The sequence below is a fragment of the Arachis hypogaea genome, chromosome 17 (genome assembly GCF_003086295.3).
Source record: "Arachis hypogaea cultivar Tifrunner chromosome 17, arahy.Tifrunner.gnm2.J5K5, whole genome shotgun sequence".
NCBI classification, from domain to species: Eukaryota; Viridiplantae; Streptophyta; class Magnoliopsida; order Fabales; family Fabaceae; genus Arachis; species Arachis hypogaea.
The window spans coordinates 8,949,051-9,021,139 of NC_092052.1; the positions used below are offsets into that span (position 1 = coordinate 8,949,051).

General features: G+C 30.8%; 5 protein-coding genes and 1 long non-coding RNA gene across 6 annotated transcripts; 2 read left to right on the forward strand and 4 right to left on the reverse strand.

Moving 5' to 3' along the window:
* Positions 1 to 1,985: 1,985 nt before the first annotated feature.
* Positions 1,986 to 3,096, reverse strand: LOC112765382 (MLP-like protein 43). The gene is made up of 2 exons (XM_025811282.2): positions 2,839 to 3,096; positions 1,986 to 2,491 (listed from the first exon to the last, which is right to left on the reverse strand). The coding sequence occupies exons 1-2, from the start codon at positions 3,029 to 3,031 to the stop codon at positions 2,220 to 2,222; spliced, it is 465 nt and encodes a 154-aa protein (XP_025667067.1). The 5' UTR covers positions 3,032 to 3,096; the 3' UTR covers positions 1,986 to 2,219.
* Positions 3,097 to 20,197: 17,101 nt separating this feature from the next.
* On the forward strand, positions 20,198 to 21,149 carry LOC112762405 (uncharacterized). Its single transcript, XM_072223822.1, has one exon. The coding sequence runs from the start codon at positions 20,354 to 20,356 to the stop codon at positions 20,981 to 20,983; it is 630 nt and encodes a 209-aa protein (XP_072079923.1). The 5' UTR covers positions 20,198 to 20,353; the 3' UTR covers positions 20,984 to 21,149.
* Positions 21,150 to 32,811: 11,662 nt separating this feature from the next.
* LOC112767411 (LOB domain-containing protein 15) lies at positions 32,812 to 34,574 on the forward strand. Its single transcript, XM_025813270.3, has 3 exons — positions 32,812 to 32,954; positions 33,243 to 33,510; positions 33,904 to 34,574. The coding sequence occupies exons 1-3, from the start codon at positions 32,941 to 32,943 to the stop codon at positions 34,306 to 34,308; spliced, it is 687 nt and encodes a 228-aa protein (XP_025669055.1). The 5' UTR covers positions 32,812 to 32,940; the 3' UTR covers positions 34,309 to 34,574.
* Positions 34,575 to 35,536: 962 nt separating this feature from the next.
* LOC112764107 (uncharacterized) lies at positions 35,537 to 36,165 on the reverse strand. The gene is made up of 4 exons (XR_003182999.3): positions 36,118 to 36,165; positions 35,963 to 36,019; positions 35,805 to 35,858; positions 35,537 to 35,712 (listed from the first exon to the last, which is right to left on the reverse strand). It is a non-coding gene; the product is annotated as an uncharacterized lncRNA (long non-coding RNA).
* An 8,401-nt stretch (positions 36,166 to 44,566) lies between these two features.
* Positions 44,567 to 48,659, reverse strand: LOC112762442 (uncharacterized). Its single transcript, XM_025808277.3, has 10 exons — positions 48,067 to 48,659; positions 47,666 to 47,825; positions 47,491 to 47,523; positions 47,352 to 47,402; positions 47,199 to 47,234; positions 46,991 to 47,081; positions 45,314 to 45,551; positions 45,140 to 45,230; positions 45,009 to 45,056; positions 44,567 to 44,898 (listed from the first exon to the last, which is right to left on the reverse strand). The coding sequence occupies exons 2-10, from the start codon at positions 47,791 to 47,793 to the stop codon at positions 44,826 to 44,828; spliced, it is 789 nt and encodes a 262-aa protein (XP_025664062.1). The 5' UTR covers positions 47,794 to 47,825; positions 48,067 to 48,659; the 3' UTR covers positions 44,567 to 44,825.
* A 15,800-nt stretch (positions 48,660 to 64,459) lies between these two features.
* LOC112766730 (peroxidase P7) lies at positions 64,460 to 68,020 on the reverse strand. The gene is made up of 4 exons (XM_025812621.3): positions 67,693 to 68,020; positions 66,225 to 66,416; positions 65,985 to 66,150; positions 64,460 to 65,282 (listed from the first exon to the last, which is right to left on the reverse strand). Exons 1-4 carry the CDS (start codon positions 67,900 to 67,902, stop codon positions 64,888 to 64,890), a joined length of 963 nt encoding a protein of 320 aa, XP_025668406.1. The 5' UTR covers positions 67,903 to 68,020; the 3' UTR covers positions 64,460 to 64,887.
* Between the last annotated feature and the right edge of the window lie 4,069 nt (positions 68,021 to 72,089).

The window sequence follows — 72,089 nt, forward strand, 5'->3', positions numbered from 1 at the left end:
TAGAATTTTTATGACTCTGTTTAGTAAAAAAAATATATCTAAATATTAAGAAGCTAGGTTTGGAAATTAAGTGAATAAATCAAGTATTTGAAATACGTATTAAGATAATATTAAAAAATATTTAAAATAATATTTAAGAAGAATTATCTAAAATTAATTGAATGATAGTTTAGTTATTATTCTAAGTTGATTGCGTTTCACTAACTTATAAAGCCAATAAATAAATTATCATAAAATTCATCTGTATTAAGTATATAATACACTAAAGTCAGTTTGGCTAAACTTCTTAAATAAGTTCTTTTGAAAAAAAATTAAAATATAAGAATTTTTATTAATAATAATTTTTAAATAAGTTATTTTATTTTTGAAAAGTTATTATAGAAGCCTTTGTTTTAAAGTTGTGCATTAAATAGGAGTGATAAAATAGCTTTTGAAAATAAGAGAAGTCACATTTTTTAACTTCTTCAAAAACTTTTAAATAACTTTTTAGAAAGTTAAAAGTTTATCTAAAAAATTATATCAAACACTATTAATATAACTTTTTATAAGTCAAAAGCTAAAAAAAAAAAAAAAAAAATAACTTTTGGAGTTTCCAAACGAAATTAAATCAATTTCAAATTATTTTATTAAACCAACGCCTCCAAATTTGTTATTAGCATATGTTTAAGGAGATTTTGACTCTCAAGTAATATATATTAGAAAGGGTATTGACAATTAGTGCAATAATATAAATAAAATGGGTTATCAATTTATGATATCAATTTTGGTTCATTAATATTCCTGTTTGAATAGGTTCATAAGTGATTTTTTTTTACTTTTAACTTATGAAAATGTATAGTATTAATATTTGGTACAATTTTCAAAACAAAATTGCAACTTTCTAAATAGCTATTTTGGTACTTAAAGAGAAGTTAAAAAAAAATGACTTCTCTCGTAATAAAAAGCTTTTTATCACTTTTTTCTTAAAATAAGTACTTTTAGAATTAAAAAAACCAAACACAAAATAACTATAAGCTACTTTTAATATAAGCATTTATTGTTTAAACTATTTCTTCAAAAGTAACTTAATTAAGTTGTTTACCCAAATTGGAACGAAAGAATTTATTCTTATCTTATTCAAACAATTAATCAAAAAATTTTATTTTTGAATAATGCTAAGTATCTAAATCTTTTTGTCAACCAAATTTAATTAAATTAGTCTAATATAACAAAAATCAGTTATGACTAGCATTATTTTAAATCTTATTGTTTAACTTGATTAGATTTGATTCATAAAAAAACTTGGATATGTAGTACTCTCTTATCTTATTCAAACTGTTAGAGAGAACAAAGATGAAGGGATGGATTTCAAGAGCAGAACTGAATCTGATTCCTAAGGGAAGAACAGAAAGTTGCAATTAGAAAGAAGAGAGATTTTGATCTGTGTTGAAAGTAATGAATTGCTGCATTGTGTTTTTGATTTCATAAACAACCTTCTATTAGATATCTACTCTTCTAACTAATTACTGCTAAGCTTAACTAACTTCCTAAAACAGAATTGACTCTCTCTTAATAGAATAACAGAAGCTAACATAATTGATTTCTACCCAATAGTTTGGGATACAAGTTACTGATATTCTAACTCATTCTAAGACCTGATTTATTTTACATAAACAGTTACAAAATATAATAAGTATAAATTTTTAAGATAGTGGAGTTCTAACTAATTGTAATGTACATCTTTAATTAACACTATGTGCTATCTTCTAAAATTATATTTAGTTGAACTTTAAATTTTTTCAGTACAATTACTACTATCGTAAATATTTACGTTGAAATAAAAGAATTTACGATAATTTTGTGTCTCCAACATATCCATTTAATTTCGTCTAAATAACCTTATATTCAAATAAATATAATTTTACCATAATCTTTTAAAATTTTTATGCGATTTTTGGATCTAATCTCTCCACTGTTTAAGATTTAGCAAATTAAATAAAATCAAATTTAATAGATATCTGGATAATATAATCTGGTAATAAAATAGAGAAATTCACTGCTTATTTAGTTAATACATTCATGATTCAACAGGAAATTCGTCAATAACATAGAGCACATTCATAAGAACAACGAACATCCTTATCGTTCAAATATTTAATTATTAAAAATTAGATAAATACTATGATGAAACAAACGTTATTTTTGAGTTGATATTGTTTTTTATTATATGATTGTTGGAGCTATGCCTTGAGAACATGATCAGCAATATCCTTAGTAGTCTTCTCAATGAAGTCCAAGTATGCATATGGAGTTTCAACATTCTCATTTATCTTCTCATATTCAATAGTCCAGTTGATACAAGCACATTCATCATTCTTCTCATTCACTTGAAGGATGGACCTAAAGACCTTATAGTGCTCACTGATATCGTCATCAAAGGCTTGATAAATGATTGATTTGTTCTCTTCATCAATGGCTTCAATTCTCTCCTTTAATGTTTTCACTTTTCCATCTGCTTATACATACATAGAGAAAAATAAAGAATAATAAACAAGAAAAAGAGTAGAAAATAAACAAATATTATTATATGAAATTTAGATCTTAATAAATATTATTATAAGACAAATTAGTTATCTTTATAAAAGAATCAATTTATCTCAAGAACCTCTAAAATAATTTATTAAAAATCAAAGTGTCTGAGTTATAATTTTTTAGAGGTTAATTTGGATATTTACTCTTAGAATAAATTGATAATTCTTAAATTGTGAAAAAAGAAAGAAAATAATTAATTGGTGGTCCTTCGTTTTTTTCATTAATGAATTAATTTATTTAGAGTTTATAAGTCAAAAGGTTAATTACCTATGAGAAGAGTCCAGTGTTTAACCGAATCAGTGCTGTGCCAGTCATCACCTTCATACAACTTGGATCCATGAATTCTTTCACAAATGTTTGGAACATTGTGGAATTGCTTTGCCAAAACATCAAAGAACTTTGAAGCCGCTACTTGGATCACAACTTCAATAGTAATTTTACCACTTAGTAGTACTACCATGTCTCCTAACAAAAAAAATTATATGAAGCAAGAAAGGTATCAACCTAGGATGAGAGATGGTGGAATTATTTATTCAACATATATAGAAACCATTACCATGTATTTATTAAGAATTGATATCCAACTGTTCATTAATATCTCTGTCTCCATGTGATGAAATAAGTCTAATTTGTTTAATATATTTGTCATGTTTTTTTCATATTTTAATATAAATATTTTTTATTTTCTATTTTTACATTTTTTTGTGATTATTCTATTTTTACTTTAGAAACATTATCAAACACAGTTTTATATATATATATATATATATATATATATATATATATATATATATATATATATATAATACAAGTTTTTTTATATTATTTAAGGATTATTTTAGTAAACAATTTTACAATTTATTCATATTTTAGATTCCTTAGTTGATACATATAACCAAATTAAAGTGACATATATCATGAATTAATACTTTTATTACATTATTATAGTTGATGGACAATTTGTTTTAATTATAATTTGAAATACAATGTGTCTTCTCTACTAATATGTTAAGGAAATATGTATAAGTAGTAATAGTTATTTAGATTATTTGATCGTCATAATATCCTGAATTTATTCTTTATAAGTAGATTCTGTGTTAGTCTTTTACATTCCAATTAAAAGAAAATATAAAAATTATATTATTAAAATTTATTAAAATTAATTATATGATCTCACTACACTAAAATCAGCAAATAGTTGTGATTTTGAATGGGTTTAAGTACGATTAGTCACTTAATGTTGCTAAACGATTTAGAAGTATTTTTGTCAGTGACTGAAATAACCATCATTAAACCTGATTATGCAATGGTTAATTATATTGATATTTTTAAATTTTAATTGTTCATTTTTTGCGATGGCTCGAAATTATTGCTATATTTATAATAATTTTTTATTAGTCTATTTTTGCACAGATTCAGTTAATTAATGTGTATTTCTTTATTTTATTCGTTGTGGACTACTTTATTTTTTTTATTTGTTTAATAGATTTTTTTCTGTTTCATAGCCGATAAATTCTTTTCTCCAGAAGTGACAGATAGGTTGAGAAAAGAGATTTCATGCATTGTCTAAGGTGAAATAGAAAACTATATAAATTAGGATTTTTGATTTAAATGGGAGCAAAATAAATTTTAATTGTGTACTTCTCATCCCGATTAAGGTTGTGTTTAGCTCCGGAGTTCATGCAAAAATCATTTTCGAGGAAAGAAAAATACCACAAGTCTGGAGAGCACACTCATCGCTCTTTAAATTGGAGGGTGTATCCTACACTAGAACTCATGTAAATTAGGGTTTTCGATTTAAATGGGAGTAAAATATATTTTAATTGTGTACTCCTCACCCCAATTAAAGTTGTGTTTAGCAGGAAATCAAGAGGAGGCCTCCACAGCTTGGGAGTTGTATGTAGACGGCTCTTCCAATAAAATCAGAAGCGGTGCAGGCATAATACTGGTCAACCAAGAACAAACCCAAATAGAAGTCTCCCTGAAATTTGAATTCCCGACCTCCAACAACCAAACAGAATATGAAGCCTTGATCGCCAGGTTGAAGCTAGTAGAAGAAGTCGGTGCTACAAAACTAGTGGTCTTCAGCGATTCTCAAGTGGTGACTTCTCAAATCAATGGAGAGTACCAGGCGAAAGACCCAAACATGAAAAGGTACTTAAACAAAACTTTGGAGTATCTTAGGCGATTCTCAGAGACCGAGGTTAGACACATAACTCGGGATCTTAACAGCAGAGCTGACGCCCTTTCCAAGTTAGCAAGTACCAAGCCAGGAGAAAATAATAGAAGTCTGATCTAGGAAACCCTCCAAGAACCCTCTGTCACGAAGACAGAGGCTAAACAAGATGTCTTAGAGGTATTCGGCTTGGACTTCGGGTGGATGACCCCTTTAATCGAATACATAAAATCCGATGTCCTACCCAAGGAGGAAAAGGAAGCCAAGAAAATACAAAAGGAGGCACAAAGTTACACCTTGGTAAAAAATATCCTCTATAGAAGAGGAATATCCACACCTTTGTTGAAGTGCGTCCCAACCTCAAAGATAGCCGAAGTCTTAGAAGAGGTGTACAATGGTATCTGCGGGAACCATCTCGAAGCAAGGTCTTTAGCCAGAAAAGTCATCCGAGTCGGATTCTACTGGCCGACCTTGCAGAAAGATGCTACCGACTTCGTGAAGAAATGTCAGCTATGTCAAATGCATGCTAACTTTTATGTCGCTCCCCGAAGAGCTTATCAACATAACTTCTCCATGGCCTTTTGCAAAATGGAGATTAGATTTACTCGGACCCTTTCCCTAAACGCCTGGACAAGTAAAATACCTCATAGTGGGAGTGGACTACTTTACGAAGTGGATCGAAGCAGAACCATTAGCTACCATCACAGCTCAGAGAAGTCGGAAGTTCCTCTACAAGAATATCATTACCAGGTATGAAGCCGCCAATAAAGTCATACTGGTCGGGTTAAAGAAAAGATTACAAGATGCAAAGGGGGCTTAGACCGAAGAGCTCCCTCAAGTATTATGGGCATCATCCATAACAATTTGGCTATGAGAAAAGATGTGCTTTCGAACGAACTTCGGACCATCAAAGTTGGCCTCTCCAGCAAGGGAAGTACCAGCCTCCGAGGTCTTGCGTTTTTTCTTTTCGGGCTCGGAAGGGAGCCGGACTGAGGGGACAGGGACAGAAGGAGGAAGAGAAGAAGCAAAAGCAGGGTTTACTAAAATTGGGCGAGAAGAGGTCTCCGAGTTGTGGGGAGGGGAGCCAGAAGCTCCAACCTTAGCAGCATCAGCCCGGGTACGAGCCTTCCTCTTGGCCTCCTGCACATTTTGGTAAGCAGTGCTGGATCCACTTTTCACCATTTCTGAAAATGTATAAAAAGGCAATCAACTTACAAATCGGAGGAAAACACATTACAAATCAGAACTCGTTGAAAGTAGCTATAAAGAAACCAAAACTACCTAGCTTGGACTGGATGAAACTCGGAGTGCCAATGAGAAATTTTTTAGTATCTAGGTTGGGAGCTCTCCCCCAGGCCTCTCGAAAAAATCCAACAATGGCCTCCTCTACCTTGTCCAAATCATCCAGGCTATGCTTTTCAATGGGGGAGGCCTCCGACCAGTACAAAGGAAATCGGGGATGATTGTTTTCACTCAAGAAAAAAGGATGATAGCCTTCTACGGCCTGGAACTTGAAGAAAAAATTTTTAAAGCCATGAAAGGACTCGTTAAAGAAGGAAAAAACTTTCCAACATTGAATGGCCCGAAAAGATACCCACTGCTGTTTGTTTTGTTTATTGGAAGCACTAAAGGGTTTAGTTAAATGAAAGAGGTAGAAAAAGATTTTTAAGAAAATTGGAAAATCGAGCTCTTGGCTGACAAGTTGGTAGATTCTCATAAAACCCCAAGAGTTGGGATGAAGTTGGGTGGAGGCAACTCGGCAATGGGACAAAACGTCCATTTCAAAATCAGGAAAAGGAAAGAAAACCCCCCAAACGGGTGAAAAGACAGTCGTACATGCAGAAAAAATGAGAGTCAGAATCAGCAACCCTCCCACAACACACCCGGTCCTCAGGATCCGGGGCCATTAATTCATACTTAGGCTCGTCAACCTTAAGGCTACAAATCCTATGATGGGTGTGAAGCTCGGTGATAAAGTCAGTATCTACTATAAAGATTTCTCAATAAGCACAGAATTATCTACCCACTTCAAAAGAGTCTCAGGGATACGGGAAGACATTTTTTCGACAAATAGGGAAGTAGGTATAAAAGCAATAAGACCTACAAAGAAAAATAAAAATCATAAAAAAACAGGACTCCCAAAGACAAGGCAGTTTCTTCCGAAAGCAAATAAGAAAAAGAATCACCAGGCGGCAACAATGATATCTAATAAACATGCAAAAATCCTAAAGCCTCACATTGCAAACTTAGGAGTGGTAAAGGCATGAAATTCTCCTCAAACGCACAAACGCACCAAAACAGAAATAAAGAAAGTACTACACAGATGACAGAGGAAGGTAGAGAAAAACTAACATTTTCTGTAGAATCAAAGAGAGGCAGTCGCGGCAACAGAAAGCAACGAAGCACCCAAGAACGAAAGACCAAAAGGATTTTTTGAATGAGAAAGAGTGAGAGAGCAAGAAAGAAACTTCGAAGAGAAGACAAAAGAAAACAAAGAAAGAAGAGGGAAAAGTATTTATAACATGTCAGGGGCACAACTGTAAAATGACGCAATCATTAAAGAAACGCGCCGTTACCAATGCAACTGCTCCCGAGTGTAAATGCGAAATCCCAAACAGACGCGACGTTTGATTAGACACGACGGTTGAGATATTCGAAATCACGTCGGTTTTAAATTAGAATCACGTCGGTTTCCGACTTGAACGAACCCACGTCCAATTAATACTCGAATCCCACTTGTGGCTAAGAGACCGGACTCGAGTAGGGACAATGTTCATACCTGACCCAATACTATGGTCCAGGCCCAAATACGCCAAAAAGGTCCAACCCAAAGGTTGGCCTTCACTACTTACCCGACCTCTACGAAAGAGGTCGAGCTCGACATAAGCTCCTCCCCAAAGAGGTCGGGCTTGACATGAGCTGGCAGATAACACTTATTCGAATAAGTAACTGTCCCCTAAAATCTCTCATCCACTTCCAAAAACAATATCTCAACAACCCTAATATAAAGGGACGGTTATCCGCCTTCAGAAGTTGAACTACTCCAACGGTGGTTATTGGATCACCACTATAAATACACTAACACGCTCAGGTAAAACTAAGTTCTAATACTCTAAAAAACCTGCTTACCCCATTGCTAACTTAGGCATCGGAGTGTCTTTGCAGGTACCACCCTCCATTCCTTCAATCACCCAACTCGGACGGCGGTTCCTGAACACAAACGAATCGGAGACCACCCTCCACTAACGTTTGGACCAATCCTTCAAGCCCAATCTACATACCTATCTCAGGTTACCCACGTAACAATTGTTAATTTAAAAAAAATTAAGAATAAAATAAAACAAAAGGAGAAAAATACCCATGTAAAATTTATTGTATTAATAGACGTATTAAATATATAATTATTTATGTATTCTAATGTATATTTTTTAGTTAATGCGTATTTTTGTTTTTAAAATAATAATATAAAATTTTATTTGAAAAGGATGTACCATAAAATTAATAATTTCAAAAGTTTAAGCTGCTAATTATATAAAGTATATAAATTATTATATGCCTAACACGTTTTTACGTAATAAACTTTTTTTATTTGAATTTAAATTTTAGATAAATCTTTTTTATCTTTGTATTTGTCTTGCTAATTTTTATTTTTAAATAAAACCTACATTTTAGATTTTTTTAGTCATAAAAACTCTTATATTATTCCATCATATAAAATTATTATCCAAAAATTTAGACTATCAAGTAAAAATATATAAATAATTACATCTTTAATAATAATTCAATTAAAAAAATAAAAATATATGTATGTTCAGTAGAAGTAGAAAAATGTTAGATAACTGTGTTTAGGTCTGGCTTAACAAAAAATAAGTCAAAGTCCAAATTATTTTAAAATTTTAAAATCTTTATTAATAATAGATCAAGTCTAAATTTACCAAATATTTTGTTTGACCTGTAAGGCCAAATTGTACAGATTTATATAAAAAGTTTTATTATATTAAAAGTAAATTTAATTATTTTGTAAGTTTCTATTATTTTATTAAATTTTTAATTATGTTCTCATATATATATATATATATATATATATATATATATATATATATAATTTTTAATTGAGTTCCAATACCATATCAAATTTTGTAATTAAGTTTTTACCGTGTTAAAACGTTGGAATTAACGGAATATATATTATGTTAAGCAAAACGAATATGTCTAACATTTAACTGAATATTCTATTAATTTCAACGTTTTTGTTTTTGTCACAGTAGAGACTTAGTTACAAAATCTGATATGATATAAAAACTTAATTGAAAAAAAAAAGTATAGAAACCGAATTAAAAATTTGATAAAATTATAAAAATCGATAGAATAATTAAACATAAAAGTTTAATAGTAAGGATTTTAATTTATATTTTTTAAAATATTTAAATACTTTTATTCACTAAATTATTGATGACTTTAATTATATATATTTTTTATTTTTTATTATCTTTAATTTTATTTGATTATTTATTTATTTGATTATTATTTTTTAATTTTAAAAATTATCCGACCGTTTAATAAATTTCAAGCTATATCAAGCTAGACTTCACAATATACCAATGCAAATTTAATATTTATAAAATAGCCTACAACAAATTACATATCAAACTCAGACTAATAGATATTTTATTACAAATTTGACTTATTTTCAAGTTTCAACCCAAATGTTCAGTCAATCGCATCAAAGAGTAGATCTTTTTGGAGCATACGATAGTAATAATAAGTCTACAGTGGCCTACAAATAAAAAAATATTCTAATAAAAATAAGTTTAGTTAATCAATAAGTAGTACAATAGTATACTACATTATTGATTTATTGATTCATATATATTAAGTGGTTTGTCAAAATTATTTATATATTTCTGTCTAATAATTTGACTTGTAGGAATAAATAGTTTTATGATATAACTAATATTAAAAGTTTTATAATGAAATTTTTATAGTGTAGTTTACTTTTTTAAAAAATTCATTATAAAATAAATAAAAAATTATATAAAAAATATTAAAATTATAACTATTTATATATCTTTTATTATCTGCTAAATCTTTTAGATAAATACTTTCATCACATTTATTATATATATTATTACATTATCTGAAATTACACTTCATTCTATAAAAGGTGATATGGGATATGGGTTGATCATATCAAATTATCAAATCCAAGAACTTAAGCTACATGCATGTACCTATGGTACAAAGGATATCAAATGAAATTAATTAACAATATCAACACACATAATAAGAAAAGATGGGACTTTTCTTTTTCCTCCTGATCATAGAGCTCATCATTTCATATAAGACCATTAATTTATACCGGTCTGTGTCTGTATTCGGAGTAGGCCAATGTATTATTCATTGTTTCTTCCTTCAACACACAAATCAAAATGCATTCTAAAGTTGGATAGGAGGAGGAGGTCATGAATGGATAATGCTGCAAATCATTTCAACTACCAGACACATAATCAATTAGATATAGTTTATTTAATTTATTACTACTTTATTATTTGGTGCAGAAGATATTACTCTTCCTATTTGACAATAAGTCTTTAATTTGGTTCTTTAAGATTTTAAAATATTCATGTTATTTATAATTTTTAGGTATTACTAATTTTTTATATATTTTATAACGATGTAATTTTTAGGAAAGAAAATAAATATAATACTAATTAAAATTTATTTTTTATAGACGACACACGAGATATTAAGACAAAAACATAGAGACATAAATTTAGTTGTGGTGCTAGACATGAATGTGAGATAATTTTTTCTAAACCATGAAGTGAAGAAATTGGACTGTCCGATTTTTTTGTTAAAAAAATTATGAACACAAATTGGATGGTCCGATTTGTGTGGGAGGGAAAATCGGAGGGTCCGATTTGTACTTTTAAAATTTTTTTTATCTTGAAAACAAAAATCGGATGGTCCGATTTCATTATTAATTTTTTTTAATTGTTTAAAATACAAATCGGACGATCCGATTTGTATAATGCAATTTTTTTTAATTTTTTAAACACAAATCGGAGGGTCCGATTTGTTCTTGACACCACAACTGCCGTAAAGCACCCATACACTCCATAACTGTGTCCTACACCATTCCTTCTTCCATATCTAAATTAAAAAGTGCATTATTCTCTCAATTCTATTTTCAATCCCGCTACGTTACCAACAGTATTTTTGCCAATTTCTGCCAACTCTTATTTATAACTGTATTTAATGGAAGTGTCTTTTTAGATGTGTCTAATAAAAATGTCTTTTTTATGGATGTGTTTAATAGAAGTGTCTTTATAGATATATTTTTTAGATTTTTTTGGTGACTGAAATAAATTAAACAAAGAAAAACAAAACAAACAAAACAAGGAACTGCCTAAAGAGAGGGACAGTCCCGTTTAAGACTACTCTTAAACTCCTCCCAAGGTGAAAGAAGCTCCACATGCAAAAGTTGTAACTTCATCGCCATCTTTGCCATAGTATCTGCCACCGTGTTTGCATCTCTCATAATCAAACGAAAGTCAACCCGCCAATTCCAATGCATGATATCTCTTATTTTGAGCACCAGTGGATCAATAAACCCAAAACCATCTTGAGTAACAAGATTAAATGCTTCCACACAATCCGTCTCACAAATAACATCTCGTTGACCCACATCCCAAGCTAAGAGATATCCTCTCCAAATAGCAAACAATTCTCCTTGAAGAATACTATTACTCTCAATCATTCCCAAACACCCCCTTTGCCAGCTCCCATTACAATCTCTAATAACACAAGCAAAACCAACACTATCACCCGAACCAAAATAACTAGCATCACAATTAATCTTAAAAGTACCAATGGATGGGGAATTCCAAAAACCATTTAGAGTAGAGGGAAGGGACATACGTTGTAATTCAAAGATATTCCTAAGCTCCTTTTCTGAAGTTAATGCCAGACAAATCACTTTTTTCGGAGGCCAAGTTTCATCGGGATTAAGATGTCATTATTCCTTGCTCGCCATATCCACCAAAGTCCCGAAAAGAACTTGAACGGATGCTCTCTGCTATGATACAAGAACCAGTTCTTCAAATCCAAAGGATGACAAGAAATATCCAACCTATGCCAGACAAGCTGAGCTTTGGGACAATCCCGAATACAATGTAAAACCGATTCCTGGCTAGAAAGACATCTTGGACACTTATTCGATGACGACATCCCTCTTCTAAAGCGAAAACTTGCAGTAGGAAGAGCCTCCTTAAGACACAACCAAGCCAAAAATTTATGCTTTTTCGGAACAAGCTGGCGCCAAAGCCAAAGCCAATTCTCCCGCTCCTCCCAACCAAACAGTTGCTTACACAACCACAAGTAACCATTGCGAGAGTTATAGACTTTGGCAGCAGACCCACTCCAATACCAACCCACTTCCGGACCTGCTTGTTCATCTGGATTGTAAGAAAGAATATTATCTTTCAGATTTTGAGATAAAGGAGAATAAAGAGTATCCAAATGCCACCTACCAACCGACCAAATATCCTGTATCCGGAGATTCGAATCAGAAATGTGAACATAATCGATCTCATTAGATAACCGTCCTTCTTTCCTCCAGCTAGAAAACCAAAAATTCTGGTTCAAATCTCCAATACACCAAGCAAACCCATCCTTCAACACTTCCCAAGCCTTGCAAAGACACCTCCAAATGGGAGAGTCCTTGTTCTTAGGATAACTAAAACAGTCATATAGAGATGATCGGTATTTGGCATCCAACAATTGGACCCATAGCTTGTTTGGCTGCTGGAAGAAAGTCCAAACTAGCTTCCCAAGAAGAGCAATATTTACACAATAAGGATCTCTAATCCCTAAACCTCCATATTTTTTTGGAGTAACCAGTACCTTCCAACTAACAAGATTCAATCCTCTTCCATCAACTTGTCCTTTCCAAAGAAAATTCCTCATCATAGACTCCAATTTACTAATGATTCCTTTGGGAAAAATAGAAACCTGCATCTGGTACGTGGGAATAGCAGCGACAACAGAATTAACCAAGCAAAGTCTACCAGCCCGATTGAGTAAACTTCCTTTCCAGCTTGCTAGCCTACTCCGAATCTTATCCAGGACACCATTGAAAGCTGAACGAGTCACCCTAGAATGGCTAAGGGTAACTCCAAGATACTTGCCCAAGTCCTGGACAAATCTGATAGAGGATACCCCAGTGAAAACCTCTTTCCTTGTTGCAGAGACATTCTTGGAGCAAAGCGCTTTAGACTTCTCCACATTAATCTTCATCCCAGATGCTTTGCAAAAAGTCTCTAAAACCAACATCACATTTTGCACTTGTCTCTTTGTAGCTTTACAGAATAGAAGCAAGTCATCCGCAAACATTAAGTGGGATATTCTTGGTCCTCCTCTAGAAATAGCAACCGGTTCCCACAAGTCCAAATCAACCTGATGACTAATAAAGCATGCCAATCGCTCCATACACAACACAAAAAGATAGGGTGACATAGGGTCTCCTTGTCTAAGACCTCGGCTAGGAGTAAAGCCATTCAGACGACTCCCATTCCAAAGAATAGATAAGGAAGAAGCAGTGACACAATTCATAATCAAATTAAGTGTAGGAATAGGAAAACCAAAGCTTTTAAGGGTATGAGCTAAAAACCTCCAGTCAACTCTGTCATAAGCTTTCTCCAGATCAATCTTAAATGCCAGTGTGCCTTTCTTTGATTTAGTCTTCTTCATAAAGTGAAGGACTTCTTGGGCAATAATGATGTTGTCAGGAGTTTCTCGTCCCGGAATAAATCCTCCTTGAAGCGGGCCAACAATCTCCGCAAGATGAGGACGAAGCCTATTAACAAGGACCTTCGTGATGATCTTGTAAACTACATTGCAGAGACTAATCGGGCTGAAATCTTTCATAGATACCGGTGATTCAACCTTTGGAATGAGAACTAGTAAAGTCTCCAACATTCTCGGATCAAGAGGAACACCGGAGAATGCCTGCTTAACCATCTTCCAAACATCAAGACCAATGATCTCCCAATATTCTTTGAAGAAGAAAGCTTGAAACTCATCAGGACCCGGAGCTTTAAAGGAGTCCATGTGAAAAACCGCTGCTTTGACTTCCTCCATAGTAACTGGTGCCGTAAGGTTATTGCAAGCTTCCTCATTTAGAGAAGGAAGAGGCACATCACCAAGGCAACCCAAATCAACATCATCCAAATGACAGAATAAGCTTTTATAGAAAGACTCTGCTTCTTGACTCAGAACCTCTGGATCAGTTTTCCACACTCCATCCTTGAGAAAAAGGCCATGAATCTTATTATGCTTCTTTCACGCAAGAGTTTGAATATGAAAGAATCTTGTATTCCTATCCCCGAACCTTACCCACTGCTCTCTGGACTTTTGGAACCATAGGAGCTCTTCTTGCACCAGAGTATTATTATAATCATCAAGCAACTGTCGCTCTTTCTGACGCAAATAAATACTATCCACCACTTCCAAACGCTTTTGTAAATAATTAATCTGCTGCTCTAATTCACATTTCTTAACAAAAATGTTACCAAATACCTTCGAGTTAAACTCTAGTGAATTCTTCTGTACTTCCGAAAGCTTGCCATGAATTCCTCTATTACCAGAACACCATGACTGGTTTACAATATCCCTATACCCAGGATGAGTAGCCCAAGCAGCAACAAATCGGAAAGGTCGATTCCCTTTAGGCTGAGGACGACCTTTACAACGCACCAGAATAGGGCAATGATCAGACTGAAGCCTATTTAAAATTTCTACATAAGCCTCTGGAAAGATAGATAACCAACTATTATTTATACAGACTCGATCAAGCTTTTTTGCCACGTCAACATAATTTTTCACCCTCCTGTACCAAGAAAACTGCCTCCCAATAGTCTTCAGATCAAACAAACCACTATCCCCTAATGAAGTAGCAAACATGTCTGCTCTTTGATGAGAAAACTGACAGCCCTTAGATTCATGAGAAAATTTGACTTCATTAAAATCACCAAGAACAATCCAAGGTCCTTGAAAAACCATGGATTGTGCAACAAGATAATCCCAAAGTAGAACCCTTTTATTAAATTGAGGACTGCCATAAATACCACTACACCTCCAAATTAAATTATCAAAGTGAACCTCAACAGTAACATCCTGATCAAAAGCATCAATGAACTTACAACAAACACCCTTCATAGAGGATAGAAACCAAATACCTCCCTTATGCCCCTCTGCTTCTACTATACCAACAGAGTGATACCCCAATCTTTCCCAGAATAATTTTAAATGCTGAAAAGGGGAGTGAGTTTCAACCACAATAAAGAAAACAGGTCTAAATTTCCTAACAAGTTCCTTGCAATGCACACAGGCTAACTTATTAGAAGCACCCATAATATTCCAAACAATCATATTTAAACTATCCATAAATAATAGGGACATAATAAATAAGAACATAAAACTCTAAACAGAATCACCAACCTCAATAGGTGGTTTGTCCTGCGGTACTGGCACACTCTGATCCTCAATAATTGTCACATTCGGACCTCCTAACACTGCACCTGCCATGCTTCCATCTACTAAGGTTTCCTCCATTGTGCCACCATTTTTATCAACTGGCGAGTTCTGCAAGGAGGAAGGCCGAGGACGCTTCCGTAGAGAAATTCCACGACGTGCAGGAGTTCTGCGTGATGGAGATGGCGCAATTTCATGTTTTTCTCGCTTCCCCATCCTAATGCCAATTGATTTACCTCCATCACCATGCAAATTGGGTCTTGGAACCCTTCTCGAACCAAACTTGTGCTGCTTTCCATCTTGGTTCTTCAAACCTGATGACTGGCCCATTGTGAATTTTCCCTTACGGAGCACTTGTTGCCAGCCCTCTCCATCATCCATGCATGCCTCATTAACATGACCATCAGGCACGTGAGGAGCCAATGATTTCGTAACCACATCCTTCCCTTTAACAACTCCTAATTTCTCACCCAAATTACGAGGATTCTCACCCAAATCACGAGCTTCTGATTCAGCCTCTTGTTGAATCTCATGATTGTTGTGTGGCACTAGTGTCGGGGCTTCATTATTTTTTTCATCACCAAAGAAATTCCCGTTTCCTTCCAAGGACTCCTTCTCCATGCACAACGATTTATCATGCCCATATCGTGCACAAGTAGCACAAATCAACGGTAAACTCTCGTACTCCACTTCATAAGTCACACCCTCCACTATAATATGTTTGATTACAGGCAACTCAAGATTAATTTGAACACAAGCTCGGGCATATTTTCCTCTTTCTACAAGTTTAGTAGCCAAATCTACTTTCACCGGAATTCTTATTGCAGAAGCAATTCGCAGCATTGCTTGTTCCTGGTAGCACCAAATTGGAAGTCCCGAGACTCGAATCCATACCAGCGTTGATCCAAAGGATTTTTCGCATGGCCTAAAATCCACATCCCATGGCTTTACTGCAACATAGTGACCGTCTATCAACCACGGGCCACCAAGAATGACTTTCTCACGATCCGCAGCAATATCAAATTTAACCAAAAAATATCCAAACCCCACATCCAACAAATCAAACCCTCCTTTGATGCGTCATACTATCCGAAGCTTATGCATGAGAGCCGTGTAGCCATAATGCTTATCCAGCACCTTGATCACGATGGCTTCCTTATAAGGTTCAGCTAGACAACTCTTTGCCTCCTTGGTAAAATTGATACTTGGTGGACGAGAATCACCCTGCTTACCTGTCACCGTCGCGATACCATCCCCAGATAAAGACCCTACTAATGCAAAGGCCTTAGACTTTTTTGCACCAATGACTTTATCTCTAAAAGAGACCTTGGATGGCTTTTCTAACCCCTCTCGAGAAGAACCCTCCTTAACACCGGATACACACCCACCCATGCTCTCCCCCTTATCTCTTTCGATGGCATGGCCATCTTCCTCACTGTGTTTCACCCTCAACCGTTCGCCCCCGCTCTCTCCTTCTCTCATTCTCCTTGAGTACGGAGTACGTACTCTTTCTCTGCTAGGGTTTTTTTATGATTCAAAGATTTTAATTAAATATCACTATATATTTAATTAGATGTGTCTCTTTATATATGTGTTTAAAATATAATAATTAATTATTATTAACAATAAATTAGCACATAATATGTTGGTACCCTATACTTTTCCTTCTATTTTTCATCTCTCTTGCTCTGTTCACCACAATTCAATATTGATTCTAGACTGAAAGGTACCAAACTGAAACAGTTAGAAGCAGACAAATAATTGAGAAGGTGAGGAATTGAGAAAGAAAGCAAAAGAAAAAGGGGAGAATAGGGAAGAGAGATTCTGTTCTTGAGCTAAACTCTTAATGTCAGAAAATATATGAAATGAATAATTGATTGCTATGTTAGTTACAATGTAATCTATATTTAGACTCTTTACAAGTGACAGCTTAATAGAACAGCTGAACTCTAACTAACTCTAACTGAACAACTAGCTACTAACTAACTCCTTAACTAAAATTGTTCTCTCTCTATCATGATCCATACTTACTGAACTTTTTTCTTCTAACTACTTCCTACTCAACATTCTCTCATGCTCCTTGCTCTAATGCTCTCATAGAATTTTAAAGAAAAGATTGGCATCAAGATCACATGTTCTCAAGAAACTAAACCATTGGGAAGTGCTGCCCCTTGCTCTCTGGATCACTGGATGAACATTGAACAAACAAAAGATTATATTATCGATTTGAGGCTCTACTTGGACTACCTGTGCAAAAAGCTAAGTTTAAAAGTTATTTTAAAAGTTATTTTAAACTTTGAATATAATTTCAAAAATAAATCGACAAATAAATTCTTGAAAATTTATATTTAAGATAGATTAATTCATAAAAAATACTAATAAAATCTTTTAGGATAATAAACATCAACAAATTAATTTAAATTAAAGATAATTTATTCTAATTATAAAAATTAATTTAAAAATAATATATCTACATCTATTATTTTAAAAAATTAATCTATGTTAAGAATTTATTTATTGGTGTGCTCTAATTTCAGAAGTCTAAATTGAAGCTAACTCAATATGTGTACATTGACTTTAGGGGTGTTCGAATCCAAACCGATCCAAATTAAACCGCTCATCCAATCCAATTCAAATTAAAAACCGATTAAAACCGCACTAATTCGGATTTGATTGGATCTTATTTTTTGTGTACCGCTGGATCGGATCAGATTTCGAATCTACTTTTCACAACCGATCCAATTCAATCCAAACCGCATAATGTATTATAATACTATTATTTTATTATTATGTTTACAATTATACTTATAACATATTCAATTTGTTATACATTTTTATATTTTTCATGTATTATTATTATTTAATAGATGTTTTATGTTCAAAATGTGATTTATTTATTTATTTTAACTAACCTATAATTTTATTTCTATTGTTATGTTATTGTTGGTTTTTTAAGATATTGTTAAGACTTATTATACCATTGTTGGTTATTTGAAATTTGATGTTAAGATTTGTTATATATATTTAATTTTTTTAATTTACAAAACCGTAAATCCAATCCAATCTAATTCAAACTGCTCGAAATTAGATCGAATTGAATCGAATTTTTTAAAAAAAATCATTCAATCCAAACTACATCACAAATAAACATAGGGTTCGAATCGAATGAGTTTTTGATATCCAAACTGAACCACGAAGACCCTAATTGACTTTCCCACTGCCCATACTAACAAATTTCTACTTTTCATTTGTGGGAATGGAATCGTGGACCATGAATCCATGACATTGTCTTCATTTATTACGGTGTTACACGCGTAACCAAATTCCTTTTTTTCCCCTCAACTGTTTTGGTCACCATTAATTAATTCATCAATGATTTATTTATAGACGAGCCACCACACTGAACCATCAATGTCCCCCCTCCATACGCTTCCAAAATTAAATTGAGCAGCTAACCCTTCTATCCATCCCATTTCGTACTTAATTGTTTATCAACCACTAGATTTCAGGCATTAAATTTCTCCGTAATTAAATGGGATCCATTCAAAACAATTCCGATTATTAAATGGATTTAGCTAACCTGTATTCTACATAAGTTAAGATTGTTAATAATAAAAATTTTAAATATTTTATTTTAATAAATTCACAATAAATACATTGAGAATTTATTTTTTACATCAGTTTTTATAAAGACTTTTTAATTTACAATTTTATCATATGTTCTAAAAATACATACATGTTAACTAAACCTTTATTAATAATAAAAAATTTTAAATATTTTATTTTAATAAATATACAATAAATATATTTGAGAATTTAATTTTTACATATTTTTTATAAAAATTTTCTTAATTTATAATTTTATCATATACCGTAAAAATACATACATATTAGCTAAATTCTTATTAAATTGATCAAACATCTTCTCAGCTTCCTGATTATTAATTATTAAACCTTTATCAGCTTGAATTAATGCGCATATGAAGAAAATAATTCCTTAGCAGTACTAATTAGTAATGAGTAATTAAGAATATACTAATCAATATCTTAGAGATATTGAATTAATGGAACGAAAATAGAAATATTAAGCTCTTCCAATAGATTTTCAATGTATAAAAACTTAAAAATATTATATTTTTATTAAAATCTTTTTTCAAATATTCTTAAGAGGTATTTTTAATAAAATCTAAATATTAAATATATTACTGAATGCATTTATTAAATTGAAAATGTATTTTATATCAAAAGTGTGAACATATATTAGAAATGATAATTAATTAGGGTTTAGTTAACATGTGTCCTTAGGGCACATGATAAAATTATAAATTAAAAAAGTTTTTATAGAAAACGATACAAAATTTAAATTTTCAATGTATTTATTGTACATTTATTAAAGTAAAATATTTAAAATTTTCTATTACTAATTACTTTAACTTGAGTCTTTAGAGTACAAATTAGCTAAATCAAATTAATTATTATAATATTATTTTATTAAAAAAACTATTTTACATCCCTTCTTTGAAGGATCAAGAAAATAAAAGATATTATTTTTTACATTAAATTAATACTCTCCAATATAATTCCCATTATTAAATTGATCAAACAGACCCTCCACTATTAAATCTAGGCATAAACCAATTGCCATGTGAGGATACCAATTCTTTAATAAGAACTAATTAATTATAAAAATTTAAGTCTACTATATATTTATGTTTAAATATATATTACATATTTTTAATATATGTTTTATATTTTGATATATATTATATATGATGATTGATTTTTTTTTATACATATAGTATAGCATAGTTAATAAATTAATTAATATAGAGAACATGCCATTATTATATTTAAATTTCTCTGTTTTTATTAAGAGATAAAGAATCAAGTACATGAAGCCATAAGACATTGCCCAAGGTCTAGTAGACAAAAGACATCAATTCAAACACATGAGACCATAACCCCCCATAAGCCTTCTTTTTCTCCGAAGCCTCCATTTTCAGATCTTAGGCATAAAACATACAAATCTTAGCTTCATCACTTTCCATTCAACAATATATACTATTACACAAAATGGTGAGTGATGGTAATAGTGTTGAAAAGTCATTTAGAATAAAACAAGATGACAAGTTCTTTTCAAGGTTAATGTCAAAGGAAACTTCCATGGCTAATTCTTCTTCAAGAGTCTTCTATTATGGTGAATCTTCGGTTGCTGCTGTTCCTTTTGTATGGGAAGAACAACCTGGTACTCCAAAACACCCTTTGTCTCAAACATCATTGTTGCCACCTCTTACACCACCACCTTCTTATTATTCTAACTCCAATCACAATAGAAGAAGAATAATAAGAAGAAATAGTAGTTTATCAAAAGCACATAACATGTTCTCATGTATTTTCCCAATAAGGTTTGTGGAAAAGTCCAAGAAGAAGACACATATGTTAACATCATCATCATCATCTTTGTCATCACCATCATCATCCCGATCATCATCATCATCATCCTCATCATCATCTTCATCATCATCATCATGGTCATTAGTGTATCCTTCTAATTCCTCATGTTCCATCAAAGATCAAGGAAGCCTCTCTTTCTCGGAGTACTCAAGATCTAACAATGATGAAGATGATGGATCTTTCTCCAAACATAAAGGTTCAAAGGGATTTATTAGAGGCTGCTATCTTTTTCGGAGGAGCATTAATTGAAGAATAATGATAATGCAATTTTAAGTCATGTGCCAAATGTAATGTTATATGTGAAGGTAATTATAAACTTCGTTTTAGAGATTATATAATCATATTGTCCACAAATATTTACATGTAATAAATTGTGTGTGGCCTTGAATGTGTCATTCATTATTGATTTCATATCTCATGATGATCAATGTTAATTATATATGTAATGCTTTAGAATCCTTTTTTGGGGCAGACAAATCAAAAAGGAAGAAATTCTGTTAAAAAGTAAAAAAAATATGTTAAAAATATAACTATTTATGTGCATCTTTCTATTAATATAATTTTTTAAAGAAAATAATATCATAACGTAATATCAAAACTTAGAGTATAATTCTCCATGAGCAGAGTGTCTAAGAGTATGTTAGTCATTATGATTATTATTTAGTTAACTATGTTTGTTAAGATTGCACTCTAATTGTTGGTGCTTCTCCTGTTTAGTTGGATAATTCATAACCCTTATATTTTCAGCCCATACATATAGCTCTCTCATTCTTGTGCTCTAACTTGAATTTTACATATTTTTAAAGAGAAAGTTTAGAGAGCTAATACTTTTATTAAAATTTGATTAATACTTAATTATCAAAAAAAATGAGTAATTTCACACTATTAAATATAATTTTATACTATTAAAAATATTAATAATAATTAATTAATAATTACAAATCACAAAATCTATTAACCCTTAACACTTCTCATTCTCAAATGCTAGTTATCTTTTTTTATTTTGTATATTCTCTCTTCTTTTATGTTTTTGTGGTTCTTCTTTGTTCTTAAGTTTTTGAGCAAGATTGCTCATAATGCTGCCTTGAGCTGACATCAAATAAACAATCACATTAAAATTAATTTTTTCATATGCAACATTCACATCCATTCACATCCATTGTTATTAAAAATTGATTTAGTAAAAAATATGAAAATTAAGGGCTAAATTGTCCAGATTACAACAAATAATTCAATCAACCACCTCTTTTGCTCAATCTTTTTTTGTAAAACATGCGTTCAACTCTCAAAGTGTTGCTTCAGTGTATCTGGTATGGTCCATAACTTTCCAAAAATAAAAAGCCACACACACTACACCTGCCAAGTAAACTCACAACCAATAAACAAATAAAAAACAAACTCAATAGACTTACAACATAAAACATGCACATTATCAAGCTGGTCAATGAGTTACATATGTACAATATGGCCAATGAGTTTGCATGCGACAGCTGCTGTGTTTTGAACTTAGTCTCACATATATAGAAAAAGATTATAAAACCTTAAGTTTTTATATATTAATCCGAACAGGGATATGCCAAAAGAAACGGAAGATATTAATGAACTCTCATCATACATGATTTGCGCTTAGTTGTTCTTGGACATCTGCTTTACTAATTGGGTAAATAAACAATTGGACTCCAATTGCACGCACGTTGAAAAATTAGCGGTGAAAAATAACCTTAAAAGGCTTAATCTTGTGAACATTATTGGTAGCATTATTGATTGCACGGTTTCTATAAAATGAAGTAACAAATAAGGTGACACACACAACACACTACAATTAATCTCTCATTCACATTCTCTCTTCTAGTCTCTTACAAAAATACACGGTGCACGATCGCTAAAAACTCGTTTTAGTATTCTTTATGATTTATTTGTCTACAAAATTTTATTTATATTTAAAATAGTTAAAATATTATTTTTAAAATTTTTTTCTTAATAATTTTAAAAATTTATTATTATAATTTTTTATTATTATAAAACATAATATTTAGCCGTTGCAAAAGTTATTCCCATATTTTAAAAGTTGATCATTTTGAGAAAATTAATTTTAAACGATTGACAAAATAAAATTATAAAAATATTGAATTTTTTTAAAATTAATTCCGTCTTACTTAATTCTAAGTCGAATAAAAATATCAAAAATTATTATCAAATTTTGAACTATTAGAAAATAAAAGATAAATTATGTAGATATACAATTTTAAGAGAATTAAATAATGATTTATATGATATTTATTATTATTATGCTCATGTTAAAATTATTTAGGATGCATTAGTATAAAAATATATTTATGAAAAAAAAGATAAGAAAAAATTTAGTTCATAATTTTAATATATAAATAATAGAGCATAAATTTTTTTTCTCAACTTATTAATGACTTTACTAAGCTTTATGTAGATGAACTTTCTAAAGAATGAGATGTTCTACTCGAAAAATTTATATCTCAAACTTTTGTTGATAGATTGCCGGATTCATGAAAAAGATTATAAATTGAGTTTTATGTAAAAGAGAAAAATTATAAATTTATAAAAGATTATAGTGCATATTAAAATAGAGGATAAAAATAAAACTATGGCAGATGAACAATATAACAAAAAAGTGTATGCCAAACTCAATATTGTAAAAAATGTACTCAAAAATCATTTGAATCATGGAAATAAATTTTATAATACAGTGATTAAACCTCATTTCAAGAAATATGAATTTCATCCCAAAAAAGTTAAATACTTGTTTTATTTGTGGCAGATTTAGATATTTTGTATCAACTTGTAGAATGAAAAATAATAACAATAAAAAAGGCGGAAGCAATAGTAGTGGAAGTGGGAGAGGAAAGACGACAATCACAAATATAATAAATTATAAAAATGACAAAATTATAGTGATAATAATTTTCGAATGCTATTTAGTGAAGAACTCCAAAAATTGGGTTGTGAACTCTATTGCCACAAAACATATATTTGTGCTAAGAAAGAATTATTTTTCGAGTTTACTCTCGTAAATAATGAGAATAAAATTGTTTACCTAAGAGATTCTAACAAGGTTCCTATTTTTGATAAATATAAGGTATCAATAAAAATAATATATGAGAAAACACTTGTATTGTCTGGTGTAATATATATTCTGACCATCAAACACTATTTTGTGTCAGTCCACTTTTTTAACAACGTTAAGGTTAAGATAATAAAATATTGTTATGTTGCCTAAAACTGATGCTTATATAAAAAAAAAATTTACCAAAATGATGGTTGATTTGTTTTGAATGTTATTGATAATAATACTAAAAATAAAGGAACAAATTTAGTTTATATTTTGATTCTCTTGATATTTACTTATTTAGTATAGTAGACTTGGACATATTAATATTATGTATATTTAGATAAATGTGATGTGTAAGATCCTGAATTTTTATAAAATTAAATAATAAATTTGTTTATGATTTATTATATTTAATTAAGATTATATTTTAAGAGATTTTATATATAAGTTAAGCAATTTTTTATTTATGATTTAAAACTTTAGTAATTAAAAAATAATAAGAATTTTATATGTTTTAGGTCAAATAATTAGGTTTTTAACTTTATTTCATGATTATAAAGGAAATTGATTTTTATTATCTCTAATTATTGAATTGGAGTAATTATTTGAAAATAGATTTTAAATTGATAATTAAATAGTATTTTTATAGATATTATTATTGGATTAAGTTTAGTTTTTAATCAATATTCTACCTAAACCCTAAATCCCCACAACACAACCCTAACCCTAATTCCCCTAAATTAGCCGCCATTTGCCTTTCTTCCTTCCTAACCTAACCCAATACACAGCAGCAGCAACTTTCCTTTTTTTTTTCTAATTCACCCTAAGACACCGCAGCAGCAGTAAAGGAAAGAAAAAGAGAGGGAAAAGGGATGGCGGAGAGAAAGAGAGAACTGGGAGGGAAAAAGAGAAGAGGAAGGTTGCGCCGGTGCCACTGGGTCCCGCCACCGCCGCCTCGTCGTTGTCGTCCTCGCGAGCTGCCACCGCCGGCCTGGAGCCCGCCGCTCGTGTCCCGCTACGTCGCCATCTCGCCGCATCTAGCCTGCCGCCGATCTGTCCCCGAACCGCCGTCGAGGAAGGAGAGAAAGCAAGAGTGAGGGAGCTATTCTGTCGATGAGAAGAGAGACGTGTGAGAGGGAGATCTCCGGCGCCGTCCTCGTCTAAACCGCCGCTGAGGGAAATCGCCGTCGTTGAAGCCAGCCACCTTCATCGCCGTTCATGCCGTCACCACTCCTCGCCACTGCCGAGCCATTGTCGGACTGTGCACCGTCACGCAAGGCCGTCCCTAGTTGGCGCCGTGGCTGGTGGTTGCCTCTGCTTTCGGTGTAAGCACCCCGTCGGAGCGTCACCGGAGTTGCGGCTGCCCCACCGCCGCCTCTGCTGCCAGAAACCGCCGCCTCTCTGAATCCTCTGTTGGTAAGTCCTAACCCTGCTTCAGTTTCTTTATCCGTTAAGTTTACCTTTACCGTGAGAGTTGTTGCTGAGGTTGTCTGTGCCAGGTTATACGGTCACCGTGAGTCTCTCTGCCGCCGTCCAAGCTGCCATCAGAAGGATCCACCACAGCCTCCTCTGTTCTTGTCTTCAAATCAGCACTGCCCTTTTCTAGTTTCAATCCCAATTCTGTTATTTCTAAATATGTAACTCCTCAACCCTTACTCTGCTTCCATTTTGGTTTCTTAGTCTTTTTCTATTCTGAGTAAGGAAAATCTATGTTTCTGTTTAACACCACTGTTCTGCCTTCCCTGTTTGCTAATGGAATTATCATAGGTGACAGTGTTAATGGTACTAACGAGCTATTAGAGTTGCTGCTGTTACTGAAATTAACAAAAAAAGGGGATTCAACGCGTTTAATTATGCGGATTGTGAATAATTGAGGTAGGGTTTTCTTTAAAATATATTTTACATTACAGACTTGTGATAAATAGATATTGATGCAAAGAAATATATTTCTGTGATTATATTTGTCTTGTGGATGTGATGGTTTGTTGGACTAGATTATTGGTTGTTTGATTGCTTGAGTAATGTATGGTTGTTGATAAGAAAATGGGTTTGAAAAGTTATTTACTTGACTATTATGAGAAGTGGTTTTCCTTGGTTTAGAGTTAAAGCGGTTTGATTTTGAGTCGGTCTGATTTTATAAATGATTTAATACCTGAGCTGGTTTGATTTTAAAAAGAGTTTTATTATTGGAATTGGTCTGGTTTGAAAATAATTTGATACTGGAATTGGTTGAATTTTGGAAAGTGATTGAGATTTGGAAATGGTTTGAGAAATGTCTGGATGGGACCTGAAAAGGGTGGCAGTATCCGAGTTTTAGAGGAGATGCAGATGCTGCCAAAATTTTATAAGATTAGGGGTTTCATTGAAAGTAGTTATTTTAAAAAGGTTTAAGTATTATATGATTTAAAACTACCTCATTTATCAAAGGAAGAGTTATGTTTTGGATTGGGAATTGTTAGTAAACGGAATGGAAAGAAGGATGATTGAGAATTTTCTCTGAAATATGGTTTTTGAATGAATTTGAAAATGAGATTTGGATTGATGAATGATTATGATGTTAAGAATGTTGAGAATGTTGAGATATGATCTTTGAATTATTCATATGGCTTATGAATTTGAAATATCTGAGATACGAGGTTCCCTGGATTAAGTGCCGTGGCTTGCCACCACGTGTACCAGGTTGAAAACTCAATACTCTGTTGACCCTACGACGTAAGTGTGACTGGGCACTATATAAATTCCCGGGAATGTTACCCCCATTGAGCAATATTGATTATTTGAGAAAAAGCTATGCATAGACTCTTGGGGATGAACGTCGGGGGACAGTCTAAGGACAATTCAGACTTGTTGGGTTGGCTGGATAATCGACAGATGAGCCTCATCAGCCATAGGACAGGCATGCATCATATGCATTTGTATGCTTTGCTTGGGTTTGAACTTGTTTTGGTTTGCCTAATTGCTAAACTGTTCTTAACTGCTACTTGAACTATTTGCTATAATTGCTACCTACTTGTGCTTTTCTTGTCTGTCTTGCCTGTATTTGTCCTGGCGTGCTACATTTGTGTGTGAACTTTGGTGCTGAATTAATGACTGTGTTGTTTGATTGCGTGGTTGATTTTTGATTGAGATTTTCTTATAAGAAAGGCAAGGTTTTGGATTTCTGAAAGATTAAACATTGTTTCTTTGAAAAAGTTTTGAATAATTTCCTATAGGTTTTAAAAGATTCATAAGGCAACGATAATCACTGAGTTTGAAAACAATTTTTCTTATTAAATATCTTCTTATGACAACTTTGAAACTTCGTGGTGAGACCCTGTGGTTAGGTTCTCACCCCCTACAACTTTATCTTTTCAGAAACCGGATGAAGCATTATGAAGAGTTATACCGCGTTTGGTTTATATGTTGTATTAATTAGATTATTTTCTTCCATCGTTTTTATTATTACAAGTTTGTAAGAGGGATAGGAGTTGTATGTTTTATTTCTATATTATATTATGAGTTATTATGTAAGGAGTCTTGTAAATGAATTTATGTCTGCTTGTATTTTTTCTTAAGATAAAGTATTTACCTCTGGTTTTCAAAGAAATCAGCGATACAATGTCGAGTCACAGGCTCTTATTTTAATATTTAGTATGTAAAGTAGTCGTAATACTTCTTACTATTAGAGTGGCGCAGCCGGAAGCGTGATTTCTGATAGTGAGGGTGTTACATGATGTATGTGTTAAAATAAAATAACTAAAAGATTTTTTAAATAAGTTATGTGAATGGTTTGAATTTGTGCATAGTAATTTAGATGATTTGATAACATATTCTTATTTGAAGTAAAAAAAAAAAGTTTTATATTTTTTTTATGATTGTTCTAGATATACAAAGTTGTATCTGTTACGAACTATGGATGAAATATACGATATGTTTGTTAAGTATAAAATTAAAGTAGAAAATTACTTTGGTAAAAAGATTAAAAGTCTAAGAATTGATAGAAATGGTGAATATAAATCTAGTCATTTTAATGAATTTTGTAAAAATTAAATATAATATAGTGTATGAGGTAGCTCATTATATTCTCCTGAATATAATGAGATAGTTGAAAGAAAAAATAAAATTAAAAAAATAATGAATATATTATTTATTAGTTTAAGATTATCTTATTTTATGTGAGAGGAAGTTATTCTATCTACATATTATATATAAAATAGGATACCATACAAAAAATTTAGAAAAACATTCTATAAATTTTTGGTTTGATAAAATGTCTAATTTAAATTATTTAAAAATTTAAAATTATTTAAGATTATGTTGCTGAATCTTTAAAAAAAATTAAATTTAAGAATATGTCATTGTGCGTTTACTGAATACGCTCAAAATAACAGTACATATGGTGTGGGACTTTAATTTGCTGATTGCTAAAATAATTTCCAAGTTGCTAGTTGCAATACCTTATAATTTGGATGTAAGTTTCACTAGTTTCATTGCTTATTGAAGGAGTTTATCATGCTAAAATACACATAATTTGTTGATCGTATGTATACTAGCGAAATATCTAATTAACGAGTAATATTATATGAGTAATAAAATTTATTATTTTTTGGTTATTATTTAATTAATAAAAATATTTTTATACATAATATTTAAAGAATACGGTATTGACCAAGTTCTAAATTTTAAATGTTAAATATTAAATTTTAAATTTTAATAATATAAAAATAAAATATTAGTTTAAAATATTAACTAATATTGATAAAAGTATTAGTCCTTAATATTTCTCGTATCAATATGTGTAACTTTATGGTACAAGTATATATATGTCAACAAAATATCTTAATAAACAAAAAAAGAAAACGAAAAAACTTTACATTTAATAAAACGAACTGAAAAATGATAATTTTTTTTATTTAAAAAAGACCTGATTCTTATCTATGAAATTATTAAGTAGAACTGTTATATATGTATTTAATTTTGAATAGTAGTTCTTCTTAAATACTCCATCACTAAACTAATTTTAATGACTAAATATAAATTCTACACTTTTTCACCATTGGCTGTTCTATTTTTGCTGGAAAAATGATCCGTTGCAATTTATGAAAAATAACATACGTTAAATTTCTAGCAAATTCAAGTTAAGGCTACATATATATTTGTCTTGTAGTGAACAAATATTTTAGAAATTGAATCAAATTAAAAAAAAAAGTGAAAACTCAAGTGAAATCGACTTTACGTGAAGTTGATATTTAGAGCCGTTAGATGATTTGACTGAATTTTCATCTAATAACTCTCAAGTATCAACTTCACGTGAAATCGACTGCATCTGAGTTTCTACCTTAAAAAAAAATAAAAAAATGAAAAATTATTGTTTGGTCATATATAAATGATGAATAGTCCTAGACCCCCCAAAACAAAATTGTTAAAACAAACACATTAATATTTAGGCAATATTTTGACCATCAAATTGACCCTTTCAATATATATTTGTATCTTGAAACGAATGTTTGTTTCATATTTTAAAAAAGATGGAAATAATTATTATATTGCAATCAACTGTTGAATTTTTTTTTTTTATGAAAAGGAGGCCTAAAGGCCCAATAGAAACACAAATTAAGAGAGAATTAATAATAACTAAGAATCCAAATTGGCAAATTGGCCAACCCGTAAACTGAAGCAGTTTTGAAATCGAAAATATTTGATAACAAAAAAATTAATAAAAAATAGTTAGAATTAATTAGTCTTATTTAATATTTATAAATTATTATAATACTTAATAAATATTACATAAAATAAATTTTGAATATTTTTTTGTTTTTTTAGTATTATTGTTTTGAAATATATATGCTGGTGGTGGATTCTAGGGTTTAGTGCAGTCTCATAAAGGAGGAGGAGGAGGGAGTAGCTAAGTAGTATTAGAGAAGAGAGTCTTAAGAGTTAGGTTTGAGGAGAAGAATTGAAAGAAGACAAGGGTGCGATTTATAAGGCTAAAAATACGGGTCAAACAAAAAGAGAGATGGTAGCATTTTAATTTCTTAGAGTCTAAGCATCCCCTTTTACGAAGTTTAATGCCACACCTCCAATTACACTCCTTCTTTCTCCCTTTTTCCTCTCTTTCACCACCCACTTTGACACCAACACTCCTCAAAATCCTAACTAAAATAAAACAAAGACAAAAATTAATTTCAAGAAAAATAAACATTATTGTTCATATCTACTATAATACTACTATATTGGAATGTCGGCCTATGCTCTATTTATAATAAATTTTTGGAGAGCCTAATTGCTGAATTTTTTTAATAAGTATAGAGAAATAATTTTTAAAAAGTTAATATTAATTAATTTTTATTGTAAAATTATTTTTCAACTCTTATTTTTTTCATTTTGAGAATATAGAGTTTAGGATTAAAATTTAATTAGCATCTATAATTTAAAGTAAAAAAATAATTCAAAAAATTAATTAGTATTAGCTAAAAAATATTGACTTCTTAAATTTTTTTTTTGGGGGGAAAGGGGATGTGTCATAGAATAAATATTTTTTTAGAAAATGTTGTAAAAGAAAAAAATGAATGAACTTCAACTATCCATTATTGCAATTTAATTTGTACATAGAAATATATCTCATTTATATATTCATATAGAAACTTTTCTCTTCTTTTTTTTTTATTTTTCATATTTCATTTTTTTTAATTGAATTTCATTTTATTTGACTTATACTAGGGCAATATATATTCACTATATATAAAGTAACCCTTAATTATTACAGTGAAAAAGTAATAAAGGAGAACAAGTGTCAAATTATATATTATTTATTAGGATGTGATTTCTGTTGAATCCAAACCTACCTTACTCCACCTCTATGGTGTTGAGTCTTGTTCATAAAAAAATGCCATCGATCAAATATTTGAAGTAAAGAAGTATTGGTAACAAATTAAAGTAATAAAAAATATCATTTATGACAAACACAATGAGGAGGAGTGTTAGGGGCTAACAATTTTTGTGATTTGTAGCCATCAAATAGTCATTAATGATATTTTCAATGGTGTGAGATTTCATCCAATGAGATAGAATTACTCATTTTTGTTTTATTGGTTACATGCTTGCCAGAATTTAATAAAATTGCTTTTTCAATTAGAATAACGCTGTTTGTCAAAAGAATAAATGTAGCTTTAAAAAAAGTTCTTATTTTAGTTTAAGCAAACTAAAATGAAAATTAGAGTTTTTGAAACTAATAATAAGTAACTGTGGTGTGTCGATTCTTAAATAATTAATGTCCTCATCAAATGATTTTCTGTAATGAAAATTTGGGTGGAATGTCCTATATCAGAACACCTCTATCTCTCAACTATCAACTACGCAACAAAATTCATTGTCTGCTAAAGATTTGCAACTTATCTTGGAAGGTGTCCAATCTTTTTGCAATGACACATAATAATATTAATAGTCCTTTTCATCTGCCTTAAAAGTTCCTAAGAGCAATTACTCATTTCATAATCAGGAATAGCAAGATGAATTATTGTACCTGACAATTATTACTAAATTAATTAGGATCTTATTCGAAATTTTTATTTTATTTTGCTATTTTTAAGAGTTCGTATATTTTTCTCATTGAAATAGATAATATTTTTTAAGAGAAAAATTTAAAGATCCATAATTTTAATTTATATTAGTCAACATTTTTAGCGAGCAATCCAATATCTTTTTTAACAGATAGTATTATATTTTTAGTTAATATTTTAAAATATTATTATTTAATTATTGATAAAAAATAATAAATTGAACTTACGTGTAGCATTAGTAATAAAAAAAAACAATAAACAAATAAAATACATATTAAGATAGTTACAAAAGATATGTTCAAATAACATTATATATATTTTTATACTCTGGTACGGTTAAGTATATCATCAAGTTTTTTTAGATGTTTAAAATCATATTGAAATAGTTTTTTTAATAATTTTTTAATGAAAAGGATATATACTCAATAGTGATTTCTATGTTTAAAATTTAATAAATTTAAATGTATTTAAAAAATTAGTTTAATTACTCTTGTTAGTTTCTATAGTTTTGCAAAATTTTTAATTAGGTCTTTGTACTTTTTTTTCTTTTAATTTAGTCCTTGCACTAAATTTTTTTTAATTAGGTTCCTACATTTTTTTTTATTTAGGTTCTTGCACCAATTTTTTTTAGTTAGGTCCTTATAAAATTAAGCTAAATACTACTGAGAGACCTAATTGAAAAAAAAAATTTAGTGCAAAGACTCCGTTAAAAAAAAAAAGTATAAGAATCTAATTGAAAATTTCACAAAATTATAGGGACCATCAGAGTAATTAAACCTGAAAAATTAGATTAAAGTTGTTGATGTTCCAAAAATTCTCTCCCGGAACATGCTAACTTGTAAAGGATGTAATCTAAATTGTATTCACTCATAATAATCTTAGATATATATATTCTGCAAGCAAGGTGCATATTCTTTTGAATTTGATATTCTATATTATTAATCTTGTTGATTTTATGATTTAAACACTTGTTTATTTAATTAATAAGGTTATATCAAATAATATATATATATATATATATATATATATATATATATATATATATATATATATATAATATGCACATTATTAAATTTAATTTCTTGAAGAAGAGTGTGAACTGTGAAGTGTAAACAAAATAAAAGAGTGCCAATTTAAGAAGCAAGAACCACATGCATGACGGTAATGGAATCACAAGAGTCGATTAATTAAGAAAAGTCAAACACATTTAAGAACTCGCACGTGAGCAATCAGTCATAGAAAAAATTAAATATTTATTCTACAAACATAAAACTAAATATATATTCTCTCTTTCAATGAATTTCTTCCTCATACTGAGAGTTAACCATATATAATTCCTAATTATAAACCTTGTATATCTAGTTCAATAAATTAGCACTATATATATATTATTTATTTTATTTTAAAATAAATAAATTGAGCTGGTGGTATAGTGACTGGTTAGTCCTTGAATTATACCTTGCCTTTTAAGTACACTCATAATTTTCTACCCATATTTTTCTTTCTTCTTCTACCCCTTGGAACTTCAATTTTTCTTCATAACTCATAAGTGGGACTTACAACGTATATTCAGAGAGCATGCCTGAATGTCCAGAGAAAGGTAAGTACAAAAACCTGCTTCACTTTCAATACAAATTTTCAAACAATGCTCAGATCTATAACAATTTTTTTTTTTCAAAAAAAAGTCGGTTAACCTAGTACTATGACAAAATTTTTATTAATCTAGTACTTGTAAGAAACCAAGTTCAAAATAAATTCCTAATTCTCTCAATACCTAAAAATAATTAATTTGATAATTAATTATGATTTTTTTTTGTGTCATTCGAATAATTTCGTAATTTTTGGATAAGTAGTTTCATGACAGTTTCTGTTTGATACGATCGGACAGGGAGAGATCAGATGATGAGGTAGGGAAGAAGATCAAGAGGGAAGGAGATGGTCAAAAAGGAAGGAGACAACACATGTTAGGTAGTCAACAACAAGCTGCTTCTGGAGGAACCCTAAATACAATCACCCCTTGTGCTGCATGCAAGCTCTTGAGAAGAAGATGTGCTCAAGAATGTCCCTTTTCTCCTTATTTCTCTCCTCATGAGCCCCAAAAGTTTGCTTCGGTTCACAAAGTCTTTGGTGCCAGCAATGTCTCAAAGTTGTTAATGGTAAATAATAAGAATAAATACTACTCTATTTAATTTGTTTCCTTATGTGTATTGTTTCTCACATTTTAGTAGTAATGAATCATGTATCTGAACAGTGAGTGACCAAAAATGTCCTATTCAATAATAACTATTTCAAAACAAAATAATAAATATATTCAGAGATAAAAAAAATATTTTGAAAAATATTTTTAATTGGTTATATTTTTTTTAATTTAATTTTTATACCATATAAAAGACACACAACTAATCGTGTATTGCTGTACTTAGAAAGTCATCTAAACGCATAAATCTGATTGAAAATGGTATAAAATTCTTTACACGATCAGTTAATTAAAATTAAATATTTTTCAATTATTGAATTACTAATAATAATTTCTTATAATATGTTGATAGGAAGTGCCTGAGAATCAAAGGGCTGATGCTGCAAATAGTCTAGTTTATGAAGCAAATGTGAGGCTAAAAGATCCAGTTTATGGATGCATGGGTGCAATTTCTTCTTTGCAACAACAAGTCCAATATCTAATAGCTGAACTCAATGCTGTGAGGGATGAAATAATCAAATACAAACTTAGGGAAGTTAATAATACCATCATACCCTCATCTTCTCATCATGTAATGCTTCCTTCTTCTTCATCATCGGAGGTCGTATCTATCGCCGTTCCGCCACCTCCTCCGCCACCTAATCATGACATACTTCCTCCTAATTCTTCAACTTCTTCTTCCATGGTTTACCCCCAACAGACTGATCCTTCCAATTATGGGACAATTTCAAGTGATAATATTTCCTATTTTGGTTGAATTTGATAATCAAGATAGATGATTAGGTGTTAGATATTATTTATACATAGTTCTCTCAAAGATGCATTATTAATCAGGAGGAATTAGAAAAGGAGAATATTGTTGCCATCATGCTCCTAATCCTAATTAATTTTGTTAATTATGATTGGATGTGGCCTGTGAGGTCAAAATTTTCCCCCTATATATAATAGTTTGTATTGTTGTGTTAAATGCAAGTTTTGTTTTCTTCTACCATATATATTAGAAAAAAAAAAACTTATTATTAATCGTGTGATTACTCGGTATTTTATTTTCTCTGGATATAAAATTATATCGGAAAAATATGTATAGAAAAAATATTTTTGTTTTAAGATAATATGATATTTCTTCTATTTTTTTATCTATTTAAAATATTATGAGATAATAAAACTTCTTTCTTTCTTTTTTTTTTCCTTCTTGTATTGTCTCAATCTATTGTATTTTGCCATTACAAATTTTTTTCTCAAAACATCGATTTTTTTTATAGTGACGATAATTTTAACAATTATACTAAAAAATAATATTTTTAAGAAATGTCATTTTTAAGAGACGTTGAGAACACTACAATCTTAAACGTCATTTTAAATACTACGACAGTTTTTTAAAAACAGTTATAATTGTCATGTTCAAGACGGCATTATTTTATCATGTTTAAAATTAGATAAAATGTTGGCTTTTTAATGTTTAAAATCAATTAAAATAATGCTTTTTAGTTGTTTTAAATTGTGGTTGCAAATAATTTTACCTAATTAAATATCAATTTTTTAGTTGTGTAAAATAGAAATTGTCGTTTTTATTTAGTGTAATTGACGAATTTTTTATCATTTAAAACAGCGGTTGAAATTAGTTATATTATTTTATCTTATTAAAATAGTATTTTTATATCATTTAAAATAATAATTAAAATTATCATTTTACTGTGTTAAAAAAACAGTTTTTATCATTTAAAATGATGGTCAAAATTAAAAAAAAAAAAACAAATTAACGCATAGAATATATAGGAAACATTAAGAACTCATAACTTATCAATAGAAGATGAAAAAGAAGCAAGGTTCTGAAAATCGAACTGATCATCGAACCGTTCTAGTTATTGGTTTATTGGTTTATAGGTTCAATCGGTTTGATTGTGGTTGAATCGAAAAAACTTTTTTATAATAAAATAATAAATAAAATATAAATAAACACATAAAAATATAATTATAGTCTAATGTAAGCTTTAAAATATCATTCAAAGAAAATGCTTTTCTGAATCTCTTTCAATAAATCTTTACCCACTCAAAAGAATCTTAAGTTGTTATATGAGTGCTGAGATAGCTGAACCTAGGAAATTGGCTGCACCTTAGATGGCATTTTTGCAGGTTTTTTTACTTCAGAAACCAGGGACAGCTGCAAATCAGACTCAAATATTAGCTAAATATATATCAAAGAAAGTATGGATCATATTAACATTGGAGAAATGGAATACAGTTTGTAAGTACCTTGCTAAGTAAATCTGTAGGTGATTCATAATTAAGTCTCTTGTCATTTGGTTCCTATAAAGACAAAAGAAAGAAAGAGGGGGTAGGAATTCAAATAAGAAACATACACAGAATGATTCATTCACATCTCAAATACAAGCATAAGATTAATACATTACCAGTGGATATACTTTGATACTTCGGAAGACACCTCTTTCACCTTTGTTCGATCGATGCTAATAAAAGCACCATACCCAGTTATAATCAATCACTTTACTTTACTAACAAATAAAACATGAAAAATTGAACCTATTCAAAAATCAGTTTTACAAACCGCATCCTCAGGCTCTCCTCGGGGTTTGTTAGTCATTCCATATTTCTCTTGCCTTGAGCCATCGCTAGAGTTTGTCCTAGAAGAGTAATATAACCAGCTAACAGATTATAATTGCTCACTTAAATGCAAAGATAATGAACAAGTCTAGAATATGAAATTGATGAAAAAGAGGAATCAGATTTCAATTTTGAATTTCAACCACAACAACAATAAGAAGAATCAAACGGAAATTGCAGATCAAACACGAATTCAAAATTCAAATCCAGAAATTCAATAAAAAATAACTCTAAATCCAAAAAATCAAGTATGCTTAGAGACAATTGCAAAGAAAGTAGAATTATAAATCAAGTACGCTTATGAATCAAGTACGCTTAAACAAAGTTCACAGTTCAGTTCACACTTCACAGAGCTTCACAGCCTTCACACTTCACAGTTCAGTATCACTATATCAAATTATTAGTATATCAGACTTCAGTTCACAGAGCTTCATAGATTCAAACAATTATTAAATCATACTCAATAGGGAGACAGAGACATGCAACAGTTATTCAATCAAACAATTATTGTAACGAGGGACAGAGACAAGGAGCAGAGTGACCAAGACGCCTTCAGTTCACAGTTCAAAAAATTACCTGGAAGCTCAAAGATGCCTTCAACAGAGCATGCAAGAGGGAGACAGACTGACAGAGACACCAAGTGACCAAGACAAGGAGCAGTGGTGGAGCACCTTTGAACCGAGTGACCAACAAAGCTAGGAACGACGGCGACGTGGCTGCGCGACGGAGGCTTCAACATTTCCCAAGGTGGCTGCGCGATGGAAGGGGAGGAAGCTTGCAATGGCTGCTGCGCGATGGAGGGAAAGGGAGCGAGCCCTGTCACGACGGCGGCGGCACAAGGCGGTGGCTGAAGTGCTAAATGGAGGTGAGGGACGGAGGTGAGGGACGATGAGATTGGGAGGATGGAGTTAGGGGTTAGGGCAAACTGGAGGCTGGATCTGGGATTCTGGGCATATGGAGTTACCCACAGAGATTGAAACGATCGCGTTTGGACGCGCATTCCAAAAACCGGCCGGGTCACGATTCGGTTCGACCGACCGGTTCCCAGTCGGTTCAGCGGCTTAACTGGTTTTTGAAATTTGCGGTTTTACTGTTTGTTCGAACCGTCTTTCTTTACGGTTCATGATTCAACCGGTTCGACCGGTCGGTCCGAACCGATTTTCAGAACATTGAAAAGAAGAGAATAAGAATTTTATATACAAATTTAGAAGTGAAAATGCGAAGTGCAAACAGAGAAAATACATTAAAAAAAAACTCAAAACGAATACTCAATGAAACAGGATATAGAAAAAGCTCACACAACATAAATCGCATTGATGGAAGCTCTGAAGCATCACAGTGGAAAAGTTTACTCTCAACTAGGGGTGTACATGAGTCGGGTGAAACTGGGTTTAATGTGATCTAGACCCGACCCGAAATATACACTAGGTCTATTTATTAGACCCGAAACCAACCCTAGACCCGATGAAACCAATATACTTTCGGGCCGCAATTATATCGGGTGAAAACCGGGTAAAAACCGGGCCATTAACATTACATTACGTTGATACCTTCTTGTAAGCTAGCATGTAAAAATATCTAAACTTCCAAGACTCCAACCATTATTTGACATGGTAAAATTCATTTAGAAAAATATAACAAGAACCAACCCTTCTTCAAAATTAAAGCATAACCACAATCAATACTAAAGCATAATCACAATCAATACTAATATTGTCTAATAACACCAAATATTTAAATCAATACAAATAACACAATATTATGCATTAGTCTAAAGTCTTATATATGCATTCTAAACATAAAACATTAACTTATAGTCTTATAATGACTAATAACACAAAATATTAAGGTTTACAATATTTAAATTCCATATAAGAATAGCCATGATTCGTCACTAATAACACAAAGTATTAATTGTGTATGATGATCGAGCCACCGGACCGAATTCGGGTGACCCGAACTATGGCCCGGACCTGACCCAAAATAACGACCGGGTCTATTTTTGAGACCCCTTACCCGACCCTAAACCCGGTGAAATCACACCAAATTAATCCCTAAAATATTCAGAGCCGGGTCGGATCTTCGGGTCGGATCGGACCATGTGCACCCCTGCTCTCAACACACTCTAATCACAATGTTTTGATAAGTTGGCTTTTTTTTTTATTAATGACAACAGATAGTAACTGTCTAAAATCGTCATCAAAAACCATCACTAATAACTACAAATAAAATATAACATTAATATAAACGGTCTTAATTCACAAATATTAATCCTAATTGACATCTATATAAATAGATAAAATATTTATTAATCTCATAAATATTAGTAGCAAACAGTTAAAAATATAATTATTTATATATTTCTTTCTCTTAGTTTAAATTTTAAAATTGAATAGAACATTGTAAATTACATAATCTAAAAATAGAAATTAAATATAGCGAAAATCCTGTCCCACTAATTATTAGAATATCATAATTAGAGAACAAAATCAGGAAAATATCAAAGAGAATTAGAAAACAAATCAATGTAATTTATTAGGATATTATTCCATAATAAGTGTACTCTTAGCGTACTGTTGGTCTATATATTGGTAAGAACCTTGTAATCACAGATGAAAAATATGAATAATAAAAATAATATTTTTTAAAATAATTCTTCGTTTCTTTTCTAAACTCTTTGTACCATGATAACACAAATATACATTATATAGCTAATTCAAAAAATAAAGTCTCTTTTAATATAGATTATCCCTTCATATCAAAACTCACATACTGTGTTACAAATTCATCAACCAAAAAACATTAAACCTTAAGGTATTAGTTGGATGGTCATGCTCTATTGCAAACAAGTTGATTTCCCAAAATTGGGTTTCCTTGGTGCAAATTAAAGAGGAAGATATCGATCTTAGTCGTATAACCAAGAAAATATCGAGACGTAAAAGACTTTAAACTTTAAAAGCACCTTTTATTATTGTTATTATTTTATTTTGGAGAAATCCATATACTAATTTTTGTTTGCGAATTTTGAGTTTCAGGTTGAAGAATTTAGAATATGAATAATATATATGGTCTCATGTCATGATTGCTTAAAAGTTAAAACTTGTGCCATCTTCTTTGTGAACCACTCCTATTTCAACAAATTTGTGATCATCTCACTATTTTATTGTTGTTTTCTAAACTAGGCATCATATGGAGCAAATTTAAGATAATTTTATCCCATTCATATGCCTTTTTTATTAGCTTAAATTATTAGAAAAAATAATTTTATAATATAATATCATATTTTTTATAACTTAAAATTTGAGACTTTGATTTTTATTGACTCCAAAAAAATAAGACAAATAAAAAAAACATACAAAAATTTAGACAAAATAAAAAAATTATGTAAAAAGACATATTAAAAATATGATCAATTGTATGATAAAATTAATTATATATGAGTTGCATGCAATTTGGAATTAGGGTTTTAAATTACATATATTAATGAATTAGTTTAGAGACTTACTATGATTACAACTGAATAATTACATATATGAAGGATTCTAACTTATAAAGAGACTACTTATGATTGATCAAATTTTCTACACGTACTTTGATAAATGAAGAGATTGATTAAGAAAAACTTTATTTTTGAGCTGGTCATTGAATATATTCTTTCTATTTTAAAATAAGTATTGCTTTTATCTTTTAGATTTATTAAAAAAATAAAATATTCATTGGAAAATCAAAGTAAAAACCGTACTTATTTTAAAAATGAAAAAGTATACGGTAATGATAATAATGATGAATGAACAAAAGATTTCAATAATGCGTGATTTATTCCCAAGTTCTAGAAGTAGTAATCACCTCCATGTGAGAGAGGAGATTCCAATGCAAGGTTCAAGATATTCTAAGAAACATGCATACTTGGATCTCACTCAACTCTCCTTGCAATTGCCAATATATATTATCACCACCACTAATATTACATTTATTTCTTCAAGACTTTCATTGTTTTTTTTTTTTAATATAATTATTCAAATACTTGCCCTTATCTAGGAGTGACAATGGGTAAGATAATATAGGGTTTAGATCCAATCCTAATTTTATTCATAAGTTAAGATTTTTACATAAATTCAACTCTATCTTATTTGCGGGTCGAGAATATCCCAACCCTAATTCTATCTGTTCTTAATCCGCGGACCGCGGGTACCCGACCTTACCTGCAGATTACCAAAAAGATACAACATTATTATATAACTTGATGATAATTTAAAATATAACTGAATTTTATGTAAAAAAAAATACGTATTAAATTATCAATTAATGATCTTCTCTTAGTGACTAAGGATCTTTGTATTTAGTGAGAAGTCTTTGGTTCAACATCTACTTGTAATATATTTTTATATAAGTATATAACATATACATATATAAGATGCAGGTTAGTCAGATAAGGTTGAGATTCAATCCGTATCCACACCCAACCCGCACCCGTATCCAACCCGCACCATGCCCTACCTGCTGTGGATCGAGTTGGTAACTCTACTCAATTGAGTTGAATTGGATTGGGTACCCACAAATACGGTGTATATTGTCATCCCAACTCTTATCAACCGAAATGTTTTAAAAAAATAATTGTATGAAATGATATTAAAATTTTTATTACCTAAAAGTTACTTCGATCTTTGGTGACTTCAGAAAAAAAATTCAGCATAAATCCAATAAAAAAAATTACGCAAAAAAGGTTCAATTAATAGAAGCTAAATTAAGAAACACTTTATTGAAAGTTTCTTTTGTTTTTTATTTTTTTATTCACGATATCTCCTAATTCAACAAGAACTTGGTCATGACGTTATTGAAAGTTAAAATTGGACTATGTCAGCCAAAAAACAAACGAGCAAAATTAAAAAACTCAAATGGGATACTATGTTTAGCCTTCATTTAATATTTATATTTTTTCGTAAAATTATATATAATTAGAATTTTCTTCATGACGAAAAAAAGCAAAAAGAAAAATCATTTTTACAATGTATTTAATCTAATTTTCAAAAGACAAAAAGTATATTTCTTACACATAAATGGACTTTTAATCTTTCTCCAACTACCTATGATGTCATATCTTGTACGTATAGGTAAAGCGTTTCTAGCACACTTTATTTTTTCACAAATAAGTTTCGTAAGTAAATTAATGTGATAGATTACTTTTTTTACTATTATATATATATATAGTCACAAAAAAAAAAAAAATACTAGTAGTATATTATATAGTATGGTATTTTTTTTTTGGTGACTCTATTATATAGTATGGTATGCTAGTCTTGGATTACTTTCTAGATGTATTTTTAATTTTTATAACTCTAATATATTTTAATTATTTTCTTAATACAAGCATATCACTTGAAGGTCTCGTCGTCTCTGGTGGGATATGATTCCCATTATATAAATTTGTTTTGTTTTGCCTCATTCTATCAAAACTAATTAAGTCAGTTGAACAAATTAATTAAATTAAACGGTTTTTAGGGGGGACTTCATGCAATACCATATTGTCACAAAGACGCAAAGTCCCTATAACAAAGCCTACTTGTTTTCTCCAGTTAACAGTCAGAAAAAAAAAACCCAATAGGCCTAGGCCCACTACCATCTCCGCTTATTTACCTCCCAAATCTCAATTAGATTTGGAAATGTTGCTAATCTTTCCTAGCATACTCACTTGCTACTAGGGGTGTTTAAAATCGACCCGGATCGAATTAAATCGACGAACCGAACCGAATTAATCGAAAATCGAAAAAATCGAAAAAAATCTGTTTAGCTATTTTTTTACGGTTCGGTTCAGTTTTCAGTTTTGACCATGAAAACTCTAACCAAACCGAACCGAACCGGTTAGAAAAAAACCCTAAAAATTACTAACCCCACCCTCCCCCAAACGAATGAAACGAGTGCTGCTGCGCGAGTGTGAGCGTCCCTGACCTTAACCCCCAAATCCCCAATCCCTAACCTAGCTCAGTACTCAGTCGCTCTCTCTTCTCCAAATCTCCACACCTGCGCACCCAGCCACACCTGCGGCACCCACGTTCCTCCCAAGTCCCACCACCGCGAAGCCTTCCTCCAAATCCCAATGCCGAAGCCTTCCACTTCGTGGAGACGCGAACAGAGCAGAGATCCCAACACGAAGCCGTCTCACATCAGGCCAGCACGCCACCCACTGACCTAGAAGGCCAGGAACACACCACCACCCACTGACTCAACAGGGCAGAACAGCACCACGCCGTCGCAGTTGAGATGCCACCACCCAGCAGCGTTTCTGGGTTCTGGCCACGATCATCAGTTCAACCTAGTACCTCCCAGTCTCCCACTCAGCCTTCCTCCTAAGTCAATATGGATCTCGAGCCACCGATTCAGGTAATGTTTACCATTTGCTGTTTACTGGTGCATTGTTGATTTGTTGCTACTTGCTGTTTGAGTGCTTGTTAGGTAAAGTTGGTATTGAATTATTGGTAAAGTTGGTAACTTTGTTGCTACTTGGTATTACTGGTTATTGAATTATTGTTCAGTTTATTGAGATCAGTGTATTGTTTAGTTTATTGTTGATAATTTGGTATTGCTAGATGCTGGTTATTGATTTATTGTTCAGTTTATTGCTGGATGCTGGTTATTGATTTATTGTTGAATGTTGATAACTTGGTAATTGGTATTGCTGGATTGCTGGTTATTGATTTATTGTGCAGTTTATTGCTGTTTTTTAATTTATTTGTTGTTGTGTTTCTGGCCTTGATTTATTGTATTTATTTATGTAGTTTGACGTCAGTTCAAGTGAGAATATGGGCGAATTCGGATTGCCGCCTGTTCCTCTTCCGAATGAATCAACAAGCATCAGATCTCCGACTGCATTGCCTCCTGTCCCAGCTCCTCATCGAAACACAAGGAAGCTTGCTAGTAGAGGCCGAGGGAAAAGGCGGGCTGTTGAAGAAGCTCCCGTTGATGACTCCGCTGAAACTGAGACCGACGAAGGTAAGAAAAAATCTTGTAGACCTAGGTCTTGGACATGGGATCACTTTACTAAAGATGAAACTAGTAATCCACAGTATCCTAGAACTAAATGTAATTGGTGTGGGGCTAGTTATACTTGTGATAGCAATGCAAAAAATTTTCGAAGGAAGCATTAGATCTTACCCAAAAGATTCTTTGTTTTCAAGATGTGATAAAAGATTCTGCCGTGTCATTTGATATTGATCGTTGTAGACAAGCGCTTGCTAGAATGATTATTGTGAATGAATTGCCTTTTTCGCATGTTGAGGGGGAGGGTTTTCGTTATTATACGAGTTGTTTGCAACCCAAATTTTCAATTCCTGGAAGGCTCACAGTTGCTAGGGATTGTTGGAAGCTTTATTTAAATAAAAAAATTAAGTTGAAGTCTGTTTTCTCTCAACCAAATCAAAATGTTTGTTTGACAACTGATTGTTGGTCATCTATGCAAAACTTGAACTATCTTTGCCTCACTGCTCATTATATTGATGCTAATTAGAAACTGCAAAAAAGAATCTTGAATTTTTGTGCTATCAAGAATCACAAGGGAGAAACAATTGGTAGGAAGATTGAGTGATGTTTGTTGAGCTAGGAGATATCCCAAGTTTTTTTTATCACTGTTGATAATGCTAGTTTAAATGATGTTGCACTTTCTTACTTGAAAAATGACTGTTGAACTATTAAACTTCTTTAATTGTCGTATTTGAATTCTGTTGTCATTAAGTTTCATTAGATCAAGAATTTGTTAGCTATTATGTATTTCTATTTGTCGATTTCAATGTTTTGACTTTGCATAATAGTATGGTAGTATTTTTTTTAATTGGTTGAAAAAATCGAACAAATCGAACCAAACCAAACCGATTTTAATTGATTTAGTTTGGTTCAGATAGCCTTGACAAAAAAACCGAACCAAACTGAACCGCAATTTAATTAGACGATCAGATGGGATGGCTTTTCCCTCAAAAACTGAATCAAATCGCACCGCGAACACCTCTACTTGCTACTATCGCTACTATCTTACCTTAACTAAACCATCTAAATCCCAACTAGATTTCGAAATGTTACTAATCTTCTTGGCACAATAAAAAAGCATACACTGCATTTCTGCAGACATTGTCTTCTACACCGACAAATATTAAAACTATGATTCATAATTAATATTTTCACATCGCAACCAAATATTAATAAATTTTTATTTTAGAAAATACACAAGTTAAAATAATTAAAAATTTGATACTTTCGGCCTAAATTACCACTATTTGTCTCTTTTTTATCAAAGAAAAAAATGTCTTGATTTCTTCTTTCATTCTTGAATAAGTGATAATTTAGCAATTATGCAGGAAATTTTTGGACATCAAAAGTTTTTTTTTTTTTTTTGTGAATCATTGTGGTTCTGGTATGAATATGAAGGTTTTCATTAATTGTTCATGGAGTCTTAAAAGAGAATTCTCAATACTAAAAATAAAGAAGACCGCACTAAAAAAAGTCGAATTCTACATAAAAGAAAAATTATAGTAGAATATTCAAGAAGTCTAAGGCCTGTAAAGATCCAGCCAGATAAAGATAAGTGTGCTGACTTGAGATTTTGGCATTATAACCTGAAGTGCTTTCAAGATCGGACGTTGGTCCTTAAAGTCTTCTAAGGTAGGTTCAACGCCTTCTCCTAGATTCTGCTAATGCTCCTCTGATTTCTTTTTTAGGGGGATTAGGGTCCGAGTAACCACTACATAAAACATACAAAGACAAGCAACATAGTAAATCAAACACCATCCACCACATATTATATGCATGGGATAGATATGATAAAAAAGGAAACCATAAAATGATTCTCACTCCCAGTAGTCTGAATCCGAATCTTCTCCATCAGCTTCAGCTTGCTTGCTTCAATGTCAAAATAAAAAGAGAGCAGTCATTATAATGTCACACACACACACACGATTTAAAAGATAGTAATAAAATAAGACCTCAATTCTAATGATCTTGACTCGATAGCATTCCCATTTGCAAGACCACAATATTTACAGCACAAGGGAACGATTCGCCTAATATCCAAACCTACAACATACTCCAAAAAGTGAAAGTCAGACGGTTTGATAAATTCTGGAGGTAAAGTAAAAAAAAAAAATCAGAAAAGATACCTCTCAATGGAGGTCCTTCTCCTTCAAAAGGCTCACAGTAATCTACATGAGTATCCTTTTTGGGTGCTTGATGGATCCGGGCATAAAAGTGCTTAACAGGAACATCATCATCCGGTGAGTTCTGCATGTATTCAAAAGATTTTGGCACACCCAAAATGTGCAGTTGATGAAAATCACCAACTTTTTCAAAAGCCGTCATAATCCCATTCGCATAATCATAAACTTTGTACTGTTCTTCCTGAAAAACAAATAGTAGCAACAGAAGTTTTTAAAAATCAAAGTAACAACCAAAACTAAAGGAAATCTTGTAATACACAGCATTGGAAAACTCCATTTTATCCCTTGTTTCTTTTAAATTTGCCTACGTCCCTGTCTCTCCCTGCTCTCAATCCCAAATCAGTGAATGAATTACAGTATCAAACATTCATTGCGATTATTTGCTTACTTCTCTGCGAACCATCGGTTCAAGAAGAGTAAAATTCTAGGATTATGTAAAGCACATTTTGATGGTTTCATATTGCATTTTGGATTCTGCAATTTTTAGCAATAGCAATAAACCCATAGTTGAAAACTTGCAATGCCATAGAAACACTTTAAAACTATTAATATTACAATGATGATTATATACCTACTCTCTAAATTAGCCCTAATAACAACTTCAGTCACCATTACTATTTGTTCATTCAGTTTTCCATTTCCATTACTCTTCGTTGCCTCTACTGCAATCACCGCCTTCTTCCTCAAAGGCACCTTCCCAGCATTGTCCTCAAGATCAACAATGCCCTCTAGCTCTATCTCCACAGCACTCTCCCATTCATGTACCTCCTCAAAATCATAAACCTCACACTCCCCGTTACTATTAACCTCATTTTCCAAAACCTCGCCTTTCAACACCCCAACAACCTTCTCACACCAATCAAAATCAAATTCCAATTCACCACCATCAACATCACCTTCAGGAAAACCCTCACTCCTACCCAAATCCCTAATTTTCTTCACAAAACCACACATGAATTTAACTCACAAAACCCTTACTAGAGCAACTACGTTGTGGATTTTCACGCAGGTTCAACAACGAAAGTTCATGCAGATACACTTTCTCAGTTGGCAGAGTAAAAACGACAACAGATACAACACAAATAATAGTGAGAGCTTAAAAAGATAAATCAGAAGTGGTGAACATGGAGTGGTGTAAGGCGGGGTTTTCGGGTAAGTGATGGTATGGTCCGGTGGGAGAGGGCTGAAGGGATGGGGGAGAATTGGGTTCGTGAAAGAAGAGGTGAAAAAGGTTGACAATTGAGAAATTTAATATACATTGAATAAGGATATATAGATATTTTAAGAAGACGATGAAGATGAAACACTTCAAAAACGAATAAGAAGAAGAAGAAGAGGCACGGAAAAAGAAGAAGGAGAAGAAAAAGAGGAGGCATGAAGAAAGAAAAAGAATAAGAAATAAATAACTTGTATGAAAAACGTTTGTATGTGGAGATTTTCTCTTATTTTAATCATTTTGAAAAGTTTTTACGGACCATTGGAAGTCCAAAACATCCTTGGACCAACGTAACATTAACCAACTTAGTATTGTTCTCCCTAAATAACAAATAACAGCAACGGATTTTTTTCTGACATAAAAGTAACATAACTAAAGAAAAAATGACAGAGAAGTTAATTAACCTCTTTTAGCATTTTGTTGTAGTGTTGCATTGCCACCAATGGATAAGGTTGAAACATCTCCATATAACATAATCTACTTTGTCTCTGTGTTCTATAGGAGTTCAGAATTTTTAGAGAAAAAATGGGGGGTAAATAACAAATTGTTACACTGCAAAAGATATCATTTGTGAAACAAAAATAAATAAAAAAAGAGTTCAAGTGCACTTACTCTTTACTACTTATACAACGATTTGGCCGTTGATTTCTTCAAACAAAATGGATTTGCGAGAGATAAATATATAAATGGATTTGTGAGAGAGAGAAATATATATAAACTGATATAACCTACTATTACAAAAAAAAGAATTTAAGTTTGACTCACCCTAGTTCCTCATCAGTGCCTCTAAGTATTGAGGGTCCACAAGGCTTTTGTCTTTGGTGAATAAACAAGATTTATTTGCAAGAAAAAGTATTAATATTATCATAATTGGAGGAAAAAAACAGGATTCAAGTTTACTCACACTTTTTTAACGGAGGGCCTACAAGGCTTTTGACTTTGATTGCAAGCAAAATTGATTTGTAAAGGAAAAACATAAAGAAAAAAAAAACAATATATCACTAATTTGGCAGGAATGATAATTAAGTAAACAAATAATAATTAGAAGAGAAAGCATGAAGCTTGTAACAAGTAACAACCATGACTGGTGATGATGATTTGCGGAGCTATTATAGACTGGAACTCCTCGGCGTAACCTCAAAAGGCGGTTACCGATTATACGACCACGAGATCGCAGATTGTATCGCGTTGATGGTGATGGTTCCATGCCACCTTCGAACTCCAATTTTTCTAGGGTTTCTGAAAACACAAAACAGATAAAACCTTTTAGAGAATCAAGGAACAGGAGCTTAATTGTATCATTATGTCTGGGATATATAGAACCGGAGAACGTGGGAAGGCTAGTGTGCAAGATGAAGCCCTAGATATTATTCTTTATTAAATTTTACTTCGCATGTTAATCAACAACGTGAATGGGAAGAAGAATCAAACACAAGAAAATAAAATTTAAAAAAAAACGAATTGGGAGGAAGAAAATTACCTGGTTGGAGAGAAAGGTTATTTTGCAGCGTCGGGTAAGAAGTGAAAAATGAATAGGGATTAGGGAAATTCCATGGTGTTTACACTCAAAATCATCATGTGATGCTGATAATAGGTGGTGCATTATAAGACTGCTACGTGTGTGGAAAATGTGCCTGTCTCTGGTACGCTGTTCATAGCTCCGGCATTGTGATGGAGGGTCAGGGGCTCCTGTTTCCATTATTTTGATAGTAATTAATTAAGTATAATTATTAATTAAGTTTTTTTTCGATAAACAAAGGGGCTTTACGCCCAACAAAAGAAAAAACTAACAACTAAAAATTAGCCTTGGCAACATAGTGCCCCTAATGTCTTCATCAAGAATTCTTTTTAACTCTCCTAGGGGTTGATCAATGAACACAAATTTTGGGTATATGTCTAAACTTTTCTTGGCGAGCTAATCTACGGCTCTGTTTCCTTCCCTGTAAGTGTGCTTGATCTTAATCTGCCAGTCTCTTTTCATGAACTCTCCTATGCTACGCACCAAAGCTTCAGGATGTTCCTCTATTTTTTCTTTATGAACCAGAATTTCTATCGCAGATTTAAAATCTGATTCTATAATAACTTTTCGAATCCCTATGTCCCAAGCAGGGACGGACCCAGTAGTAAAGAAGAGGGGGCACTTGCCCCCACAGTGTTTTAATTTTTTTTTTAAAATATAGTTATATATAATATGCCCCCACTTCAAATTTTAAATAACCCCACTATAAATAAATTAAATTCAATTAGCTAAAGTTTCAAATTCACTTTTTTTATTTCTCTATCATTTTAATTATTATTTAACCTAATCAAATTTAATTCTTGTGTCGTCACTCCTTTATTCCCTTAAACCCTCTTTTTATTTTTATATTTTCAACGTTTTTTTCTATTCCTTATCTAGTGGTCATCTTCTCTTCATCAAAAAATAAATTTTAAATTTTTTATGTTTTTTATATAGTTCTCCATGACCCTATGTATCTTTCAATTTAATTGTTTCTCTTTTTGATATTTTCAATTACAAATTTTAATTCAAACAAGTGTAGTTTAAGTATTAATCTAATATTTTATTTTGTTCGTGACTTTATATATTTTATTTTATTTTTGATTTATTCATTTTTATTACCTATTTTTTATCTTTTGTTCTATTATATGTATCTATATTGTGTATAAAATTTTAAAATAAATTGATTAATTTACTAATTTAGAATAAATTTTTTATTTTTAGAAATAGTAATAGAAAAATATTTTAATTACAATACATAATTAAATAGATGTATAAAATCTTTCATCTAACATTATATCAAAATTAAATTAAAAAATATAATAAATTTAATTATTTTAAAAAGAAAGAAAGAAAAAATTGTGAATTATGTTTCTGTTATTTTATATAAACATACTTTTCGTATACAGATTTAATTTTTTTAGTATTTATATATAATTCTAGTTTCAAATTATAAATATTAGTGTATCATTAAGCGCTAATATACTAATTAATTTAGTCTTTTATTATTAAATGTGTATAAAAAATTAGTTAGGATAATAAGGTATTTATAATTTAATTAAAATATTTTAAGTTCAAATTTTAGAAATAAAAAATATTTTTTTATAAATTATATATAATGAATAGTATTTTAAGAATGAAAATGTTCACTAACTCTTTAATTTTTATATCTCTATATAATTAATAATATTTAACAAAATTTATTTTAGTATATATATTTTTTTGCCCCCACTCTTAAAATTTTCTGGCTCCGTCAATGGTCCCAAGCAACCTTCAATCCATGATATATACCTCTTAACTCAGCTATATATGCTGTACATTTTCTAATATTGAGCATAAAGTCTGTAACCCATCTTCCTAAGTGGTTTCTCAATAAGCCACCGCATTTCGTAATGTCAAGATTTTTATCTGCTGCTCCATCTGTGTTAAGTTTAATCCAGTCTTGTAGCGGTTCCTTCTAGCCAACATGAATCTCTATAATTATTAATTAAGTTGTAATCTAATAAAATGGATTGGGCCGTGCACAAGACTCTGGAAATTGGGGTTTTTTTTTATTTGTAGTAGCATATTGAGTAATTTGCGCAGAATTATAACTTAAAAATTTTTAATGTCTTCATTCAAGTGAAAAATGTTTGTTGGCCACCTTTTTTTAAAAAGGACATTCTATCTTCATCCTGTATCAAATTGAAAGAACACTCAAAGTAATATTTATTTTTTATGAGAGTATGAGAGACAAATTTGACTTAATAAAATTGCAAAATACAAAATACAGACATTTAACTCAAACAATATTAATTTTGACTTACAAATTCTTAATTGAGTAAAAAATATAAAATATAAAATATAAATTTTTAATTAGATTATACTAATTTTGACTTGCAAAGATTGAATTTTTGGTGTGAAAAAAAGAAAAATAAAAAAAAATTCATAACGAATTAAGAAATCACCTAATACAAATAAATATTCTCGATGCATAAAACTAAAAAAAATGGAGTACTGTACACAAAACAGAAATTTAAACTTACGAAAGGTTAACATATATTGTGGTGTGCGACGCCAGTCACATTGACTTCTTTTTCAACCTGTTGCAATAATAAAGTGTTCAACTATTTCATTCATCGCCAAAAAAAGTTTTTATAAGCATATCCATGCATTAAGAGTGCTCCAATGTGAAAATGTTAAATTTTTGTGGTTGACTTTTGTCAACTCATAATACCTCCATGATTGTGACTTGCAATTGGGTGGAGGTTCAACACGCTTTTAATGTAAATTTTGTTAATAATTATTTTAGGAGCACCACTCAATATTATTTATTTTGAAAAAAATATAACTTTAATACATTTCGTATATGATAGTAAATGATTTGAATACTTATTAGCTGAATCTTTAATTTACGTGGCTTTTTTTTCTATGTGCTTTTATTATTGGTCATTTCCAAAATAATGTTTTGCTTAGGATTGCTCACAAATTAATTTTCAATGTATATTAAAAGATATCAAGCTATAAAAATAATTCATTATAAATTAAAAAAAAATTGTGCAAGATTAACTAATTAGAAGCTATAGGAATTAGATAATTCTTAGTGGTAGACATTATTTATGTACACACACTCACACACATTACATGAATTTTTTTTCCATAAAACTTGAACCCAGATATAGTTATTAAAGAGGCATATGATACGCCATTTAATCAAACCTCCAACAAGGCAACAATCACATATTAGTACTAATTTAAGTTATAATTCTATGTAAACTATCCAATTTATCTCCCACCAAAAAGCAAAAGCCCCCATTTTCACTGTCTTCTGCGTGGTCCAATCCACTTTCGTTAGACAACAAATTAGTTATACCTAATTAATTACCATCAAAATAACAAAAACAAGACCCCTTGGCCCTCCATCAGACCATCACAATGCCACTATGAACGACATACCAGAAGCAGCACATTTTTTACGCACGCGGCGGTTTTATAATACAACATCTATTAACAGCATCATATGATGATTGAGTGTAAGCACCGTAAACAGTGACGGACCCAGAAAATTTATGGTAAGGGGGCAAAAATAATTCACATTATTATCAAAAGATATATTAATTTAAATTTAAAAAGAGCTCTTTTATAAAAGCATTACTACTCGCACTATCAGATTTCATAAGATAATAATAGAGATAAAAAACAGCATCTTATGAAATACTATATTCCAATTAATTGCTAAATTCATCAAACCAATCAGCATTAAATTTACCAAAAAAAGTCCCAAAATATGTTTGTAGAAAATTATATTCTCTTGGTTGACAATGATCTTTTCACAAATAAATTTGTCTAATTTCATCTCTGTCATTTATATCATAATTTAAAATTTTGGGTCGTTGTTCAGGATCAACTATGAAACTTTTTACATTGAATTTTAAAAACTTTTTTTTATTAGAAGAGACTAATGAAGTGACTTCAGATTCTAGTGGTAGCTTTCTTTTAAAATATTTTTCCATTATTATTTCTAAAAATAAAAAATATATATTCTAAATTAGTAAATTGATCGATTCACTTTAGAAATTTATATGCAACATAATTATATATAATAGAATAGAATAAAAGATAAACAAATAAATAATAAGGATCACTAAATCAAAAATAAAATAAAATATATAAATTCATGAAGAGAATATAAAAATAGATTAATACCTAAACTATAATTGTTTGAATTAAAATTTGCAATCGAAAATATGAAAAGAGAAACAATAAAATTGAAAAAAAAACATAAAATCATAGAGAGCTGTATAAAACAAAATAGAGAATTTAAAATTTACCTGTTGATGAAGACAAGATGACCACTAAACAAGGAATAGAAAAAAAATGTTGAAAATATGAAACTAAGAAGAGAGTTTAAGAGAATAAATGAGTGACGACTAGGATTTGAGAATGAGAGAAGACTAAATTTAATTAGGTTAACTCATAATCAAAATGATAGCAAGATAAAATGGATTCAAGGTTTTAAATAATTAGTTTAATTTATTTGTAATGGGATCATTTAAAATTTAAAATGGGGGCATATTATATATGTATATATTTTTTTTTGTTTAAAAAAATTAAATGAGAGTGGGGGCAAGTGCCCCCCATGGTTCCATGTAGGTCCGTGCCTGACCGTAAAATTTTTCAATTAGGGTTATAGCATTATGCTCCTAGTGCATCCTCTCAAAATTTTTTTAATGATTAATTAGTAAAGTGTAATTTTTTATTATTTAATATATGCTTTTACTTTTTACATATTTTTTTGTTTTACTTAATAAATATAAAACGAGGCACTACACTTTATTAAATAATTAAAAAAATAAAGATAAAAATTTATTTAACTCCTCATCTTAAACATTACATGCTTTATGCTTATCCACATCATACTCACACGGTCACATATACAATATTAAAAGTTTTATCTATTATTCAAAATTCCAAATACACTTAGACCCCATTTAAAAAATAGTAATTTTTTTTTTTAATTTTTGAATTATAAAAAGTTATATTTCGTGTGTTTGGTATCATTTTTGAGAAACACTTTTAATTCTTCGAGAAATTAATGGAGAGCTTTTAAAAAAATAGAAAAATATGACTTCTTTTTCAAAAATTATTTTATCACTTCTATTAAAAATTTTTTTACTTTAAAATAAAGAGACAATTGTACTATTTTTATTTTTAGTTTTGTGAAAAATATTTTTTGTTTCTGCTAAAAATATTGGGCCTCCACCATCATTTTAACGCAATGTTCTATCTGCTAAAAGTACTGGTCTTCCACCATTTTCACGCAATGTTCCATCTGCTAGAAATGCTAGTCTTCCACCATTTTTTTTTCTAAATAGGGTCATTCCCTTAATTTACACTATCTCTCCATTTATGTATCTCTTTATGTACAAAATATTTGTTTGATTTTTTTTATGTTTTTTCTCAACAAATTCATAAAAGTGACAAGTCCGGAAAAAATTTAAAACTGATTGAAATGAACAAAATACTATTATATTCATGAAAATATGTAAAAAAGAGATGGTGGTTGGAAATAGACCCGAAACACATTTTAACAAAACTCAACAAATTTGGAAACAAAAGTCTTGAAATTAAAGAGACTTGTTTAAATTATAAGTATAAATAATTTAAGAATAAGTGGGATTGGATTATGTAAAATTAACATTCAATATTAAAAGATATCTGTTATCATCGTTATTTTAATATCTATTCTCTTGTGTAAAATAAATGGTATTTTTTGAGTCATTTATCCAAACACTATAATTTTAAAATAAGTATTTTTATAACTAAAAATTCAATTACAAAATAACTTATTCATAAACTGCTATTAATAAAAGTCCTTATATTTTAAACTCTTTTTTAAAAAAAATTTATTTAAAAAATTTACCCAAATGAGACCTTAGAACTTATTTAGGTAAATTTTTAAAAAATATATTTTTTAGTTATATTTTTTTAAAAATTTATTAAAAAAATAAAAAATCATAATTAAATATTTTATAAAAAAATATTTTTATTTATCAATTATATTTAAATATAATAATATAAAAAATATTTTATTTTAAAAATACTTGTGCCATCTTCTTCGTGAACCATTCCTATTTCAACAAATCTGTAGCATCTCATCCTTTTATTGGTGTTTTTTAAACCAAGCATCATACACAGCAAATTTAAGATAGTTTTACCCCGATTTTTTTAAATAATAAAATAAATATTTTAATTACTGAAATATAAATTTTGGAATATTTTTATTGAAAAACATCACATCTCTTATATTATTTATAGTGTAAACAAAATAAATTAACACGTATTTTATTTATACTGTAAACGTGATAAGGCCAAGAAAAGAGATAAGAGGATAATTATGATATTTACACTATAAACGAGATATGTTAAGACAAATTTTCAACGACTATAAAAGGATGTGAAAATCTTTGTATTCTCCACAAATATTTCACTACTTCTTTGCTACATATTGCTTCCAAAAATAAGCTAAAATTTCTAGTAGTAGTGATTTCTTGGTTGTAAGTGTGAATCTGAATTGCCGTATAATAAATAGTGATAATAGAATGACATTTGAGTGTGAGAATTTCATTCTGTTGCGTACCCAGCCAGTAAGTTTATTAACGGAATTGAAGAGTCTGATATTGAGTAGCGTCGGTGATAGTGGGAGAAAAGAGATCGGAAGGGTGGAGTATAGGTTGCTAGCACCGATGGAAAATAGAATTTTTTGGTTTCGTCTATTTTGACTCCATGGCTACGAGCATGTGCGCCTGATGTTTGACGTCCATGGGAGAATCATGGCAGAGTAAGTGATGGAGCTTTCTGCGGAGGTTGGCGATGTCGGTGGCGGTGGATCTGGGTCGTCAGACTTCTTCCAGGATGACCCACCTCTCGCACCACCACCAATTCATGTTGCTAGTCCAGTGGTAAACATGGAGGTCGACGGTGAGGACTCCGACGAGGAGTATGTTGCGGATAGCAACGAGAGCGGTTCCTCCGAGGATGATGATGAGGAAGAGTTTGTACCGGAGACCCCAGTTGAGGCATCACGTAGGTATCTTCTGCCTCTCCCGCATCCAATTTCGGCCTTGTTATCTATACCCAGTCACTATAGTACGTTGGATCTGGATGCAATGCAAGAGAAGAAATCATTTTCCAACACGGGTGAGAAAGATTACAACTTGGACAGTGGGGTAGAGTTTAGGGTTGGCCACAGATTCAAAAGTAGAGATGCAGTAATGCAGGGTGTTAAGAATTACAGCATTTGCAGAAGTGCTGAATATTGAGTAATAGAGTTAGATCGATTAAAGTACCATGTGCATTGCCGACAGTTATAGTTGTTATGCTTGTTGAACCTGTTTATCACTGTTGTTCTATTTCGCTAGGAAGGTACGTAAGGTGGGAGGAGCACACACGTGTTTAGCACCCACAATGTCGCAGGACTACCGACAGTTGGACAGCAGTCTTATCTGCCGTGTCATCCTCCCGTTGATACAATCAAACCCATCCGTCAGTATCTCAGTCTTACAAGATGCAGTTAGGCAGAGCTATCACTTCAAACCCTCGTACAGGAAGGTCTGGATGGCAAAATAAAAGGCGATTGCATAGATATACGATGACTGTGAGGAGTCTTACAATAAGATGTCGAAGTTGTTGCAAGCGCTGCAAAGTTGTTATCCTGAAACTATATGTGAGATCAGCGTTGCACCGTACTATGATGGGCACCTCGTGGTGCGTGACTGCAGCATATTTGATAAGGTATTTTGAGCATTCTCTCCTTGCGTCGAGGCTTTTAAGCATTGCAAGCCGTTTGTCTTCGTCGATGATACACATCTGTATAAAAAATATGGTGGTATTCTACTTATCGCAGTTGCACAAGACAGTATTTTGCTTGTTGAATCTGAAACGATGGAATTATGGTCTTTCTTTTTTACTAATTTAAGGCAACACGTCACCACACAGAAAAACCTGCTAATTATTTCTAATAGATTTCAAGCGATCAAGGTTGCATTTATATTTGATTTTTTTTTTTTAAGTTAGCGAGCTAATTTTTCGGCCGGCTAATCTGCCACAAAACATGATGGATCAAGAATCTAAGTTCATTTTATCTTGGCAAATTACCTCATCTCGTTTAGTTTTATATATGGTAGAATGAGATGGATAATCTGCTTTCACACCCCAAATGAAGAGTATATATTTTATGTCGATAGAGTCATACATGAGGCAAGTAATTACAAAAGTTTTAGCTAATTAATCTTCTAAGAATGTATATCAAGGACTCGAGAGCCAAGATGTTAAAGGTTAAAAGAATTTTAGTAAACAAATTAAAAATTTAAAAATTTTAAGATATTATTATATAAAAATAATAAGAAATATAAAGTGAGTTAAAAATATTATTGTTTTCTTATTTTTTATTTAAAAGGATAAAAATAATTAAATTTTTTTGTCAACAATATCACAAAAAAAACTTGTCAACAAAAGTAGGGGTTTTCATATAGATTGGATCCGATTCGCATATCCACGGTATTTATCCGAATCTAATTCAAAAATTGCAGATATGAATCTGATTCGCAAGATTATCGGATTCGATCCGATCTGATCTGCACACTAATAGAATCGGATATGAGCATTTTGGATAGGTATCCACATATTCACGGATCCACAAAAAATAAATGAAAAATAAATATTCTTTTTATATTTTTTTGAACTAATAATTATTATTATATGTTATATTATTTTATTTTTATTATTTAAAAAAATATGTTTAATAATGTTTTAAGAATAAATATGTTTAAAAAAAATTTATTGATTTTTTGAATAAAAATAAATTTTTAAAAATATTTTTATATTTTAAAAATATATCCAATATCAAATCCGATCTGCAAATATGTGAATTAGATATGATTGGATCCAAATTTAAAAAATGTGAATATTAGATCCAATCTGATATATCTTTAAAATATAATTTTAGTATAAATCAGATCGAGATTTTGATCATATTGAATCCGCCTTTACCCTTAAACAAAAGTCATAAAAGAAGTGCATATTATAGGAAACGTTTCACGTGAAGTACAGTACGGGCTAGGTATACTAGTGAAGCATGTACGAGTAAGTTTCAATTTTCTTTTTGTCATTTAGGTGGGGTGTGAATGACTATTCTACCTTTATTTTTTAATAAAAAAAGTTTGTTATGCACAGCTCTCAAATGAAAGAGACAAGTTTTGAATTGGGGTCTTTTGGTTTGTGGTTAGGATAGAAAATAGAAAGAGTAAAGAGAAATAGATCATCATCAAATGCATAAACCACGAAAATTGTCTAAAACAAAATTAAAAGAAAGTAAATAGTGTCTATATTATTTAATCATAAAAATTAATATCAGAATAGATAAAAAATAATAGACTTAGAAAAATACTATTGAAATGTTTTATTGAATTTAAGATGTAAGATTTTCCAAAGACGCATGGCTTCTTTACCTTTCAAAAATGTAGTTAGGTAACTCAAGAAAATATTATGTGAATATAATTCAATTTTGGTCCTTTAAATTTTCCTTTATTACAATCTCACTGTGCATATTATTGTCGATTTAAGAATTATATGATTAAATATATTACATTCATTTTATATGTTATGTTACTACGAAATAACCTCACTATAATCATAACAATTTTAAACTAACTTAAATCTATTTTAATTTTTTATTATTAGTTTTAGAAATTATTATTACTTTTATCTTTATCTTTACTTTAATCTTTTATCATTAGATTTCTTTATTATTACTTTAATTGTGTTAGAAAATGTCAGTTTACTTTTAAATACTATTAGTAGAAATTTATGTTATAACTTGTTTATCATTGCTCTATGTTGTTTTACAATTTTAGATTTCATGAATAATCATCATTTTTCGTTTTGTAACTTTCACCTCAAAGTACTTTGATACTCTATTATATTGAGCATGCATATTCAGGAGAAATCTTGTTTAATTGGATTGAAAAAGTATATAAAGATATCTTCAATCTCATGAGCTCAAAACATTTTATCTTGAATTTTTTTTTTTTGCTTGATCATGTGTTGTAGCTGACAAAATATACCTAAACCAAGGGCCCAAACCCGAATCCGCGACCCATTTCAGATGGACCTCCAAGCCAGTAACGCAAGCCACAACACACCCACCAGTTACATTCGTTGGGGGCAAACTTGACTTTCAATAAATATAGCAAATGATAACTTACACATTGGGTTAAAGTACAATAATACATTCTTCCGTTTAGCAACGCCAAATTTTGTAACGCCTTAAAACCGTTTTCTTAGATAGGTTTAGACAACGGTTTTTTATAATATTACTGTTGAATTCAATTTTTCATTATTTTATAGCAACAAATTAAAACCGTTCTCTTTGACTACTTTAAAGAACGGTTTTATAACCGTTACCATGATTTGTATTTAAGCAACGGTTTTTTATTGTTGTTTAAATAATTATACAAAAGAAACGCATAAAAACTGTTGCCAAAATGTTACACTTTAAAACCATTCTATTAGATGGTCTTAGACAACGATTTTTACAGTATTGCTGTTGAAGTTCAAATTTTCATTACGCTATAGTAACAAAATAAAACCGTTCTCTTTGACTATATTAAAGAACGATTTTACAACCATTACAATAATTGTTTATGAAACAACAATTTTTTAATATTATTTAAATAATTATACAAATTAAACAATACCAATAAAAATAATTTTAAATAATTATATAAATAAATTGTGACTTATTTTATTTTGAACTCCTTATTTTTATAAACTAATCTTTTAAGAGTAATTAAATTAGTTTTATTAATATATAGAGTTAAGTTAATTAATATATAATCTTATATAATTTTTATAATTAGTTATTTCATGTGATTTGAAATTAAAATTCAGTAATGAAAGTGTTAGGTAATTTAATTTAAGAAATTTTTATTATGAATAAATTACGATTTATTTGATTAAATTGAACTCTTAGAGATTAATTTGTTAGAAATGATTAAATTGATTTTTATAAATACTTTAAATTTAAGACAATTAATAGTTATGTATAATTTTTATTATAATTAATTATTTTATACAAATTGAAATTAAGGTTTTGGTAATTAAAAAATAATGAAAAATTATATCGTATAATCTAAATAATTGATATTCTCGGGTTAAAACTGTATTTTATAAAATGTGATTAGTATGCTCATTTTATAATTTAAATTAAAAATAATTATTTAAAATCAATGATATATTAGTAAATAAAATTTTATATGCTCCAAAAATAATATTTATAGTATTATATTCAAATCCTAAATTATTATTTGATCTCAAATATTTTATAAAAATTATTATATTACTTATATATATTTTACCCTAATTCTAAAAATTCTTAATTTAAACCCTAATATCCCAAATTTTCCAATTTGTGTCCTAAATTAAACACAACTCACACATAGAGAAGGAAAGAAAAGGGGAGAAACGAGAAACATGGGGAGCTCGAGGGGAAAATGGAGAAGAAAAGGAAGGAGAAGCAAGGGAGGGGATGGCGCTGGAAAGGGTTCCACTGTTGTCGTTGTCATCGTCAGGTGAAGGTAGAGGGGTGACCGAGAGGGAGTCGGATGTGAGGAAGAGAACGACATGCGTGAGAGGGAGACAGAGTCTACGACGGAGCTGTCCCGCCGCCAACGCCTCGTCACCGTCGCGTCGCCATCGTACTTCAAGGTCACCGCTGTCGTCTGAGCTGCCATCAGTTTTGTGTCGCTGAGGGAAGCCTGAGATGGAGATGAGGGAGACGCGAGCCAAGGACCGCGACGAGGAGTAGAAGAAGCCATCACCTTCACTGGAGCCACGATCGCTATCACCGTTCTGCCTTCCCCTGAGTCGCCAATACCACCATATTCTTCCAATCCGCCACACTCAACGTCGAGCCACACTCACCGCCAGCGAAGCTTCTGTTTCCGTCACCGCAAAAAGGGGGTTGCTGCTGCTGTCATGGCCGTCTTCCTTGCCACTGCAACTTCATTCAATCCTCAACTGTTGGAACTCGCCGCTGGTGCCAATCGAGACGTTTGCTACTAATGGTTCACTGCGATACAAAACAGCGATGAAGGGTCAGAACTCGCCAGAAGAGGTTGCTGGAGCCGTTGGTCTGAACTGCCCTGCCTTTTCCCTGCTCCAATGCCGTTGCTACTGCTGGAAAGTGATCGGAAATGTTGCTGCTGTTGCCTTGGATTAAGAAAAAGGGGTTCGTCACAATTAATTCCTGCTAGTTCGACACTCTGAGGTAGGGGATTTATTTTTAAAGTTTAATAGTTTTAATTTTAGAATGCCTATAAAGTTAATTGGATAATTGCAAATGGTTAATAGTGGTTAAGAATCAATTAATTGATGTGAATGACTTGAAACGTGTTTGAGAATAGTTAACTATTGTGATTATTTTGAGTTATGATTGGAATTAGATGCGGTTGTGAAGGGTGATTAAACTAGTATTATTTACTAAATTGAAATATGTTGAGTTGATTATTGAAAAACTGTCATATTGATAATTGATGAATTGAGTTTGAATTATGACTAGTTTTGTTGCTGTAAGTGATTATCTGGTGATATTAATTTTGGTTTGAGGCTGTGACTGTTACCGGTTTTTTTGATTGTTTGGAATTGCAGATAATCCTAATTGTATTTGATTATGCTAAATTGGTTGTTATAAGTTGGTTTGCTTGATGGATTAAATTGAAGTTTGATTACTGAATTGTTTTCTTGAAATCTGAGTTTTAAAATAGTTTTTATGCTTGCCCTGCATAATGTATGGTAGATTTTTGTTGTTGTTGTTGCCTTCACAGAAAATGAGATAGATAAGAGAATTGTTTGTGTGACTTCTGGTGGCACCACCGCTCCATTGGAGCAGTGGTGCGTGCGCTATGTTGACAACTTTAGTTCAGGTCATAGGGGAGCCACACCCACTGAGTATTTGTTCTTGCACTAGCTCTTGTTCTTGTTCTTGTCAATGAAACTTTTTCTTGGATATTTTTTTGGTGATCTCTTGGAGGGGAATGAATACTATGTTGCTGGTTATGTTGAGTGTAGGTATTTTCTGAAGGCACGATATGCTGTGATCTTCTTGTACCGGAGGTGAATTTTTTTATGTATCCTTCTTTTATGTTTGTTTTTTGTGTGTTGTTGCTTACTACCTGTAGCTCTTGTTTGGAGGAAGTTTTCAGTCATTCTGTAGATCCTTGATGATCCCTTACTTGATTGCTTTGAGGCCACCGAAGGATTAACCATTCAAGGTCATTGGTTTGTGCTTTCATCCTCTTCTTGTACCACTAAAAAAGGGAAGGAAAAGAATATAAATAAAATGATACCAATAACTCTACCAGCAATGCTTCACATTAGAATTTGCACTAAAAAATGTGATAAATTGAAATAAAAGACTTGATCATGTAGGTCGTTAGTTGTATGAAACAATGATGTTAACTGCCTTGTAAGATTTTTTTCCTCTTCTTCCTCTAGAAGATTCTTAATTTTTATCTTGATCACTAAAGGCTGACAAAATTCCATCATATATATAATTTCATCATATAATGCAATTTTCTTTGTTTTTTAACCTTGTCTTTAGATGAAGACCACTCAAAATGATAATTGGATATTTTGTAATGATGTTATTTTGCATGCCCACTTCATTTCTTCTTATTTCTGCATTTTGCTAAATGCTGTTATATACTTCAGTCTGTGAGGGTTATTCTAAAGCAGTGAAGACCGTTATCGTGGATCATCATGCTGTATGATCTGTAGCTAAGATTTTGTCATTTCATTATTTTTTTCCATCTAATTTTATTTTGCCTTTGTTAATAAGCGTAGCCTTACTACAATATCATACTATTGCAGGCAGTGGATAGTGGTCTCCTGTTAAAGCTTCCTTTCAGCACTATATTTGAGTATCTTCACTCCACTATAATTTCTTTGTATTAATTTCATGTAAAAATGCAGTGCAATCTGTTACGTGATGTATATAGTTTCTTCCTATCTTGGTGTTTGTCAGCAATAATTTGTTTATTTGTATATTTTTCATTTCCATGGGTTCATCAAATTGCTAGAGCCACTTGTTATTTTATAGCTTAACTATAAGTGTTTAATAATTATATATATCTTGGCACAAATTGATCATTGATAAATATATTTTTTATTTTGTAGATGCAAAGCCAATGAAGGATATTGGCCCACGTGCAATGTTCTATCTTATCTGATTTTTATGTTCCTTGGAAGGACATGGTATAAAATTGATATGTTGGTTCTTCTTTCCATGAAAATTTCATCCCTTATTAACTTCTATTTTGGCTTGAATAATTTTGTAATATGTTAAGATACAAGAATATCAACCATGTCAATTTCAACATATGTGCTAGACTTAGTTATTATTTAGAGAATTAGCATACAGATAATACTGTGTAACTTAATTAGTCCTGCTTAGATTGTGAAAACTGAAAAGTATAAGCAGAAAGACATTTATTGTATTTTGAAAAATGACGATATAATGTGATTGTGGATCTTACGACAATTTTTATAAGTTAAATTTGATGAAAAATGTTCAATTATTTTTTCTATAGTAATTCGATTCAAATAGTTTAGATTATTTATTGACACTAAATTAAAAAAAGTTGGAACTAATTTCATTCATGAGAAAACTATTGTAAATAACGAATTATATATTACAAAAAAATCGTTGTCAAAAGTCACATAAGGCAATGATGTTAAAACTGTTGTCAAATACGATTACAAAATAGCAATGGTATTAAAATTATTGTCAAAAAATGACACCAATGGTAACGCTTTAAAACCGTTGTTTTAGACGACTACGAAATGGCAATGGTATTAAAACCGTTGCCAAAAAATGACACCAACGATAATGCTTTAAAACTGTTGGCTTTGTGAATAATAAAACTACAACAGTTTAAAATCGTTGCCTATCTAGTTATGGTTTTAAACCGTTGCATCATGAAAGAGAACGGTTTAAAACCGTTGCTTATTGAGTAACGGTTCGAAATCGTTGTTTAAAATTTTCTTTCAAAACTGTTGTCTATGCCAGTCACTAAGGCAACAGTTTTTTTGTTACCGTTGACTTAGGTAAAAAACCGTTGCCTTTGATCATTGGCAACGGCCGCATATATCACAGGTCAAAAACCGTTGCTAAAGCGTTGCCTAAAATTTTAGGAATGGTTTTTCAATCTACGACAACGATTTTTGACTGTTGTGAAAATCCTTATTTGTTGTAGTGTATGTTCACATTATAAAATCTTTAACATGATCTTCACCACTAAAATATTTTATTTTAAATTTCAATAGTAATAGATAATGGTGTATTGAAATGTCATAAAAGTACATTGTCTCACCTAAAATGCTTTTCATATATTATATCCATGCATGTTAGTGACGAGGTCAATAATTCTTATCCATACGTATTAGTTTTCATAGTCCACAACTAACTATGTCACGTAAGTCATGTAGTCAGTACAATTGATTACTATGATCTCATCACCATAAGAAAGAGGGGTAGAGAAAAAGAGGACAAGAAGAAGAATTGAAGAAGAAAGAAGCATGGAACACACATGCACTTTAACTCAATAATCAATGACTATGAATAGTAATGAGATATTGTATAAGATAAATAATACATCATCGATCATATCAACTATTTGCATACGATTGCATATAGTGATGTATAACGAATATAGTCTATGTAATGTGTCTCGTGTATACATAAACTAGAATAAGCATTTTTCTTAAATTTCAAGTTTTCAACCATTAGGATGATGGATTCCATTGATTATTAGTGTTTAGTGTACACCAAAACAAGCCTATTAAGACAAAAAAAAAATGGTTTGATTTCGACTTATAATCAATTATTAAACCAAAACAAAATAAGTTTACAAACTCATTAATTTTTTTTTTTGAAATCACTCTTTTTTCTTTTACTGATCTCTTTTTTTTTTTTTTAAATACTTTGTCACACTAACTACTTATCATTACAGTCAACCACTGATCGATCAGCCACATTAAATTTTAAATTCTAAATATTAAATTTTAAATTTTAAATTTTAAATTCTAGATATTCTAAATTTTAAATTTTAAATCTTAAAAGTAATTTTAGTTTGTTTCACTTTTTGATGTTCTTTTACTTAAATTTTGAATTTTTTATTGTTTTTACTTTCAACTTATTCTTTTTTACATTTCCTTTCTAATTGTTAACTGATTTTTAAATTAATTGATTGAATTAATATTGATTTCCTAGATTTTTTATAACGAAATTAATCTCTTAAGAAAAGAAAACATATTTAAAAAGCAAAAAATAAAAAAATTTACAAAAAACCGAATCTGATCTGAAAATTAAAACCATCAAATCCCAAAAGTCACAATTAAAATATAGCTATCAACTTTGTGATAATAAAACAAGGAAAAAGTCAAAATAAGGCACACAGTTACACTTGGAATAACAAAATTCAAAAGTCAAAACACAAGCAAACCAATTCTAGCTAGGATTTTTTTTTTCCCCACTAGCTAGTTATAATTTAGTCAACAGCTCACAAAAAAAAAAGTAAAAATGTGCAGTTAATTTTACGTGAAATTGATGACTGAGAGTCATTAAATGACAATTTAATAAAAAAATATTAAATTATTTAACGATTCTTAACTATCAACTTCACATAAAATCAACTGCATCTAAATTTTCACCTCACAAAATATAGGCAAGTAATAACACGTTTCATTGTTGAATTCTTGATTTAATTAGTTCACACTCCTGCAATTCTTTCTAATCTCTCCCTTGGATCCAGTGAGGGGATTTATGTCTCCCATCTTGATCATGGCACTGGCAAAATCGGCGAAAAAAGAGCTAGGGTTTGAGCTGTAGCCGCGAACAATGGAGTCAGTGGATCCTCCGTTGAAGAGTTGCTGGTCGGAATGGAGGAGGCCTTTCCGGTCAATGAGGTTGTTGAAGTAGTGGTTGTCGAATGACGCCGGCGTCTGAAGATCAAGGGGGGCGAGGTTGTTGTCCCCCACACCGGATGCCCTAGGGCATTTTGATTGCCTTGTTTGAGCAAAGGATGTTACTAACTCGTTGGTCTCATTGTAGATGTGGGATCTAAAGGTTGTACACCTTGCTTGTCCAATTGTGTGACCACCTTAAAATCAACATGTCACCAAATTAGTAAATATCAACAAACAAAAAACAAATCTTAGTGTTCAATATCTTAGTTTTATTGGGTCATTTTTCTCCTTTTATTTTAATCTAACTAATTAAGAAACTAGCATATGTTTAATCTTTTAGGATTTTTAACATATTCATTAGTGAAAAAATTGGAATTTAATTAGTTATAGATTATCTATATAAAATGATTGAGAATAACAAAAATATTAGATTAACAGAATTTATATGAAATCATTTATCCAAAAGTTTTAATCCATTAGAAAGAATCGCACGATAAGTAGTTATATTTTTAATATAAAATTTATTTATTGGATTTAAGTAAATTTTATATTATTTTTTTTATTATTTAATTTATACTAAAATTCTTTTTTTTTGTTGTAGGTCAATAAAAATTAAACTCTAAATTTTTTAATAAAGTTTTAATACTATGATACGAGATATTTTATTCCAAAAACATGAATTGAAGATTATACCACTAATAAACATTTTGATGTAAACCGAATTTAATGATTATGATTGTGATTTTATAAATAAGAAAAAAAACTTAATTATTATGTTAAGGGCAATTGTACGAGTATGTAATGTTAAAACTAAAAACTCAAGTGCAATTTATTTCACGTGAAGTTGATAGTTGAGAATCGTCAAATTATTCCACCAATGTTAAATTAGAAGTTACCAGACAAAGCGACCAAGTCCTTGGTGGAAAGTCCAAGTGCCCCGAATTTTGAGATTAATTGATTTAGGGTTGAAGTTGGTGCTGGTATCCCGTTGTTGGCAGCAGATTGGCTGGCTGTTCTTGCATCTCTTCTTCCAAGTTTTACATCCCACTCGGGCCCTCCAAGCTGCAAATCCATCATTAATCATCAAATTATCACTCAAATTAATTATTTAAGGAATTAATTGTGTGGTTAATTACGATCTTGACGGAGTCTCTGGCAGCGACGGCGAGGATGTCAGCGCAGGAGACAACACCAGGGCAGACTTTCTCAACGGCGGACTTGACGGCGTCGATCACTTCGAATCCGCGGGCAGAGTTCTTGTTGGGACCCGCATTCTTCTCTCCTTTGAAGCTTGATGTATCATCCAGAAGAATTGAACCGTCACATCCCTGTTATAATTAACACATTGTAATGTTTCGTTTCTTCTAAATTTTCTACAAAGATAGATGACACTTCAAAGTTCAAAACATAAAAAAAGACATAGACTTTTGGTGGAGAAAGCTTCACGGACAGATATTTATATGTTAAATTAAATTTTCAATTGGATAAGTCTAAGGCCAGCAGATTTATTAAAATTTGGTCAACACTTAGCCAACAAAAAAAAATGAATAATTCTCTACTATTAAATAAAATTTCACACCATTAAATACACTATTGATGATTAATTGATGGTTACAACTCACAAAATCTGCTGGTCCCTAACACCTCTCTTTTCAAATTTCATGATGCGAAATTATTTAAATTTTTATTATTTTTATATAGAATTTAATTTTAATGTAGTGATAATAATATAAAATATTTTTCATAATTATTCAATTGCATCTATTTTTTTAATCACTATTTATATGGTCATGTAAAAAATATGGTGATGTGAGATTACATAATTAAATATACGTAATTTATATTAATAAGGTATTAAAATTAAATTATTTTATATATCTAAATTATTCATATAAAACGTAATAAATATATGGTCAAAATCTATTCATATAATAAGAAATATGACACTCTTGACTTAATAAGTAATATTACATTAATTAATTAATATATAAGATATGAGTTAGAAAATTGTTATTAACATTTTTTTTATTTTTTATTAGTATATGGTGAAGACTTATAAGTAATTCTATTCATGTAAAGTTGATAGTTAAAAAGTCGTTACATAACAATTTAGGGTCCGTTTGGAAACTTCAAAAGTAACTTTTTTGAGTTTTTGAGTTATAAAAAGTAGTAGTATTAATGTCTGATGCAATTTTTAAAACCAAATTGCAGCTTTCTAAGAAGCTATCTAGAAGCTTATAGAGAAGTTAAAAAAAAATGATTTCTCTCCTAATACTACTACTTTTTACCACATTTTTATAAAATAAGGACTTTTAGAACTAAAAATTCAAATACAAAATAACTTATTTATAAGTTACTTTTAATATAGTTATTTATTGTTTAACCTATTTTTTCAAAAGGAGTTTAATTAAGTTGTTTATCCAACCTGAGTCTTAGTCAAATATGTCATCTAAAAATTCTCAATTAACAATTTTATGACATGCACGTGAGTTTTTGTCATATATATATATATAGAGAGAGAGAGAGAACTAATTAATTATTAGTAGTGTGAAGACATTAAATTGTACAGTAATTAATTAATTAAGAAGTGTGTGTAGTACTTACATTAACAAAGCAATCATGGAAGAACAAACGTAGGAGAGAAGCACCCATGCGAGTCTCTTTTTTGATGGCAGCTTCCACTGTGCATTTCACAGTGTCAAGGAGTTTTGGACATGAACTTGAATAGAACTCTGTGGAAAGTGATGCATTGGCACTACCCAACACAAGGACAAGGAGGAACAAACCAATCATAACTAGATTATTTGAACCCATAATAACTATATAAGTCTAAAACCTTAGGATATATGAGGCACTAGCTAGTTAGGTATAGCTGCGTGTTTTATAAATCCCTTAATTTTTGTGCCTAAGAGTGTTTGTGTGGTTTCTAAAACTGTGAAGGTGCCCTATATATAGATGTGATTAGGGGACATATATGCTGCTCTATATTGCTTGCTCCTCTTTTGGCATGCTCCTATGTTTTGAATCAGTCCAAATTATTTATAAAATTAAAAAATATTAAAAACATAAAAATTAAAAATACATTAATGATTATTTAACATGTTCTTTCACGCAAAAATACTTTTTTAAATTTAAAACGTAAATTTTTTATCACCTTTTTTTCTCTTAAATAGATCGTTTGCCTTTTTGAAACTTTTTTTAAGGTATAAAGATTGAATTCTAAATTTTTTTAATCATAACATTTTTTTATAATATGTCATAAAGGTTTAAATTAGCAAATAAAATATATGAATTATATATATTATACATCTAACACGTTGATGTTAATCCATTAATCATTATGAATAAGTATAGAGAGTCAATGTCTAAGCGTCTAATGTGTACAATAGAGGTTTAGGAAGTATTAGAGATATGACCATTAGTGTTACATTATCCTGTCATGTTACACTTTTGGAATGAGTGGTTTCATGATATAGTATTAGAGTTCTAGATTCGAAAGGTCAAGAGTTTAATCTTTAGTGAACCCCAAAATCAGCTTAACCTTTTGGAATGAGTAGTTTTATGACATGAGATGTTTATTATCCCTGGTATCTAGATGGTTATTCTGGATAGTATGAGTGATGTTCATTTTATTCATGGACCAAAGATTTAGTCCATTGTACACATTGTACACTTAGGCCATTAGCTCCCTAGTAGTACTCAATTATTATTGTTAGAACTTATTTTTTTACGAAGAATATGGATAGTATATAATATTAAAAAATTAACTTTTGTATACAATGTCAAAAATGTTATTTAATATTAGTGATTCAAAATTCATATATGATCAATTTTAATTACAAAAATATATGAATACATTAATTTTATTTTATTTTTTGGTTAAACTCAACATAAATCTCAAGGCACTATCTCTGCAGGTAGCCAAACCTACCGTAGACTAAATTATTAGTCATCATTGCATGGGGTAATATTTAATTTCACCGCTCGATTATTGAAAGATATAGATGTTTGAAAAAGAAAACACACTTATGTTATTTTTAGGATAAAATATTATCATCAAACAGCACACTATCTTTCGTAATTTATAATATATTATTTCTTTACAAAAGTATGAAGTTGTAAAGTGATCAAGTTTATATATAAACACTTAGTATTATATACACCTAAAGTCTCGCTTGTACCGATTGACATTTATTATACTATTCTTTAGATTTTAGAACAACTCTCATTTCAATATATAATTTAATTTTTTGCCTTTTTTCCCGGTAAATTAAGTTCAATAACTATCCCCACTTAATTATAGATATAGAAATAAAATAATACATTTCCTTTTCTTGTAGCCATATTTTGTCAAAGGGTATGCGAGTAGTTGGTAAACTATTTTTCCTCACTGAGGTCGTCCCATCCTATAACGATTGTATATTATATTGTATGCATGATGTATGATGTGTTATATTAAAATCTAGGTTTATTTACTCTGCTCGTTCTATAGTTTCGCAAAATTTTCAATTAGATCCCTATACCTTTTTTTCTTTTAATTGAGTCCTTGCACCAATTTTTTTTTAATTGGATCCCTATATTTTTTTTCTTTTATTTAGATCCCTGTACTAATTTTTTTTAGTTGGGTCCCTATAAAATTAAGTCAATTATTACTAAGAGGGACTTAATTGAAAAAAAATTTGGTGTAAAGACCCAATTAAAAAGAAAAAAGTATAAAAACCTAATTAAAAATTTTACAAAATTATAGAGACCAAGTAATTAAACCTAAAATCTAATAACATCAGTACAACAAGACGAGGAGCACAAGCCCAAAGTTTGACTGTTATACTCATCAAAAGACTCGAATAAACATCATCTTCTTATTCAATTATATATGATGGGCTTTATTTTGGTTATATTTTTAACACATTTGATAAAAAAAAAAATCTCTTTTGAATTTGCGAGAATTATGTATCAACTTTTGTTTTGTGAGTTACCCAAAATAAAGATGGTGAAAATGAGTCTAGATGTTGTAATCAAAATACCTTTGAACATATTTCTGTCCATTTCTCGGACGGTAATGAAAAATATTTGTAAAAAATTTTGATGTCTAAGTTAACGAAAATGTTAAGTAGAATCTGCGTAAGTTGCACAAAAAATATTTGAAGTATTAGTCATCAGTAGGATAAATCTCTTCTGATGGTAATAGACAATTATTTCTTCAATTGTGAAAAAATTTATGTGAGACTGAGTTAATTATCACTTTTGTGGTGAAAACCGAAGAAATAAAAACATCTTTAACTTACTCCCTCAGTCGGATTGAGTCACTTGCTGCGTGAGACTAAAATTAGTGTTGTTTGACCTATTTGGTCTGGAAGTGAAGGCTCCTTCTTTGGAACAGGTCGCATGAAAGGGTCCAATCTGATCAAAAATGCTGCCAAGTGGTTTGGACTAGGCTAATTTGAGGAATAAATTTTCACTTTGGTTTCTGAGATTTACGTGATTATTTATTTTGGTCTTCAAAATTTAAAATTATCTATACTGGTCCTCCAAATTTAAGTCTGAGCATCAATGTGGTCCCTCGATTCTTTCCGGCGATGACTAGACAAACAGAATGCTGAGATGGCACTCTTCCTGTCACATTGGATGATGAGTAAACTAGGGGTGTTCATGGGCCGGGTAAAATGGGTTTGATGTGACCCAAACCCGACCCGAAATATATACCGGGCCTATTTGTTAAACCCGAACCCGGCCCTAGACCCAATGAAACCTACACATTTTCGGGTCACGATTATACCGGGTAAAAACCGGGCCGTTAACATTACCTTCTTGTAAGCTAACATGTGAAAATATCCAAATTTCCAAAACTCCAACCATTATTTGACATAGTAAAATTCACTTAGAAAAATATAACAAGAACCAACCCTTCCCTAAAATTAAAGCACAACCACAATCAATACTAATATTGTCTAATAACACAAAATATTTAAATCAATACAAATAACACAATATTATGCATTAGTCTAGAGTCTTATGCATTTTAAACGTAAAACACTCTATTGTTTTTTCTCCCTTCATATATAAAGCAACAACATTTCTGACTTGTTTGGGTGCTAAGGGTAAACAACGTCGTTTACTCTAGGGGTGTTCATGGTCCGGCCCGGCCCGGCCCGGCCCCAAACCTTTTAGGGGCTAATTTGGTGTGATTTCACCGGGTCTATGGCCAGGTAAGGGTCTCAAAAATAGACCCGGTCATTATTTTGGGTCGGGTCCGAGCCATAGCTCGGGTCACCCGAACTCAGCCCGGTGGCCCGGTCATCATACACAATTAATATTTTGTGTTATTAGTGATGGATGATGGCTATTCTTATGTAGAATTTAAGTATTGTAAACCTTAATATTTTGTATTATTAGTCATTATAAGTCATTGTGAACCTTAAAATAAAGTATTCTTCTTCTTCTCTACTTCCACTATTCTTCATTTTTGACTTGTTTGGACTCCAAGGATAAACAGCGTCGTTTACTCATCATCCAGCATGGCAGGGAAGGTGTCATCTTAGCACTCCGTTTGCCTAGTCAACGCCGGAAAGAGTCGAAGAACTATATTAGTGCCCGAATTTAAATATGAAAAATTAGTATAGGTAATTTTAAATTTTGGAGACCAAATTGAGTAATCGCATGAATTTCAGGAACCAAAATAAAAAATTATTTAAGTCTGTGCATGAACAATCTCCTTTTTCTCTCTTTTTATTGTCATATATTAATTTTTTTTTAATTAACATGAATAAAATTCTAAATTTTTTTGTTATAAAAATTTTGATATTATATTATAATTATTTTTTATAAAAATCTAAATTAATAAAAAAAATACATAAATAATTATATCTCTAATCATAAAAAAAATTATAGAATATTTCACACACCTTTTTACAAAATTATGGTTAAACTCATCATCAGTAATTCAGTATATTAAATGTATGTGTTTTAATTCATGACAAACTTATTATACCCTCCATATTTCA

Coding starts and splice junctions, on each gene's coding strand:
- LOC112767411 (XM_025813270.3), top strand. Junction 33,511..33,903: donor ATGTCTCAAAGTTGTTAATG/GTAAATAATAAG, acceptor ATATGTTGATAG/GAAGTGCCTGAGAATCAAAG.
- LOC112762405 (XM_072223822.1), top strand. CDS start 20,354: ATGGTGAGTGATGGTAATAGTGTTGAAAAGTCATTTAGAATAAAACAA.
- LOC112766730 (XM_025812621.3), bottom strand. CDS start 67,902: ATGGGTTCAAATAATCTAGTTATGATTGGTTTGTTCCTCCTTGTCCTT. Junction 66,417..67,692: donor TCCATGATTGCTTTGTTAAT/GTAAGTACTACA, acceptor TAATTATAACAG/GGATGTGACGGTTCAATTCT. Junction 66,151..66,224: donor CCAGAGACTCCGTCAAGATC/GTAATTAACCAC, acceptor ATGGATTTGCAG/CTTGGAGGGCCCGAGTGGGA.
- LOC112762442 (XM_025808277.3), bottom strand. CDS start 47,793: ATGGAACCATCACCATCAACGCGATACAATCTGCGATCTCGTGGTCGT. Junction 47,524..47,665: donor AATCATCATCACCAGTCATG/GTTGTTACTTGT, acceptor TTGCAATCAAAG/TCAAAAGCCTTGTAGGCCCT. Junction 47,082..47,198: donor CGTTGTATAAGTAGTAAAGA/GTAAGTGCACTT, acceptor GAACTCCTATAG/AACACAGAGACAAAGTAGAT.
- LOC112765382 (XM_025811282.2), bottom strand. CDS start 3,031: ATGGTAGTACTACTAAGTGGTAAAATTACTATTGAAGTTGTGATCCAA. Junction 2,492..2,838: donor ACACTGGACTCTTCTCATAG/GTAATTAACCTT, acceptor ATGTATAAGCAG/ATGGAAAAGTGAAAACATTA.